General features: G+C 42.2%; 2 protein-coding genes across 4 annotated transcripts; both read left to right on the top strand.

Annotated features, from left to right (window-relative positions):
• The first annotated feature begins 13,145 nt into the window (after positions 1-13,145).
• On the top strand, positions 13,146-55,677 carry mapk11 (mitogen-activated protein kinase 11). Of its 2 annotated transcripts, XM_079654780.1 has the most exons (12): positions 13,150-13,476; positions 41,763-41,892; positions 41,988-42,046; positions 42,236-42,347; positions 43,167-43,196; positions 43,479-43,526; positions 43,604-43,718; positions 43,817-43,888; positions 46,145-46,224; positions 46,439-46,517; positions 46,693-46,866; positions 53,275-55,677. In XM_079654780.1, the coding sequence occupies exons 1-12, from the start codon at positions 13,364-13,366 to the stop codon at positions 53,346-53,348; spliced, it is 1,086 nt and encodes a 361-aa protein (XP_079510906.1). In that variant the 5' UTR covers positions 13,150-13,363; the 3' UTR covers positions 53,349-55,677. The 2 variants fall into 2 exon arrangements, with proteins under 2 accessions (XP_079510907.1, XP_079510906.1); XM_079654781.1 differs by lacking the exon at positions 43,817-43,888 and having other exon boundaries at positions 13,146-13,476.
• A 2,909-nt stretch (positions 55,678-58,586) lies between these two features.
• Positions 58,587-64,940, top strand: LOC307022983 (mitogen-activated protein kinase 12-like). 2 transcript variants are annotated; one of them, XM_079655934.1, is made up of 12 exons: positions 58,587-59,676; positions 60,494-60,623; positions 60,841-60,899; positions 60,980-61,091; positions 61,842-61,871; positions 62,318-62,365; positions 62,449-62,563; positions 62,669-62,740; positions 63,426-63,505; positions 63,755-63,833; positions 63,920-64,093; positions 64,689-64,940. In XM_079655934.1, the coding sequence occupies exons 1-12, from the start codon at positions 59,441-59,443 to the stop codon at positions 64,751-64,753; spliced, it is 1,200 nt and encodes a 399-aa protein (XP_079512060.1). In that variant the 5' UTR covers positions 58,587-59,440; the 3' UTR covers positions 64,754-64,940. The 2 variants fall into 2 exon arrangements, with proteins under 2 accessions (XP_079512060.1, XP_079512061.1); XM_079655935.1 differs by having other exon boundaries at positions 59,493-59,756.
• Positions 64,941-72,089: the final 7,149 nt, after the last annotated feature.

The raw sequence follows: 72,089 nt of genomic DNA, 5'->3' as shown, positions 1-72,089 counted from the left end.
TGCATATTATCAGCTCATCACAGGCGTTCTCTTTAACCTATTACATTTCACCTCATTCTCCAGCAGCCAATCAACGTGCTGCAGCCAAACTATAAAATGGTTCTCCTCTCTCCTGCAGTCAGCAGTGATTTCAGGTGTTCATGCACCTTATCATATGGCATGTGTCAATACATGTTCAAACTAAATGAATTATGTCCTGATTGAAACACCATGTGTTGAAATAAACAACAGCAGTTCAAAATAAAAAGTGAATTGCCTAATATTTTTATTGTGGAATCAATTTATTTATTTCTTTAAAGGCAAAAACATGAAAAGGCTAAGAAAAAAAACTATTAAATACAATATATTTGGAGCAACTTAATTTATAAATGGTTGTCAACTTAAAAACGTGTGTTCACAATGATGGTAATTAAGTACATACAACTTAAAATTCCTTTTAAATCATGTGGTAAAACTAGTCGGAAGAACTTAATCTTTTGAGTAATCAACTTCAAAACTTGTGTTTATAATACCAATTATTAAGTAAGTGGTAATTAAAAACACCTCTGATTGTAGAAGAAAAGACTTCTCCCCTAACTCAAATAACTGTGTTGCTTTAAGACAATCTCATTAGAAGTTGTCTTAACTCAATAAACATCGATGCAAACTGTTGTGTTGATTTTCTTTTTTGAGCCAAAGCATTTGTTTTTAGAGTGTAGTCCAAGCAGCCAAAACGGAGCACATTTCTCTGTTAATCTCCAAAAACAGCCATAAACCTCAGGTTCTTTTTAATGTCCTCAACTCGATCATTAATCCCTGTGATGTTTCTCCAATTGTGCCATCGACTACTCTCTGTGATAAGTTTCTTACATTTTTTATTGAAAAAGTATCTGCTCTTAGGCTAGCCCACACTAGTGCTACCCCAGATCCTGCTCCTTTTCTGTGCCCTGCTGTCCTCGACCACTTTGAGCCTGGATCCCTCTCTTCTCTCTCGGATGTAGCCATGCACCTGCGGCCGACAAACTGCACCTCAGACAGCATTCCCTCTCGCCTTCTCAGAGATGTTTTCTAATCAGTTGGAGCAAGTATTTTATTACTTATAAATACCTCTCTTAGCTCAGAATGTGTCCCAGCTGCCTTCAAACATGCCATGGTCAAGCCACTACTTAAAACGAAAAATCTCGACCCTTCCATTTTCGCAAATTTTAGGCCCATGTCCCAGCTACCTTTTTTATCTAAAGCCCTGGAGCGAGTAATCTACGCCCAGCTGCAGTCTTTTTTAACCATGCATGGCATCCATGAAAAGTTTCAGTCTGGCTTCAAACCCATGCACAGCACTGAAACAGCCCTTTTAAGAGTTTTTAATGATCTGCTCCTAGCCACCGACTCAGGTAGCCCAGCTGTCCTGGTGCTGTTAGACCTGACAGCTGCCTTCGACACTGTGGACCATAGCATCCTGTTGTCACGGCTTGAACAGTCCGCTGGCATCACAGGCTCTGCCCTTGCATGGTTCAGGTCCTACCTGCACAGAGAAACTGTAGTTTCTCTGTGCAGCTAGGTGCCTTCTCCTCTGCCAAAGCCCCTCTTACCTGTGGGGTTCCCCAAGGCTCGATTCTGGGCCCCATCCTTTTTCTACTGTACATACTGCCCCTAGGTTCAATTCTCACAAAACACAACATCCCCTTCCACTGCTACGCCGACTATGTACAGATCTATCTGCCACTCAATTCAAATAACAACTCATTACAGCTATTGATGAACTGCTTAGCAGAGATCAAATCCTGGCTGAGCCAAAATGTCCTCAACCTCAATGAGAGCAAGACTGAGGTTATCTTTTTTGGACTCCAACCTCCAGCCTCCCAGGTTGATATTCTGGGCTCCCTCAAAAATAATATCCTCCCCTCTGTCACGAACCTTGGAGTGACCTTCAATAGCGCTTTTAAATTCGATAAGCAGGTCAGCGGCGTAGTCAAAACCTGCTTTTTTTAAAACGACTATTGGCCAAGACCAAGTCGTTTTTATCTTTTAAAGACCTGGAAAGGGTTATTAACGCCTTTGTTACCTCGAGGTTGGACTACTGCAACACCCTGTACGTGGGTATGGACCAGGCGTCAATTAAACGCCTGCAGCTAGTGCAGAACGCAGCTGCACGTCTACTCACTGGCCACACAAAGCGTGACCACATCACCCCAATTCTGGCACTGGCTTCCAATTTGGTTCAGAATTGATTTTAAACTCCTTTTATTAGTTTTTAAAGCACTAAATGGGCTGGCTCCGGCCTATATTGCTGAACTCCTCCAGCGCTACACCCCAGCCAGAGCTTTAAGATCTGCTGACCAGCTGCTGCTGATAGTGCCCAAGACCAGGCTCAAATCCCGAGGGTACCGAGCCTTCACAGCAGCTGGCCCTAGGCTCTAGAACACTCTTCCCCTCCATGTGAGGTCGGCCCAGACCCTAGGTTTTTTTAAATCTACGCTAAAACACACTTCTTCTCCCTGGCCTTTTAGTCAGAGCGGAGCACGACTCCTGATTTTTCCCTGTGTTTTCTATATATCTGTTGTAATTGAATGGAGTAATGTGTTTTTAAGTGATTGTAGTATTTATTACATGTACAGCACTTTGGCCCGACCAAAAATCGCTTTTAAATATGCTTTATAAATAAACTTTGATTTGATTTGATTTGGGCATCAGATACATCTTTCAACAGTCGTTCGGTCCAGGCGACAATGGATGCACAAGCCGAGGCCGGGATAGAACCTGAAGCAGCAGGTCCCTCCGCTGCCCCAGCTCCAGAGCCAGAGCCAAAGGCAAAGCGAAAGACATCCTCTGCTCCAGCACAGCCTAAGGCAGGGCGAGTTCCAGCCCATTGTCCCGAGTTCAGCAGCAGCGATGATGAATTAATTCTGGTTTACCATGATACCACCAGTGATCCCGCGGAGGATGAAGCCGATGCAGAGTTCCAGGCTGGGTTGCTGGAGCGGGCGAATAAACGGGAGAAAGAACCGAATGAGACTCTCCTCGATTCTGCTGACGATGACAGTGACAGTTCCTTAGAGTCTAAGGCCAGGATTGAGCCTGCTCCCCTTGCACGGTGTGGCAACCATGTATTTGACGAAATGTGCCAGATTCTTAATGTAAAAGTCAGGGTCAACTTTATTAGGCTCCGGGACCAGCTGTTGGCAAAAGAAAATGCATCAGTACATCGAGCGTCAATGTGGAGAACACACACAATGATGCTGACATTGTGGACAGTAATTGATTTTACTCACCCACATATCCTCTTCAAATCCCGGAGAAACAGCCAGTCAGACAGATAGTTGACACCGTGTCCCATGAAACAGAGGAAGGATTTCACTCTGCTGACCTTGGACAGTACGTTTTCTCATTGCCTCACTGTAGGGTCGATGCCCTAATGATGCTCCCTGTAGCTTTGCAGGTACTCCTCTGTGAAACCTAATACAGTACTTTAATGGCAACACATTGTGTGTTACATAAACTGCATTTGTGACATATTCAACACCCTTACCCATGACGCGTGGGAGCGTTATGTCCCGCATTATATTCCCCCGTCCCCTGCCGCTGAACCAGGGGGAATATTTGGGAGGGGAAGTTGTCAAGGCCTTGTTACCTCTGGATGCAGGTATTTTGCCGCTGGATACAGGGGTCCTGATAGCAACAGGTGTCGGTGTCTGTCCGTGAGACTGAGAGGTATTGCTGCAGGAGGGAATGGGGGACTTGCTGCAGGAGGGACTTTGGGTTGCCTGTTTCTTTGACCGTCTCTTTTTGGTTGGCTCTGTTCGGGGTCGTTTCTTGATAAACACCCATTCTTGTTCCTCCCCCTCCTCCACCTCGGACCCATATATTTCCTCGGCCCTCTGCTGCCTCCTCTGTAACTTCCTCTGTCGCTTCCTCTTAACACTAGAACCACCAACGGGTACATTTTACCCGCAGCTGTTTTTTGATTGTATGTAACTTTTGTTCAATAACATATTAAAGTCTCCCAGTCCGTGACTTTTCCTGAAAGTGTGTTATGTAGCACCCTCTGTTGTTAACAATTGTCAATATGAAGTCAGATTGAAAAAATGCCATTTATACCTATATCCGCCAGCGGGTAATATTTACCTCATAGAAAATGTAGCGTAAACCTGACGTGTTGCTATAGCAACGGCTTTTGTCTACTGCGGTTCCTTATAGATAGAGAGATAGATTGAGAGAGAGAAATAGATAAATAGATAGATATATTGATAGATGGATAGAGAGAGAGATAGACAGATAGATAGTTGTGGATAGTGTAACATCTTGGAGAATACAAGATCTTGGATGACTGAGCTCACGTTGAGGACGTAATGCATGTGTGCAGGTTACGTGCCAGTTGAATAAAGATGGACACTCGGAATGAGAGAAGTAGTCCGCGTCGTCTATTTATGTAGACAATTATATGTTCATAGAACAGAACATTACAGATATATCGATAGAGAGAGATAGAGAGATTTGTACCTAAACAAAACACAAGTCTAACACCAAGCGTTTAAATCAGCACTCTTAGCGATATTTTAAACTTCATGCTATCTGCACAACCTATATCATATAAAAAGCTGAGAGTCCACAGATTCTATTGGTATAAGTTTCATCCCTGTGCGATCAAAACTCACTGTTCTGTATGATAAATAAAAGAACATTGTACCTTGAGAATCTATAGCGTTTACATTTTACCCGTTGGCGGTTTTAGGTATACAAGGACCTCTGGCGGTCCTAGTGTTAATCATCGTCTGCAGCTTGCAGCGCAGGGACTTCACCTCACTTGCATTACTGTCCCTCTGAGCCCTCATTTTGTTGGCCTCCTTCCTCCACCCCTTACAGTCCGGGTTGTCACATTCTTTAGATAGATAAACAGATGCCAGTTAGAAAGTCTTAAAGCAGCTGGTGTCAAGAAGTAAAGCTGCAGGGACTCAAATCCTGCAGTGCCAGACGTGTCCCCCTGCTTAAGCTAGTACATGTCCAGGCCCGTCTGAAGTTTGCTAGAGAGCATTTAGATGATCCAGAAGAGGATTGGGAGAATGTCATATGGTCAGATGAAACCAAAATAGAACTTTTTGGTAAAAACTCAACTAGACGTGTTTGGAGGAAAAAGAATGCTGAGTTGCATCCAAAGAACACCATACCTACTGTGAAACATGGGGGTGGAAACATCATGCTTTGGGGCTGTTTTTCTGCAAAGGGACCAGGACGACTGATGTGAATGGGGCCATGTATCGTGAGATTTTGAGTGACAACCTCCTTCCATTAGCAAGGGCATTGAAGATGAAACGTGGCTGGGTCTTTCAGCATGAAAATGATCGCAAACACACCGCCCGGGCAATGAAGGAGTGGCTTCGTAAGAAGCATTTCAAGGTCCTGGAGTGGACTAGCCAGTCTCCAGATCTCAACCCCATAGAAAATCTTTGGAGGGAGTTGAAAGTCCGTAGTTGCTCAGCGACAGCCCCAAAACATCACTGTCTGCATGGAGGAATGGGCCAAAATACCAGCAACAGTGTGTGAAAACCTTGTGAAGACTTACAGAAAACGTTTGACCTCTGTCATTGCCAACAAAGGGTATATAACAAAGTATTGAGATTAACTTTTGTTATTGCCCAAATACTTATTTTCCACCATAATTTGCAAATAAATTCTTTAAAAATCAGACAATGTGATTTTCTGGATTCTTTTTTCTTATTTTGTCTCTCATAGTTGAGGTATACCTAGGATGAAAATTACAGGCCTCTCATCTTTTTAAGTGGGAGAACTTGCACAATTGGTGGCTGACTAAATACTTTTTTGCCCCACTGTATATAAATAAATATTTCTCTGATTTTATTGAGTGGTTACTAAAATTCTCCCTTTAAACTGTAGATGAATACTGTAACAACTTAAAACACTACCCAATTCACACATGAATAAAAACTCGAAAAGAATAATTTGTAAAGATGATGAAAAGATTGAAGAATCTGTTCTACTATATACTCCTAATTCCAAAACACCCACTGCTGAAAGTGCAGTGAATATTTCCATCATCTCTCCCCCTTTATCCCACAGTACCTTCAGTGTGTGTTAGGATTATTTTCTCCTTTTACTTTAATAGTTTCTTCTTTACTGCTATTTTTTTTAATTTACCAATTGATTGATTAATCGGTAATACAACTTTTTATCTTTACTTATTTATCAAGTCAATTCAATTTCTTTAAATTTGGTTCCTTAAAATACATTAGTAAATACCTTGTGAAGTATTCACAATATAACTAATCCTCTCTAGGATATGAAATCCGTTCATCTTCAAGCAGATACTATTTCCCTATTTATTTTTTGTTCATGATAACAATGGTATAACGACCACACGTTTTACCCATAGCTAGTTTCTATGTCAAGATTATTATGTGTGACATAATAATCAGATGTCTTGTTTGCTAAACAAGGATATTAAACTTTAATCTTTTCAGCATTCCAAACCATCGTTTAAACAATCAGCCTCTCTTCTTAAACACTAACGGCCCGTCCACACACAGGCATGAAAAAAATCTTTCAAAGCTTCGCCCATTCACTTGAATGGGGTGACGTAGAAGATTTTTAATCTTCGCCGAACTGCATTGTGGGTAGCGGAGCATGGCTTTGCAAGCACCGTGAGCATCAAAAGTTGAGCAATGTTCAAGTTTGATCACTCATTGATCCTCTACTCCTTCTTTCAGGCATGAGAGAAAAGAGCAAGCAGACACACTGCTGCTCTCGTGGCTGATCAAACAAAGGATCTCCTCTTCTACAGAATCAGAAAGAGGAGGAGATACTTTCACAGACAAATACTGACACCCCCCGGCTGGAGCTCTCAGCCTTTTCAAGAGAAGGGGGGCTTCTTTCAACATTTAACAACAGACTATGGTATTACCAAAACATTTATCAACATAAAACAAGACCTTTATTAATCAACAATGACAACCAACAGACATAACAATCAACAAACAGATTTCCGAATGTCTCGTCGGCTCCTACTCTGTCTTCTGCTATCATTTTATTGCGTAGGAAACGGAGATCTGTGGAGGACTTTTTACGATCCGCCATTTTAATCCCACTGCTAATCAATTTTTCTGCTCACGCTCACGCTCTTCTCATTCAAATTCTCCTTCCATTATGACTTCGTATTTTTTATCTGACTAGGTTGATATGTGTTTACCTTTTATACTATTTATTAATATACTGGACAATTCTTGTCGTTACTCTTAATGTTCTTATTCAATTTATTTGAATGCCCTGTCCTTAATTCAGACGTGCACACAGTCTGAATCCAAAATTCAAAGTTTCCAGCATGAAACAATACAGAATATTGTTATACACCCTGTTCGCCACCAGAGGGCAGCAGCTGACCACGAATGAGCTTCCTCTGTCTGATGAAGCTCTCAGCTCTGCAAACTTTGTCTCCTGACAACTGTCTGACTGTCTTCCCTGACACTAAACTATACTTCTGCTCTTTCCTCTCAATTATTACACAGATTCGACGTAAAAAATCCCACAGAGTTTATTCCCTTATACATTCGTGCAGGACTAGACTACCTCACGGGGACCTCGCTGGTTCACTTTACTTTCTTTAGTGAGTTAAGGTACGGGAATGCACTACCCGACTCTTACAAACACTTATAACTTAAAACTCTCTTGGTGCCTTAGGTACAGGAATGCTCTACCTGACTCTAAGCACTTTCTTTAGTGAGTTAAGGTACGGGAATGCACTACCCGACTCTTACAAACACTTATAACTTAGAACTCTCTTGGTGCCTTAGGTACAGGAATGCTCTACCTGACTCTAAGCACTTTCTTTAGTGAGTTAAGGTACGGGAATGCACTACCCGACTCTTACAAACACTTATAACTTAAAACTCTCTTGGTGCCTTAGGTACAGGAATGCTCTACCGGACTCTAAGCACTTTCTTTAGTGAGTTAAGGTACGGGAATGCACTACCCGACTCTTACAAACACTTATAACTTAACTAAAATATGTATTGTATTTTTTACCGTGACTAACAACACTGAGAACGCCGCTGACAACTCTAAAATGTTGTAGTATAGCCAAATCACAGATTTTGGTAATCAACAGGTATCTGCTTACTTTTGTATTTATGTAAGGCGCCCTGGTTTAGTTGTCAGTGGTGGCGAGGTGTCCTCCCCTGGACTGAATTCCGTCCGCTGGCTGTCGGTGGTCCTTATAGAGACCAGCACTCATCACGTCCGGGTTCACCAGAATTGTAGGAGCAAACACAGTGGTGGTGGCTTAAAGCCCAGCTCCGCTCTGCACCGTCCGTTAGATGAGCCTGGTCAGATTAATAAAAGAAGGAGTTCAAAACACCGGAATAAAAGATATAACAATAATCTGATTTTAATGGTAAAAAACACCAATACAAGTTACAGAGTACCCCCTAACAGAGCACTCCGGGCTCCCCGCTCTACTGCCGTGCGATACAGATATCGGGACCAGCCAGTCAGAAAGAGGGGCATCGTGCATGAATAAACATCAGTATACATAGACAGATTTGGGGGCAGAGTTGTGTCGGCTGCTCCGCCCCCCCCCCCCCCCCCCCCCCCAAATCTCTTATTGGTCGATTTCACTCCTAAGCGAATCAGAGAGTCCATGGGGAGGAATTGTGTCGGCTGCTCACTCCCCTAGGTGTTCTTACTGGTTGGATTCACTTCCGGCCGGGCCCAATACAGCGAATCAGAGTTCTGGGAAAAAGTATTTTACTTCTGAACAGAGCGTGGGAGCTTCGGAAGTAAACAAGGGCAGAGTCAATCTTTATCTTGCACCTGAATTCACTCGTTTACTTTCCCAAGGAATATTTCACACAACTATTCTTTCCCAGACAATCAAACATTGTACACAGCCTTTCATATTACCCGCCATTAGTTTGTGAAGCTGTGTTAAAGTAACATGTCAACTTCAAATACATTGAGGTCCATGGGGTGGACAAACCATACCCCCAAAATGAAGATAATTCCAGGGTACAACTTGTCATATTACCCACCATCAGTTTGTGAAGTTCTGTATTAAAGTAACATCTCAACTTCAAATGCATTGAGGTCCATGGGGTGGACAAACCATACCCCCAAAATGAAGACGATGCTGGGGTGGGTATGACTTATATGGACACTTGAGCACCAGCATGACCCCCACCTCCATAACTTTGTGCACCAGGCGAACCTGTGTACCCACACTTAAGCACTCCCCCACGGACTAAACCTGTTGTGACTCGACAGATATGTTAGGTTTAGTTATGTTTTTTACTCTAGTTTTGTGTTGTTTTTTTTTAGATCCCACATTTCCTGCCTTTGTGTGTTTCCCGCCTGTGAGATTGCTTGGCCCCTGCCTGATTGTTTTCACCTGTGCCCATCCCCCTCACATATATATAGCCCTGGTGTTTCTTTGTTTCTTTGTCAGTTTGTTATGTTAAGCACTGAACCTGGGCCTTTTTGACTGCTGATACCTACCTTGAGATTTAGACCTTTTGCCAAGTGAGTTTTTGTGTTGCTGTACAACTTAGTTTTGGCTATTTAACTACTTTCTATTTTTTGAAAGTACGATTTAGTTTTTGTTATTAAAGAACATTCTATTTTTGGACAACTGTCTTCGAGTCCTGCTTTTGGGTCCTGCGTCCTGTGTCTTGGTCCATAACAAAACCAAGAGGACACCCCGTTCAGAGGTTCGTGCCCCTGGTAACAGATGCACACATGTATCTGATGTTGACAAACATATTTATCAACAGAATCATGGAGGAGTTTAGCCCCTGAGGCCTGTACTACGAAGCTGGTTCAACCCAACCTGGATATGTTTGAGTTAGCCGGTTGGCCTAATCCAAAACATACGCGCTCTCGCTAAACTGTACTACGACGTGGTTTATCAAGTGGATCGCTCAAGCCAGCCGTGTCCTATCTAGTTAGGTGCACGTTCACATGAAAGGGGTGGTATTTGGAGCATTCGACAAATCACAAACATGGAGAAGCATACTGACAGCGCAGCGTCATACTTCCTGAATGAAAAGTCAACTATGATATTAGTCAAATATGAAGAACTTAAACTTTAAACATCCATGACTTAAACACTTTATCCAGGATAAAAGCCACATAGTTGCACCTGCAAGGTGAATACAGCTGGTAAAAGAAAAAGTGTTTGAATGCGTACATTAACAGGTTTATGATATCACTGCCCCGTCTAAGACACGATCTGACTTTAATTACATTTGTCTTGAGTGTTTCGTCAACTTAATGTGTTGCTTAAAATAATACTTCTGCATACAGTATGTGACACTGTGAGTGTTGCACGGCCAGATACGGCTCAGCTGACTCAGATAAGGAAATATATGATACATTATGATGTGATATGCCGCGGACTGTACTTTATGTTACTCTGATCCGGTTACTTATGTTGTAGCAGATATTTAAGTAAGCTTTCTTAACGCTAATGTTATAATAGTCAGATTGCTCTGAAGATGGGAGGTGATAAACTATTAATGTTCACGTTCACACAGTCTGTGATTTTTACCGGCCGTCTTTCCTGCAACGGCAGCTTTTCTGTATTTCCTTTCTCCTGTAATATGACTTGATCGCTTTAAACTCCGCACAATGAGCTCTGATTGGTCAGCAGGCAGTGCTTTCACTGAGTTGAGCTCTTAGCCTGCAACCTAACCTGATCCCGACCAGGGGGGTATACTACGAATCTAGTTCAACCTACCCTGGATATGTTTTGAGTTATCCGGTTGACTTAATCCAAAACAAAACCGCTCTCGCTAAACTGTCCTACAACGCTGGCTATCAACTCATTCGCTCGAGCCAGCCGTGTACTATCTAGTTAGGTGCACGTTCACATAAAAGGGGTGGTATCTGGAACATTCGACCAATCACAAACATGGAGAAGCGAACTGACAGCGCAGCGTCGTACTTCCTGAATGAGAAGTCAACTATAATATTAGTCAAATATGAAGACGTTGAACTTTAAACATCAATGACTTAAACACTTTATCCAGGATAAAAGCCACATAGCTGCACCTGCAAGGTGAATACAGCTGGTGCAGTGTTTGAAGTGTTTGAATGCGTACATTAACAGGTTTATGATATCACTGCCCCGTCCAAGACACGAGTGGATCTGACTTTAATTACATTTGACTCGAGTGTTTCGTCAACTTAATGTGTTGCTTAAAAAAATACTTAAGCATACAGTATGTGACACTGTGAGTGTTGCACAGCCAGATACGGCTCAGCTGACTCAGATAAGGAAATATATGATACATTATGATGTGATATGATGTGATATTAATGATAATGGGACACATCGACGTCTGCACTCACAGTGCCGCGGACTGTAGGCAACGTAATGTTACTTTGATCCGGTCGTAAAGTCAGCGGAAATAAAGCCCACACATTTAGAGGGAAGATATGATTGGTCAATTGTACTGTCATTTGACATTAGTCTATCATTGAGTTACTATAGCGGGCCCTCTGTGAATGTACAGAGGGAATAACAAACTCTCCCGTCTTCACAGTAACTCGCAGAGACAGCATTTAACCGTTCACATTTCAACAGAAACTGAACAGGCAGATTCGAATTTATTTCTTTGGAAATGTTATTTTAAATACAATTAAATCAAGTTATTTTTGTAAAACTAATGAAAATATAACTAAAAAAAGATTTTTAAAAAAGATTTTTTTTTTTTTTAATGTTTTCAAATATGATTCTTTAGAATATCTTAGGCCCTCAGAGCGGCTCGCCACTGCTCTAAGGTGTATGTTTCCAATGCAATCAACTTTAAAAGGAAATGCATAACAGTAATTTACCATTCATCACACAGCCAGTATCAGTATGGGTTGTTCTAAGATCAAGGAATATCATTGTAAGTCCAAAGCAAGAAAAGGCATTATCTATCACATTCAAACACTCAAGATTCAAAGGCACATTATAGTCCAGCATTAAGTCCTCAAAAAAGGCTTTAGTTTTCGAGATACCCCTACCCGAGGTAGAACAAATGACAACAATGATTTTTCTTATCTTTAGGGTCTCCCATTAATGAAATTGATTGTTGTCAAATTTTATTTTGGGGGAAAAAATGTTTTTTTGGTTGTTCTTTAGAACTACCCCAATCCCTGAAAAAGAGCCAAATTAGACCAGGCCGAATATGGGAAAGGTGACAAAAAAGCCCATAACTTGAGAATGACCACTCTTTTCCTCTTCAGATATGCTGAGGTATGAACCAGGTGGCTGTCCTTCATCACTAAATAGTCAGACAATTACTTAACTAGAAAAATACTGAATTATAGTCCTGTAAACTGTAAACTTTTGGCAGTGACCATCTGAAGTCCCAGGCTGCTCCGACAGTACAACATACAATATCCTTAAGACATCAAAAACAAGTAAAGATAGAGCAAAGGGAAAGAGAATAGTGACAGAAACATGGACCTACATGTCTTTCTTAATAAAAAGCCAGGAAACATACTTTAAGAGAAGCTTAGCCAAAATATCATCATTCTTTGTGATGAGTATGTTGCTTTGGTGCTGCTTTTGTCCCCTCTCGCACAAGCTGATGTTAACCACTAGATGGCAGTAATGTATTTTCATTATTATCATAGTTTACATTTAAAAAATCATTGTTATGAAGATTATATACAAGGTATTAATCTTACATATTGAGCCTGTAACATAAATATGTAATGCTTAATATGTTTTGTGGTAAAAACCCATTGTGTACATGTGGGATTCATTTAATAAATATAGACCTATAGAAGAGATGGAATATAATATTGTCTGATAGATAAATACTTTATTGATCCCAAATTGGAAAATTATTGTGTTATACATGTAGCAGCAGTGTGTCCAGGCATTACAACATGTTAAAGGAGGAATACATTATAGACATAATACAATTAAAATAATAAATAATAATAAACAACACATACGCATATCTACAGTAGAAAAGATCACAAATAATTCTCAATATACAATATTCCGGATAATTAAACATGTTCTATAAAATACCAAACAACTGCAGCAACATAGATTAAACTGCAGGAGCAGAGACATACGATAGTATGTTAAAACAATAACAGATGTGGCAAATTGTTCATGGCAATGGAGAGGATAGTCTCTGTTAATCTACTTTCTGACAGTGAAGCCAAAGGGAGGGGGAGAGGGGTGGGGAGTGTGTGTGAGAGAGGGAGGGAAGGAGGGAGATAGAGAGGGAGGGAGGGAGACAGACACTGTGCAGCGGCAGCTCGGCAGCAGCAAACGGCGGCCTTGCCTCCGGTCCCTCAGCACCGTGCTCCTCTGATCCTCTCCTCTCTGCTCCTGCTCCGCTCCCCGCTCTCTGCTGCGCACTGGCCTACAGAAATGTCCGCCAGACCAGGATTCTACCGGCAGGAGCTGAACAAGACTGTGTGGGAGGTTCCGGAGAGGTACCAGAACCTGACGCCGGTGGGCTCCGGAGCGTACGGCTCGGTGTGGTGAGTGTGTGTGTGTGTGTGTGTGTGTGTGTGTGTGTGTGTGTGTGTGTGTGTGTGTGTGTGTGTGTGTGTGTGTGTGTGTGTGTGTGTGTGTGTGTGTGTGTGTGTGTGTGTGTGTGTGTGTGTGTGTGTGTGTGTGTGTGTGAGAGCGCGGACGCGCGGAGGGGCGAGGCTGCAGCCACAACATTTATTGTATCGGTGATGATGTCGGGATGTATCCGCTTATGCAAACGGATGTTTGGGTTTCATCCTTGTCATTGTTGTTTATATCATTCCATTGGCTTGGCCGCTTCTACATCAATATAACCAGAAAAAAAAAAGTAAAATACATAAATATAGCCTATTCGCCTAACCCTAACCCTTTTATGTTTTAATATGGAAATTATTATGCTTTTCTAGCCTTTGTGTACCGCTGTCAATACAAAATGACTACCCAGCCTCAGTACAGGAATTTCCCAAATAAAGCCCCCCCAACACACACACACACACACACACACACACACACACACACACACACACACACACACACACACACTTAGTTTGTAGATGTGCTCTGCAGAGGATGTATTGGGGCCCTGAAGATGCATGCCACATTATTTACGACATCACACACCTGCACACACTCATCCCTCTCTATGACATTAAGACATTTCCCGTCTTTCAACCTACGATTGCTTTTAATTTTTAAACAATGTTGTATTAGCTGGTGGACCACGTTGCCATGGCGATGTGTCAAGGTGATAACCATCTCCAGCAGTCCCTATACATTTGGCTGGTATAGCAAGCTGATGCTTACCTCGGGAAATGTGGGACTAATGTCTGGCAGTATCACATGATGAGGACACTAATCAGATGTTTTAGCGTTTTATTGAGAAGTGAGAAGTATCGTGGTATATATAGTGGTCCGAAGATCTTCCAGATAATAGATTTATCCTGGCAGCGGGGCCGGATACAACCTAACAATTTATAAAAACCTTTGTGGAATTTAGGTCTTTGTGCTGTGGGCCCTTTGTGAAAACTGGTTATAGACTAATCCTACCTGCACAGTCATAAAATAAGTCATAAATAAGAAAAATAGAAATCATCGGCACCTCACTGTATCTTCCCAAATCTCAAAATAATTTGATGCTTTTTAACTAAAGGGTGAGAGCGACAGAAGACATATGTGAGCACTCACTCACGCTGTTTTGAGATTGGCTGTTAAGTTTGGAGATATTGTTTTTTGTTTGGGCCCCCTCTGCCTAGGTGTACAAAGCCTCTGCGCTGAATACTGTCTCTTATGTTTCAGACAAGTAGGAGATTGGCTTCTGTTGTTTTAGGGTATCATCACTCTACCACCATCATCTTTACTTCGGATGTGTGCACTGTATTGTGTTGGATCACAAACACTCTCAATAGCTTGCCTGTTAAGCTGCATCTCTCATTGTCATTGCCAACATTCTTAAATAGAAGGTTTTACGCTTTCGGACTGTCCAGTCAGGTGTTAATATCGTGCTGTTCTGTTGTGGCTCATCTTTACAGTAGTGTTTTGTGCATAAACATCTTGCCAATACTGCAGTTTAAAGCTCAGATTTTCACAATAGTAAAATGTAGAGAGCTGGATGATGTCGTCCAGCTGTTTCATATACACCCTCAGGAAGACAATATGCCCACAGAGAAGGGAACTGGTCAGCTTTGATTCCCATGCTATACCTGTCTTTGTAAGCATGGGGAAAAAACATTGTCTTAAGCATGTAGAATTGGCATTGACATATGAACATCCAGCAGAATGAGTGATCAGAGCACATGTCTAACCCCAGCAGTGTAGAACCTGTTTGGCAACACAACTACTTAGTTATCTTTAGGAATACGGTAGACAGTGGTTGGGTTAGAATAAGTGGCATTACAAAAGTATGGGTGTTACGTATAGAAAATTGTTTCACATGGGAAACAAACAGGTGTCCTGGGTGATGGCTTGTGTTTTCAAAGGTTGTCACCAATTAAATACTTGGGTTTTATGCAAATGACATTGTATAAGTCCAGCATGACTGAAGGATGCCACAATAACAGAGACATATGTTGAATCTTGATATTAATTCTATACCACTATAAGAAAAAAACAATTAATATATCCCATATAGTTCTTAAACACATGTTCCATTGTCACCTGGGCTAGAGGACAACCTACGGTAGTGTTTTTTTGTTTTATGCATTACCCTTTGCCATCTTATTTGTATGTTTTAACTTTTTTAACCAATATCTTATACATGTTTTATTTATTCATACTTATCTAAATGTAACTAGTTTGCTGCCATGGTAACTAGAGCTTTCACACACTCTTGATTTCACCAAATGCTGCTCTGATGTATTGTATATTACTGTTAGTGTTTTTAAAATCAAACAATTTTTTTTTTTTTTTTGAGCTAATCGTCAATCTTTTAAAAAGACCCCTCAATATAGAACAGGGCTCGACATTAAGGACTGCCCGATGGCCCGGGGCCATCTAGTATTTAGCTCGGGCAATGAAGCCTCACCTGCTGGTGGCCCGATCGGGCAATCTTATTATGCCAGTATCGTGCAGCTCGCGGATCCAGTAATAGTGACCCGACAGTAAAACTAAACATATCTATAACTAGTTACGGTAGTTTGAGAGGTAATTAAAATAGCTACGTGTGATATTCTAACCTGAAGTGTGTGTTTTGTCCGCTCACCGCTGCATGTGATCATGCAGCGCTGCGTGTCGACTCGTCAGCAGCAGCTGATCTCTCTCTCCCGTCAGATTAGACTTCACTTGCGTTTATGTCCATATCGATCAGATCCAGCTAGTTCTAGCTAATGATATGACTACCTGCTTATTAAAAGACACCTAAGCAATAAGTGTCGCTATGCAACTGGGTGAACACAAAGTATAGCGCAGCATTATGCATTTGTTTACATGCCCACCGGAACCCCGAGGCATTACCAACAGATCAACGCACAATCAACCCATACAGGACATCTCTTTCTCCACATTAAGTGTTAGACATTAGAATTGACTATTCTTGTCTGTCACATAAGTGGCGCAACTGAAGCGGTATTGCGCTAAATGGAAATTATTTTGACCAAAGATATTTAGATTTGCCGGCTAACGGGAACTCTGACGTCGCCTTTTTGTGTGCTTCGCGGATGCGCTCGGCTCCTCTCGACTGCTGCTCGGGTCCGCTCGGTCAGCTTCCGGATGAGGAAGCATTCATTCGACCAACTTACAGTAGATAACATTACAAACATTTTTAACAGGGGCCATAATAGTGTAAATAATGTTTGTTTTGGCAGTTACAACTGAATGTAATGTGTTCTACTTTTTTACTTCTGGGAAGGCATTTGCCTTCATCAGATGGAAAGTGTCTTGACCAACAACTCAAGTATTTCTTATAGCTATGCAGGGCATGCAAGAGAGCAAACACAAACAAGAACAAACAAACAAGTGAAATGAAGAATACAATTGAAATTGTACAATATAATATTGTGGTGGTTCATCTTATAATTCAGTCTAGAGAATGTACCAGACAGCATCTATAGTAAGACCTTCAAAAATCTTTTCTTTTCTAGGGGGAGGCCCCCCCAGACCCTTCGTGCCATTTCGTCCGCGCGAATTTTTCAGGGCAATCTCTATTGGGCTCAGGGCCATCTGTAAATTAGCTTAGATGGCCCACAGGGCCATCTCCCAAAATCCTTAATGTAATGCACTGTAGAAGTAACCCTTGTTAGGAATCATTGCTCTGAATCCTTTGAGCCAGGTTTCCTGCCACCCAAGAAGTGAAGAGATGTATATGTGCGCTTCGTTAAAATGATCAGAGGTGTAAGTGGCAGACACATATTGGGGGATCAGAAAGCAATTTTCCTGTTTTCTACTGCCATTCTGAACTGTTATATTTCACATGCAATATATGGATGGAACATAAGTGGGTAGGATGACACTGGTAAATCTCAAACTCTTTCTTAGATCATGCGCCGTCCGTCCCACAGAGCGCACACACACACACACACACACACACACACACACACACACACACACACACACACACACACACACACACACACACACACACACACACACACACACACACACACACACACACAAAGGACATTCCTGCACCACCCAACATGAGCCTGCATTGTTGATGTTCAGCCATTGTCAGGGACTTTCTCCTGGCAGGATTTGGGAGGGAGCCGGCTGGGGGATGGGGGTTTAGAACAAGACATGTATTGGTGTGCGTGTCGGGATAGTCCCACAGCCTACACCTTGAGATACACAGTAAAAAAGCTCTCATCAATTATCTCTTGGCGAACCCTCTTGAGATTGCAGGACTGAGGTCAAGGATCCGACAAGCTCTTATAATCCTTTATAGCTAGAGATGTTATACATCATATGGGGACAAAAAGACATGTTCCAAAAGAGAACACTATTGTACAGAACACATTTTATAATATAACATGCATTACCTCTGAATAAAAAATAGATACAAATTCCCCACTTGGGATGATAAAGTATATTGATCAAATCAAATCAAATCTAATAATAATGAGACAAAATGATTGGAGGACTGTTATATCCCTATTCTATTCCACACTCATTGTCTTTCAGTTTCCTGCCTAATCCCATTAAACATCCCTTTTTCTGCCTCTGCTTCTTGGGACAAAAAATTGACACATTTTGGACCAAGACTGGGAGAATTATGCAAAAAGCTAATCAAGGCTGCATTCATTTCATGTCATCATATGCAACATCTGTTCTTTAAAACAGAGCTCTGGCATGAAGCCTCCCATTTCAATGACTATGAATAAAACAAAACATGTCTGCTTCATTTTCTCCTGTCAAAAGCTTTTGTCAGTGCAGTGTTTGTCGATTGGAAATATGATAAGCAGAAAACGAGATGGTGTTAAACGAGATATTGATCAACCAATCAACTACAGTAGCAGAAGGTGTCAGCCCTATTTGCTTCTTTGCTAAGGGTTGTATGAGGACATCACTGTCATGTCAGTTCAGCATGAAATATCTGCAGCCATCCGGTTAGCAATGATTGGACACATAATAAAACTACACAGTGTCCTTTTTAAACATAATTGTTGGATGAATTAAAAAACAAGATATAGTTGATTTTGGACAGCGCAATGCTACCTGTTCTCCTGTGTTTGGCATTCATGCTAAGCTAAGCTAAAGTTATGCTAGCTTTATATTTAGCATGTTCTCATCTTACTCTTGACTCTTATACGGCTGCGATGATGAGCATTAGACAGGATTGGTGTGTTGGATGCAAGAAACAAACCCCATGGAAGCTAATATGTTGAACATGATCTATTTTCAAGAATCAATACCCTCCCCCCTTTAAATACGTGCAAAACATAAATGTACTCCTAACGGATTTCAACCGATAAAATCAGGAGATTAACATGAAACAGTTTGTGTGTGTGTGTGTGTGTGTGTGTGTGTGTGTGTGTGTGTGTGTGTGTGTGTGTGTGTGTGTGTGTGTATATGTGTTTAAACAATGGACTTCTAACATTGGATATTAGCTGCTCCTTCCCCCTCTGCCTTCAGGAGAGTGGCGGTGCATTAACGCCCCGGCCCCACGAGGACGCATACGGCAGAACGCATAGGATTAACGCAATCGCAAAAAATCTTCCATCCACACAATAGACTGTATATATAAATGGACGTAGGGTCCGTGAGGTCACCCATAGGATTCTGCAGAGTTGCCGAGAAGCCCTTAGTAGGCGGAGTCGGCCACTAACGGCTCGACACTGAAGTCAGAGTTCAACTCCCGCCTACTCCAGCCTGCTCCAAATAAGGGCAAAGAGGCGGAGCCAAGGCGGGACCTCCTGCCACCGAGCTGAAAGTTCCAGAGCTAGCTGAAGCTATCAAGCTAAGCTAACATGCTCCCCATCTGCACACTTCCGTGGCATTTTACGTTTCTAAGGTAAGCGGACATGAAACTTTTCAGCAAAACTATAAATAATAATCTAAGTTATTTAGTTTCTAGCATAATACTTCAGAATCTTAAAATCCCTTAATGTTTGTATGCAATTGTGCTAAATTCAACACTGGAATCAAGCAAATATTAATAAGTTTGCATGACATTAGTTATTTATATTTTGATATCACTAAATTATACGTTTAATACATGTAAGTCAAGCTAAGGTACATGTGATGGTAGCTAGTTAGTGCTCTTACCTGTGAGGCCTCCTCCAAACAGCATAATAACCAGACTGTATCATTAAAACTAAGTACCAGTTCTAGATCCTTGACTTTAGACAAACAATTCAAAAGACAACATGTATTTAAAGACCAATCATTATTTGAATGTGCCTGTTAACATGAGATATTAGTTATACAGTAATAGTATTGACAATCTAAAAAAATTGAGCAACTCAACAGTCAACTTTATGTTTCTTATTGTCTAAAGCATTTGTTATTTTCATTTTCCCCCTCTCATATTCAGTGTGGACAGATTGAGACAGCGTGGTGTCCAGAAAACTGCAGAGACTTCAGGGAGAAACCTCCGTGTGATGGACGTCCTGTCTGTTGCTTTGGAGAGGACTGAGGGTCTTTCATCAGCGAGGAGGACCATGCCTGATGGAGGAGCCCAATGATGGGCAAAGCTGATACCAACTGCACAGGCCTAGTCTGTCACTTTATTTGACTAAATGTGTTTACTTATAGATTTAATAGTTTTACACCTTCTGTCCATATGTGCTTTTTATTTAAAACATGTTTGATTAAGTTTTGGTTCACATTTCAATAAGTTGTATTTGTATTTGCACTCCTTTCGTCCATTATTCTTACTGAAAATGTTAGATTACACATTCACATCTGACTGAAGATTGGCCCCATTTATTTGTGACGTTGCAAACTCTGCGGTGCAAGGCTCAAGTGTTGTGAAGCTCATAAAGTGAGGCAAATAGAAATAATTAGCTGATGGAGTGTAGATGTGGAAATAGGTGCATTCGATCAGCTGACGGTTTTTACAATAAAAGTAGTTTCTTAGTGTACTGGTCTTAAAATCTCGTAGCATCAGCTTTACATTTTCCTCTTGGATGTTCTTCTTGACCCTCAGAGAACGAGAAAATGTTGTGTCTTTCAGGCATGTCCTTTCCTAACAAAAATTACAGGAAACATAAAACATATTATTGCAGAACAAGTGTGTTATTTATGAAAGCGGTGTGTTTGTGTGTTCAGGGGCTGTAGATATAATTATTTTGTAATTGTAATGTTTTTTTTTTATTTCAACAGTGAGCTACAAAGACAATCAGATTATGAATGAAAAGTATGAAGTTCATCAACATTGAAATATGTGTTATTATCCAAATAATATTTAACTGTTATCAAACGTAGTGCAACTGTAGAAGCTTGCTCTGTTGTCTCACTGAAAGAATAACTTTTACCACTTTTTTAGAACAATATTCAGAGATAAATAGTAGCAGTTCTCACTATGTGTTAAATATCTTTGCCTTTAATACATTAAATTAGAAAGCTGACAAAATCATATTGCTTGTTAACATCTAAATGTAACTTTTTGCACAGAAAAAACCCTCAACTTCACTGATGTGTAGGTGATCTAGTATTGTTTAATGGAATGTATATCAGTGTATTAAAGTCAATACTTCATTCATTTAAACCAATATCTTTCTTGATTCTTTGTACAGTATGAAAAAAAGAGTCTTTGTACCTGAGCTGAAGTTCACTGCTGTGAGGAGTCCAGTTCTGTCTCTCACTCTCTGGTCCAGCCTGTCTGCATCACCTGGACACCTTAAACAAACAGATATATATGTAAAGTACCATGTGTACAAACAATATAACTGATTCTCTTCTGTTGAACATGTTGGATTGTGTATTGTCCGAGTCAGGGTCCTTTTTATTTTACTGTAACTTTGGAAGTTGTGTTACCAATGCTTACTGTTTATTTGATACCCATTTGAAAATGAAATTAATAAAAACAACAAGGTTTGGGTTCGTTCTTCAGATCAAATCAAATTAGGTTTTATTTATAAAGCACATTTTAAAACGATTTTTGGTCGAGACCAAAGTGCTGTACATGCAAATAATAAATAACACATTACTACATTCGCAAAGAACAGAAGACAATAAATTACCACAACAAATACAAAAATCCAACACAGGGAATTGTCCGTAGTCATACTCTGCTCAGACTAGAATGCCAGGGAGAAGAAGTGAGTCTTTAGTTTTGTTTTAAAAACCCCTAGAGTCTGGGCCGACCTCATATGGAGGGGCAGAGTGTTCCAGAGCCTGGGACCAGCTGCTGCGAAGGTTCGGTACCCTCGGGTTTTGAGCCTGGTCTTTGTTTGCCGCTTGGTCCACACACATTATTCACCGGATAACAGGCTTGTTTGAGACGAGCTGCGGCTCGCCTCGAGAGTAGACGAGAATAGCCAATCGCAGTCGGGGGAGGTCCCACAAAGCTCGCCTGAAGTCGGACAGCTAGGAGTCGGCTTCTTCTTCTTCTTCTTCTTCTTCTTCTTCTTCTTCTTCTTCTTCTTCTTCTTCTTCTTCTTCTCTCGGTTTTTTGGCGGATTGCAAACAACTTTAAGGTGCATACCGCCACCTCCAGAGTCAGCTTGACTCGGTTTGCATTTATAAAGAATGCACAAATGTGTTAATGTCAGATATGTACTTAGTAAATACATTTGTTCCTGCTCAAGATTAGATTCAACTTTATTGATATTGCACAGATTACAGGTACTGAGACAACGAAATGCAGTTTAGCTTCTAACCAGGAGTGCAACAAGCAGTCAAGTGAAAAGTAATGTACACAATCTATAGAATAAAAGATAGAATGAAGTGAATGATGAATAAACAGTGAGGAGGGGTATGAATACAGATATACACAGCAGCCTGTGAGCAGTATGAACAGTGTGTATGAATATGCTAAGATATATAAAGTGTGAAAACGGCAAACAGTGCAAGTCTAGTATAAAATATATAGATATTAATTTCATGATGATAAACATTGTGGAACAATGATGAAAAATGTGAATGGAAGTGGCGAGGTAAAACTGACACAAAACAACAACAAACTTTTGCCGAGCCAATTGGAGAGTTTCAGACCCGTGGCACGTGGTAAAAACCACCAATGAACGCTCAGCTCGAGATACCAGCGAGTCGTTTCCCATCAAGCATTTCGCTTCCGCAGCCCGTGGAGAGGAACTGCGCCGCCTCGCCGCGCCTCGCTCTCAAGTCTGCGGGCGTCTTTGTCCCGCGAGATTTCAACATCTCATGTAAGCGAGCCTCCAGAGCAAGTCGGACAAAATGACTAACCATCACGCAACGCACTAGCAAGACGTTGATCAAAATTGCGCAGGTCTCGCTTGTCTCAAACAAGCCTATTGTCTGTCCACACGAGACAGCTCCGTTTAGCTCCAACCGCTGGAGAAGCTGCAGTACATATGCAGGAGCCTGTACGTGGCGCTGTAACTTCCTCCACAAAAGCAGCGAAGAAGCATGGTTGTCATGGTTGCCCCGCTGGGTTGCCCTACTGTTTATTCTCCGCGGTGGGGGTGTCGGTACCATATGTGTTCGGGGTACCATATCTGCTCGGGTGTATTTCCGTCGCATCCGTCATCCCTCATATCCGTCATATTGTACGGCAACTCACGCCGGCCGTGGTTGTTTGTTCTTCATGCTTATATATCGGACTATTGTGACTCGCTCTGCGGTTAAAACAGACGGTGCATTAATGCGGTTTTGCAGTAAGTGACATTTGAGTACTTTATTTATGTGTTAATGATTTTAATCAGCTACGTAATTAATGTTAAGGCTTGGGTTAGCGTGTAAGCGAGTGGTAGCTACATCGGTACTAACGATGCTAATAGTAGCCTCCAGGTTAAAATCATAGACTATATATAAAGGTTCAAACGAAATAGACAAGTGTTAAGCGTTAAGTGGGATAATACTGTACAACAAACGGCTTCTGTTTGAGGTTGATAAAATAAGGTCATCCTTGTAACTTAGAGAGATATTTTATTATGTAGGTAGGAACTGTATGCATCGCTAAGGTTAATTTAAATTGGCTATGCTCAAGTATGTAGACAAGCTAATGTCGAAGTAGTAGTGTATGTGAAATCAACCTCACAATAAGATGTGTGTATATTACAATTATTAATGTCATATTTCAAGATGATTACTTAGATATTACAATAAGGTTGGTTGATCTGGAGTTCCTTATTGAGCTTACACGTTAACGTCACAGTCATATCTGAAGAACGAACCCAAACCTTGTTGTTTTTATTAATTGCATTACCAAATGGGTATCAAATAAACAGTAAGCATTGGTAACACAACTTCCAAAGTTACAGTAAAATAAAAAGGACCCTGACTCGGACAATACACAATCCAACATGTTCAACAGAAGAGAATCAGTTATATTGTTTGTACACAGGGTACTTTACATATATCTGTTTGTTTAAGGTGTCCAGGTGATGCAGACAGGCTGGACCAGAGAGTGAGAGACAGAACTGGACTCCTCACAGCAGTGAACTTCAGCACAGGTATAAAGACTCTATTTTTCATACTGTACAAAGAATCAAGAAATATATTGGTTTAAATGAATTAAGTATTGACTTTAATACACTAATATACATTCCATTAAACAATACTAGATCACCTACACATCAGTTAAGTTGAGGGTTTTTTTCATGCAAAAAGTTACATTTAGATGTTAACAAGCAATATGATTTTGTCAGCTTTCTAATTTAATGTATTGAAGGCAAAGATATTTAACACAGTGAGAACTGCTACTATTTATCTCTCAATATTGTCTGTAAAAAACGTGGTAAAAGTTATTCTTTCAGTGAGACAACAGAGCAAGCTTCTACAGTTGCACTACATTTTGATAACAGTTAAATATTATTTTGATAATAACGTACATTTCAATGTTGATGAACTTCATACTGTTCATTCATAATCTGATTGTCTTTGTAGCTTGCTATTGAAATAAAAAAAAATATTACAATTACAAAATAATTATATCTACAGCCCCTAAACACACCGCTTACATAAATAACACACTTGTTCTGCAATAATGTTTTATGTTTCCTGTAATTTTTGTTAGGAAAGGACATGCCTGAAAGACACTACATGTTCTCCTTCTCTGAGGGTCAAGAAGAACATCCAAGAAGAAAATTAAAAGCTGATGCTATGAGATTTTAAGACCAGTACACTAAGAAACTACTTTTATTGTAAAAACAGTCAGCTGATCGAATGCACCTATTTCCAAATCTACACTCCATCAGCTGATTATTTCTATTTGCCTCGCTTTATGAGCTTCACATCACTTGAGCCTTGCACCGCAGAGTTTGCAATGTCACAAATAAATGGGGCCAATCTTCAGTCCGATGTGAACGTGTAATCTAACATTTTCAGTAAGAATAATGGACAAAAAGAGTGCAAATACAAATACAATTTATTGAAATGTGAACCAAAAGTTAACATGTTTTAAATAAAAAGCACATATGGACAGAAGGTGTAAACCTATTAAATGTATAACTAAACACATTTAGTCAAATAAAGTGACAGACTAGGCCTGTGCAGTTGGTATCAGCTTTGCCCAGCTTGGGCTCCTCCATCAGGCCTGGTCCTCCTGGCAGAGGAAAGACCCTCAGTCCTCTCCGGGCCAAACAAACAGACAGGATGTCCATCACACGGAGGTTTTTCCCTGAAGTCTCAGCAGCTCTCTGGACACCACGCTGTCTCAATCCGTCCACACTGAATATGAGAGGGGAAAAATGAAAATAATAAATGCTTAGACAATAAGAAACATAAAGTTGACTGTTGAGTTGCTCAGTTTTTTTAGATTGCCAATACTATTACTGTATAACTAATATATCAGGTTAAGAGGCACATTCAAATAAAGATTGGTCTTTAAATACATGTTGTCTTTTGAATTGTTTGTATAAAGTCAAGGATCTAGAACTGGTACTTAGTTTTAATGATACAGTCTGGTTATTATGCTGTTTGGAGGAGGCCTCACAGGTAACAGCACTAACTAGCTACCATCACATGTAGCTTAGGTTGACTTAAATGTATTAAACGTATAATTAAGTGATATCAAAATATAAATAACTAATGTCATGCAAACATATTAATATTTGCTTGATTCCAGTGTTGAATTTAGCACAATTGCATACAAATGTTAAGGGATTTTAAGATTCTGAAGTATTATGCTAAAAACTCAATAACTTAAATTATTATTTATAGTTTTGCTGAATAGTTTCATGTCCGCTTACCTTAGAAACATAAAATACCACGGCAGTGTGCAGATGGGGAGCATGTTAGCTTAGCTTGGTAGCTTCAGCTAGCTCTGGAACTTTCAGCTCGGTGGCAGAAGGTCCTGCCTCGGCTCCGCCTCTTTGCCCTTATTTGGAGCAGGCTGGAGTAGGCGGTGTCATGGGTAAATTATCGTACAGCCAATCACAACGCGTGACGTCATTGGGCAGAACGGATAGGACGGATGACGGATGCGACGGAAATACACCCGAGCAGATATGGTACTGACACCGGAGCCTGTACGTGGCGCTGTAACTTCCTCCGCAAAAGCAGCGAAGAAGCATGGTTGTCATGGTTGCCCCGCTGGGTTGCCCTACTGTTTATTCTCCACGGTGGGGGTGTCGGTACCATATGTGTTCGGGGTACCATATGTGTTCGGGGTCCGTCTCTTACCAATAACGTCACGTATAGAGAACCGCAGTGACGCGTCGTAAAACCCGGAAGTAAACTTCTTCCGGTTCCTTCTTGAAAAACCAATGCAAATTCTCCATAGGATTTTGGAAAATAGCTCGAAATAAGGTCTGTGGTTGACACACATTTAAGAGAGGGATCACGTTTTGTTCAGCCGGATAATCTCCACATGTCAACCCTACTTTTATAATTTCTGAATCATAAATCTAGTCGCCAAAAGCGAAATGCTAACGTTATGCTATAAACTAACTACAAGCCAGTACAGCAGCAGGGTCGCACGACTTCAACGTCACGCCAACTTAAGATCGTTTCAACTGACTTGCACTGAAACTGCACTTTGAACACTTTAAATTAAATATATTAACATTTTAAACTGTATACCCCGGTTATCTAGGCCCTTTTGGTTTTGTTTAATGTATACCACGTTTATCTAGGCCCTTTTTGTTTTGTTTTATGTATACATGTCACACTGTGGGAAACGATATTTCGATATTTCTGGATGTATAACACATGTAGAATTTTTGACAATAAAGCTGAATTTGACTTTCGCATGCTTGCATATTTTAATAAAGCTTTTCATTTTAGCCACACTGAATTTAACTAGAAGTCATGGCTGTGTCAATTACCAGTCTGATATCGTTTTACAAAGATGACAAGAAGAATGTAGACAGAGGAGAGAACCACTACAAGTCAGGACACGTAACAGTGCAGCCTAGATGAAGGTGTGCTTACCGGTGTTGTCAGGGGTAGCATGAGGGACAAGGTTTATAGTGTCGGTGAGTAGTGATAGCAAGAGTACCGTTAACCTAGAGTTAATTTATTCACATTAATTCCCATCAACAAATCAATTGTATGTGTCACATGAAATCTTTATTAGACAAGGCAAGGCAAGTTTATTTATATAGCACTTTTCAACACAAAGCAATTCAAAGTGCTTTCCAAAAATGAAAGACATTAAGAAAATGGCATTTAAAATAAATCAGTCATTAAAAAGAAAAGCTAATAAAATAAACATTAAAAGAAAAAATACATGGATAAAAGTTACAGTGCAGTCTAAGATATGAATAGTTCAATTAAAAGCAGCGACAAAAAGAAAAGTCTTCAGCCTGGATTTAAAAGTAGTAAGAGTTGCAGCGGACCTGCAGGTTTCTGGGAGTTTGTTCCAGATATTTGGAGCATAATAACTGAATGCTGCTTCTCCATGTTTAGTTCTGACTCTGGGGACAGAAAGCTGACCAGTCCCTGAAGACCTGAGAGATCTGGATGGTTCATCATTTAGCAGGAGGTCAGAAATGTATTTTGGGCCTAAACCATTCAGTGCTTTATAAACCAGCAGCAGTATTTTGAAATATATTCTTTGACACACAGGAAGCCAGTGTAAAGACTTCAGAACAGGAGTGATGTGATCCACTTTCTTAGTGTTAGTGAAGAACAAGAGTAAAGACTTCAGAACAGGAGTGATGTGATCCTCTTTCTTAGTGTTAGTGAGGACTCGAGCAGCGGTGTTCTGAATCAGCTGCAGCTTTCTAATAGATTTTTTATTGAGACCTGTGAAGACACCATTGCAGTCGTCCAGTCTACTGAAGATAAAAGCATGGACACGTTTTTCCAAATCCTGCTGTGACATTATTCTTTTAATCCTAGATATGGTGTTTAGGTGATAATAGGCTGATTTAGTAACTGTTTTAATGTGACTGTTGAAACTAGGGGTGCACCGAATGGGTAATTCTTGGCCGAAACCGATACCGAAAATAGGAAACAGTTGGCCGAAAACCGAATGCCGAAAATGATTAATAGAAATATATATATATATATTTTTTTTTTTTACCAATGTTGTTCAGCTACCTGATTATGGAAAAAGACATGATTATGGCTAAACTTAACTTAAATAATAATCACTATTATGGGTCCATAAAACATTTATTCAGCACTTTTGAATGCACACAGTACATTAATTCCAAGTCAAGTGCATTTTCTTTTCTCTGTAGGATAACTACAACAAAGTGCATTCAGAACAAAGCCAAGGTGCTTTAAAACTGCATAAACATCTAGACCAGTAGGCCTACAACAAAATAGTGTAAATAAAGACTGCCAGGCCTTCAACAACAACAAATGCACCTATAAGTTTGGTAACCTAACGTGTTGTTGTGATGACGTAATCAAAACGCGGCGACAAGCACGGCGCGCGACCATGCTCGCGGCTGGCTCACAGCCAACATGTCTGCCGCTTGGAGATATTTCAAAAATATCAGAGTGAGAGGCGCGGATTGCGATTTGTAAAACGTGTTCAGCTGACATTTCTCGAGGGGGTGTAACTGCAAAGACTTTCACCACTTCGGCATTACTCCACCACTTGAAATCAAAACACCCGGACAAATATGCAGAGTATGATCAACGTAACCCTGTTCTCGGACATTCGGTGATATTTTTTCGGTGCTAAAACCCTTTCGGCCAAAAGCCGAAAGGGCCTTTTTAACAATTTTCGGCCGATAATTTTTGGTGGCCGAATATTCGGTGCATCCCTAGTTGAAACCAATAACTAATTTAACCCGCTCACAAGAGAGCCCACCTCCGAAGATCGTGACTGGCTGAGGGACAGACTCGGGGGCAGGTTTTCAGGAATTTCTTGGCTTCTCTCCCCCGAGCCAGAAGAGGAACACTGCAGCTTGGAAAAACTTACTGTTCCTGAAATTATCAAATCTGTTGGGCATCAGGGACCTGAGGCAATTGTGGCAAGCATGGCATTGTCTGAGGAGCAACAGAGGGCAATTCAGGTTGCTACCACTGGTCAGCGAACCAACCCAAACTGGCATTTGTTCAGGAAAGGAAGGTTGACTGCCAGCAACTTTGGAGCTGTCCAGAGGTCAAAGCGTGTGACTGCTTCCTTTATCGCCAGGGTGCGAGGGCAACAACAGGCCCTTGATGGTGTTTTGTCTGTACAGTGGGGGACTATGAATGAATGTGAGGGCGTCAGGGCATTCACCACTGCAAACCAGATGCAGGTCCATGAGTCAGATTTGTGGCTCTCCCTATCAGGATTGTTGGGGGCATCTCCAGATGGTCTGGTAGGGTCTTCCGCTGTGCTGGAGGTAAAGTGTCCCAACGGAGCCAGGGAAATGACAATTAGTGAAGCATTGCAAATCAAAGGCTTCTGTGTCAGTAAGGAAGGAGAAACATTCAGCCTGCGTGAGGAACATCCTTACTGGCACCAAGTGCAAGGTCAGCTTCACCTCACTGCAAGAAAGAAGAAGAAATAAAAAAATTGTGAATTTTTTTTAATTTACATTTACCGGTACTCGCCTTTGCAATGTTGTGGTTTTTAGAGTGTTAGGTATCCTGTCAGCTCGTCTGTTGGGAAGATATAAAATATTAGTTTCATGGAAGTCACACCGTCACATATAAGAGCATTAAGACATACAGTACATAGATACAATACATAAAACAAAACATCTAAAGATATAACCTTGCACTTCGATAAGTCTCGGGAACATTTTCACTATTTTGACATTTTTATAGATGAAAATTGAACTAAAGAAATAAATGGTAGATTAATCCATATTGAAAATAGGTGTCAGCTGCTACACTAATTATAATAGTTATATTTCTTAATTAATTAAGATAAGATATTACTGTATTGATCCCAATTTGGGAAATGTTTGTGTTGCAGCAGCATAACAAGAAAAACAAAATATAAGTTATTATATATACAAAAGTATGTGAGGGATGGAATATTAAATTGAATATAAATGTAAATGTACATGTGATTTTACATCCAAGAGAAGCTATGGAGCAGAGAGTTCTCTGCCAGCCAGAGGTGATTTGTTATTAGTTCAATATGTCAAACTGATTTCCCTGACTACAATCTTTAGTTACATGGTGAAACGTTATGCTGCTTGTACTAATTAGACTTATCATATAAGCCACGCAGGTTTTAATAGGATGTATTCATTATCTTTACTTATGTTGCGGTCTTTTCAGCAGAGCCATCTCTAAAACGGCGATACAGTCACTACCCATCATTTACATTTCACCGTGACATGGACAAAAATGTAACGTCAGCTTACCTCATGACACGAATCCAGACTCCCCTTTGGAAAACATTGGCCGGGAAACGATAGAACAAGCACGTTTCATGCGAAGACCTGTGGCTGCAACCCGGAGCAAAGCAACAAACCATTGCGTAGCTAACTAGTAGCGCTAGCTTTAGCTAACGTTAGCTAACGAAACGAACTGCAGAGTAAAATTGGAAAACACTGGTAATTAATTATTCTATAATTTGTAAAACTACGGTGTTAAAAACGACAATTTCAAAAATGCAGATTCTAATGGTCAGATATAGATATACAGATACTAAAGATATGCAGGTACTTGCTTTCAAGAAGAACACAGGGGAAAACAAACTTAGCGGGAGTGTTTACGTGTTCGGCGTAATGACGTAAAACGGCCTCGACAATTTCTGTAGTCCTATTCAGCCACTCGGTAACAACCATCGTTTTTCAGACACGTAAACTCTTCAAAAATCCCCAGTGGGGTCACTGCTGATGTATTTAATGTCGTAGAACAAAACGTGATTTATCTCTTAAATTTGTGTCAACCACAGACCTTATTTCGAGCTATTTTCCAAAACCCTATGGAAAAAATGCATTGCTTTTTGAGGAAGGAACCGGAAGTGCTAAAAATGCTAACTTACTTCCGGGTTTTACGACGCGTCACTGCGGTTCTCTATTGTGATTGGCATTGGAACCGCTGCTACTCATAATGTGTACGGCTTTAAACGGAACAAAGCCTTCCGTTAAGCTGTTTTCACTCTCACTCTTATGGTGATAGGGCACACCAATTTCCCCGCAGGCTAGGCAGTCAAGAATATTATAATTAGCTTCGGCTTGATGTGGAGATGTGATTTGATGTGTCGTTTGTCCCCCAACTCCTCTCCAAAGTTGAGATATGTAATAAAATACTCAGGGGAGTTTCCTGAATTTTCATGCCCAAAGCCAAGCACTAGGCCCTGGGTACATTAAGAGGCTGATCTGGGGCACTTTTGTCCACTTTCCCTGGTGCTAGAAACTCAAGTCAGGCATCCCTGGAATCGTCTCAGAGAGTAGATGATCAGTGGGGCCTTGTTTTTACTGAAACATGATGTTTCTATGTATATTTCCATTGAAAATGCTAACCGCTAGCCGCAAAGCTTCATGTTTTTCACAAACATTTTCACACGCTAGGAGTATAGGAATACTTCAACTCGGTTCGTCATGATCTGTAGATGTGATTTGCCCCCGAGCACCCCTGGGTAAATTACCGTACAGCCAATCACAATGCGTGACGTCATTGGTAAGAGACGGCCCCCGAACACATATGGTACCCCGAACACATATGGTACTCACAGGGGCCGAGGGAACCGGGCAGAGTTTTTCGCCAGTCAACGTGTATTAAAGTTTAAATCTTCTGGACAAAATTATAAAAGTGCCGGTCAAAGGTCTTCTTTGTTATTTATTGAGCTTTAAAACAAATGAATAACGAATCTATATAATATAATGTAGCGATCTGGGGGTTGGGGAGCAGAGCGTTTGGTGTGTGTGTGTCTGTGTGGGCGCGTGGAGGTGAGAGAGAGGTTGGCGCGAGAGGAGAGAGAGTGAGAAAGGACGGATGAGAGCCGTTGGTTGTTAATAAACCTGTTTAACTTGAGAACGCTTCACTCGTCATTCCGACACGTCCGGGTGGACGTTACAATAATAATAAAATACATGGAGCCTCTCTTTTTCCTCCCTCTCTTCGGACAGCGTCAGTGTCTGTCTCATGCACCAGCTGATCCAGTAATGAGTGACCCGGCCGACAGTAAAAATAAACATATTTATAACTAGTTTAGGTAGTTTGAAAGGTAATTAAAATAGCTAAGGGTGATGATCTGACTTGAAGTGTGTGTTTTGCTCCGTTCACCGCTGCATCACAGCGGGAGGAGCTGCAGGTGAGCAGAGCTGCGTGTCTCCGTCCTGTCAGATTAGACTTCACTGGCGTTTATGTCCATATCGAGAGAAAGATAAATAATCTGAATTCAGTGTGCAGTTTACTTTGACGCGGGGATGCAGAGAGGCGGGGCTATTGCCTCATCATTATCAAGTTAAAACACCGAAATACAACGGTAAATCCGACTGGGAAGCCTTCCATGCCCAATTTGAACTGTTATCACGGGCTGTGGGCTGGTCTGAGGACAATAAGGCGCTCCAGCTGGCCCTGTGTATTACAGATGAAGCTTTATCCTGTTTGCTACTACTCAGCCCGGCTGAAAGAACTGACTATGGGGCCTTGGTTGGGGCTCTGAAGCGGCGGTTTGGACAATGCAGCCAGCCTGGGGTGCTGCGTTCGGAGCTGTCAAGCAGACAGAGACAGCCGGGTGAGCCGCTCCGCATATTGGCTAATGACATTGAAACCCTGGCGAGAAGGGCATACAGCCACATGTCCCCTGAGGTGCAGAGCGAGCTGGCTAGGGACCAGTTTATCCGGGCCATAACCCCCAGGGAGCTGCGCGTCCAGACACAACTGGCACATCCCCGCTCTCTGCAGGAAGCACTGGAGCTGGCGTTGGAGAGAGAGGTTGTAGGAGGGGCGGCAGAGAGCACGCACACGGGAGGCGGCCCGGTTGTGAGAACGGTGAGACAGGAGGAGCCAGGACAAGAGAAACCAGCATGGGCGGCTGAGTTGACTGAGCTAATCCATGCTATGGCACTGCAATCGCCGCAGGGCAGCAACCGTCCTCGTCGGGGTCCTCTGGTGTGTTGGGGGTGCGGCCAGGTCGGCCATATTAGCACAAGGTGCCCCATGAATGCTGATATTCAGGGAAACGCCCCCGGGTCTGTGTAAATGGGACGTCACAGACCCCCGCCGTTGGGTCCCATCCTGCCTGGTCTCCAGTGGACAGAGCCCAGCTGCACGGAGGGGGGAGCGGGGCTCCGCTTCCCCCAGAAGCAAACGACATCGCAGAGTCTGTGAGGGTGGTGGGCTGGACTCACGCGGGGGATTTCTGCCATGTCCCCGTCACCCTGGCAGGGGCCCCATGGACGGCCCTTGTTGACACCGGCTCCACAGCGACACTGATGAGACCGGACGTGGTCCCAGCGGGGACACGGTTGACACCCACTCTGGTGAAACTGCGAACAGTAACCGGTGAGCTAGCCCCTATGCTTGGGAGAGGGGTGGTGGTTATACAGGTGGGGGGGCTGTCAGTGTCTGTTAAGGTGTGGGTTGCGGCAGTACAGGACTCCTGCATATTAGGACTTGACTTTCTGCGGGTTGCACGCTGTGTGCTAGACCTGGGGAGGAACACGCTGGCCTTTCCAGGGGGTCCCACAGTTGAAATGGTGCACCCCACACTTGCCACGACACCACACCCACCTACATCAAGAGTGACTGAAACACTTCCCCCACCCCAAACCCCCCCCCCCTGCAGCCATGCCCCCTGTCATCAATGCTAACCCCAGCCCCAACCCCACACCCCGTACTCCAGTTGATGTACGGCCCCCGGCCCCGGAACAACAACCTGCAGCTCTAAAGGGGGACAGACTGGCGGCAGTGAAGGAGGTGTGGAAACGCAGCTGTGATGACTTAAAACCCGAGCAGCGGGAGGAACTGTGGCAAGTGCTGTGGGAGTTTAAGGACATTTTTGCTCTGACAGAAGAGGAAGTGGGCCTGACACACCTGGTGCAGCACGATATCGACACGGGCGACGCACGGCCCGTCAAGACACGCCCCCGCCGCCTTCCCCTGGCCCATCAGACAGCAGCAGACAGCGCTATTGATGAGATGCTGTCAGCTGGCATTATTGAGCCCTCTGACAGCCCCTGGGCCTCGGGGGTTGTGATGGTCAATAAGAAGAAGAGTTCAAAGATGAGGTTTTGTGTGGACTACAGACCGCTGAACAGTGTGACCAAGAAAGACTCATACCCGCTGCCCCGCATAGATGAGTGTTTGGACTCATCCTGGTTCTCCTCTTTAGACCTGCGCAGCGGGTATTGGCAAGTTCCCCTCAGCCCAGAAGCCAGACCAAAGACAGCTTTTTGCACTGGGAGGGGGCTGTGGCAGTTTCGAGTCCTCTCCTTCGGCCTGTGCAACGCTCCGGCCACGTTTGAGCGGCTGATGGAAAGGGTGCTCGCTGACGTTCCCCGACAGGAGTGCCTGGTCTACCTGGACGATATCCTGGTCCATGGTAGCTCCTTCCAGGCGGCTTTAGGAGCCCTGCGGCGGGTTCTACAGAGGATAGCAGCAGCGGGGTTGAAGCTCCACCCCGACAAGTGCTGTTTCTTGAGGAGAGAGTTGGAGTTCCTGGGGCACCGAGTCGGAGGAGAGGGCATCAGCACGCTGGAGGAGAAGGTGCGGGCAGTAAAGGACTGGCCAGCCCCCATCAATCTGCGGGAGCTGAAGAGCTTCATTGGGTTAGCGTCGTACTACAGGCGGTTCGTGCGTGGCTTCTCTTGCATAGCTGCACCCCTGTTCCGCCTGCAACAGAAAGACTGTGATTTTGCTTGGACTCCAGAGTGTGAGCTGGCCTTCAGCTCTTTAAAGAAGGCCTTGACGGAGTCTCCCATCCTCACTCCCCCAGACCTCAGCCTACCGTTCGTCCTGGATACGGACGCCAGTGACGTCGGGATGGGGGCGGTGTTGAGCCAGGTGGGGCCTGGGGGGGAAAAAGTGGTGGCGTATTTCAGCAAAACCTTCAACAAAGCTGAACGGCGCTATTGTGTGACACGCAGAGAGTTGCTGGCAATTGTGAGAGCAATCAGCCATTTCAGGTACTACCTGTGTGGCCTGTCCTTCACAGTGAGGACTGACCACGCAGCCCTCCAGTGGCTGATGTCCTTCAAGGAGCCCGAGGGACAGATTGCACGCTGGCTAGAAGGACTGGCGCCGTACGTCTTCACAGTGGAGCACAGGGCGGGGGTTCGCCATACCAACGCTGACGCGCTGTCCCGGCGCCCCTGTGCTCCCAGCGGCTGTCGGTACTGTGAAAAGAGAGAGGACCAAGAAAAGGAGCTCTGTGCAGAGGAGGAGCGAGACCACAGGCATAAACCAGCCGAGCCGGTCTGCAGAGGTGCACGGATCATCGACTCACCCGAATGGAGAGCGCGGCAGGAAGAGGATGCTGACCTACAGCCAGTGCTGAGGTGGGTGGAGTCAGGACAAAAGCCACTGTGGAATGAAGTTGCTGGGTGCTCGCTTGCCACCAAAGGACTGGTTGCAAAGTTTGAGGCTCTCCGGACGAAGGATTGAGTGCTGCAGAGAGCCTGGAAAGAGCCTGCAACGGGGGAGGAGAGGTGGCAGGTGGTGGTCCCCAGGGCGCTGAGGGAAGAAGTGCTTAAGGCCTCCCATGGAACTACTGGGGCAGGACACTTTGGGGTCTCCAAAACCTTGCGTCGACTCCGCCAAAGCTGTTACTGGGGCCAGCTCAGGAGAGATGTTGAGGACTTCTGCCGCCGCTGCGACCTTTGTACGGCGTACAAAGGTCCCACTGATCAGTCACGTGCCCAGCTTCAGCAGCTAGCGGTGGGGGCCCCGATGGAGAGGGTGGCGGTGGACATAATGGGCCCATTCCCGTGCACAGAGAAGGGGAACCGTTACGTCCTGGCCGCCATGGACTATTTTACAAAATGGCCAGAGGCGTATGCTATACCAGACCAGGAGGCGGTGACCGTTGCAGGTGCCCTGGTGGAGGGCATGTTTGCCAGATTTGGAGCGGCCGAGGTCATTCACAGCGACCAAGGAAGAAACTTTGAGTCGAGGGTGTTCGCCGCTATGTGTGACCGGCTGGGCATGCAAAAGACGCGGACTACTCCTCTGCACCCGCAGAGTGACGGACTGGTCGAACGGTTCAATAGGACTCTGGGAAAACAACTCGCTATCCTCACCGCGGAGCATCAGCGTGATTGGGACATGCACCTCCCTCTTGTTCTTTGGGCCTACAGATCGGCTGTGCAGGAGTCCACCTCATGCACACCGGCCCTGCTCATGCTGGGGCGAGAGCTGCGGACACCAGCAGAAATGGCTTTTGGCCGACCCCCCGACACACCAGCGGTTCCTCCGGGACCGGAATATGCCAGGAGGCTCCAGGATAGAATGGAGTCAGCACATGCCTTTGCCCGCGATCAGCTGCAGAAGGCGGGCATGAGACAGAAAAGAAACTATGACACGAGGGCTAGAGGGGGGGACTTCAAGGCCGGGGACCTGGTGTGGGTGTATAGTCCAAGAAGAAAGAAGGGCCGGTGCCCTAAGTTGGACTGTCACTGGGTGGGCCCTTGTGAGGTGCTGGAAAAGCTGGGAGAGGTGGTCTATAGGGTCCAGCTGCCGCCTAGAGGGAGACGGGTGGCCCTCTACAGGGACCGGCTGGCCCCATACAGAGGCGATGCACATCCGCGGCCTAGACCCCCAGCATCGTCTAGGAGAAACCAGACAGTCACTTCCCCCGATTCACTGACTGTGTCCCCTGCTGACCCCCCACATTCACCCCCACCCCCAAACTCACCCCCTGTTCCGGGACAGGATGTTCCAAGCCGGCAAGCGCAGCCGCCTGTGTTCACTCCAAGGCGGCCTCAGAGACCAAGAAGAGCCCCGGGCCACCTCAGAGACTTTTTATGCATTCCCTCGGGGCGAGGGACTTAGTAAGGGGGGGGCAATGTAGCGATCTGCATTTATTGTTCAAGTGTTCTGTTAACTGTTTGTGTCAGGCTTCTGTGAGGAGAGCAGGTAGGGGCGGGGTTGGGGAGCAGAGCGTTTGGTGTGTGTGTGTCTGTGTGGGCGCGTGGAGGTGAGAGAGAGGTTGGCGCGAGAGGAGAGAGAGTGAGAAAGGACGGATGAGAGCCGTTGGTTGTTAATAAACCTGTTTAACTTGAGAACGCTTCACTCGTCATTCCGACACGTCCGGGTGGACGTTACAATAATAATAAAATACATGGAGCCTCTCTTTTTCCTCCCTCTCTTCGGACAGCGTCAGTGTCTGTCTCATGCACCAGCTGATCCAGTAATGAGTGACCCGGCCGACAGTAAAAATAAACATATTTATAACTAGTTTAGGTAGTTTGAAAGGTAATTAAAATAGCTAAGGGTGATGATCTGACTTGAAGTGTGTGTTTTGCTCCGTTCACCGCTGCATCACAGCGGGAGGAGCTGCAGGTGAGCAGAGCTGCGTGTCTCCGTCCTGTCAGATTAGACTTCACTGGCGTTTATGTCCATATCGAGAGAAAGATAAATAATCTGAATTCAGTGTGCAGTTTACTTTGACGCGGGGATGCAGAGAGGCGGGGCTATTGCCTCATCATTATCAGAAAATGATCGTATAGGGTTTACACACGGAGCCGTTGGACTTCCCAGACAGTGGCGGAGCCATGACATTTTCAGTGGGGTGGCCAGGATGGAACCAGTGATCATTTTGGGGTGGCATTGAAATCACTATTATATGAACATAAAAATACATCTCACTAGAACACAAGGGGTAAAGCCCCCGGTTGTAATTTTACAACATTACTTGAAGCTATCCTAAAAAAGTCAGTAAATGTTTTGTTTTTTTAACAGACTACATTTACATGGTCAAAAGGTCCTTTTGTTCAGCCTCACAATGCTATTGGGTAGTAAATGTGTTATAGGTCCTGCCCTCTGGCCAAACACGCCAGGGATTTTGGGCCCCATGGAAATATATCACATACCACCAGGCCCAGGCCACGCCAACCAAGCACAATTGCTGTATCCACACCTCCAGAACCTAACCCACTCATTTATGCTTTAAATAACTCTACGTACAGGCTTGCATCTATCTTGTAGTCCAATACTAACTGCACAATATTTACTGACACTGAGCTGTGAAAATATAACACTTATGGGGGGACAGGGCTGCTGAGTCTAGAGATGGATCTGTTGGTCCTGGCACCAGGGGGAGGGACAACTGATTTAGTATGAATAGCTGCTAAAAAATCTACCTGCATTTATTAAATGTCAGCTAAAAGAGGAGTGAAATTAAAAACCTGTATAAATATTAACAGTACTTAATGTCAGCTTACTAAAAAAAAAACATACAAATTATTATTTACAATGGACTACGCGTATAGCTAGCAGACACATTTCCACCACTCATAGACCACACCCACCTTTTCTTTGAAAAACTGGGTGACATACTGTCGCCCATTAGTCCCTCTCTCTTGTCTTTCACTCCTGTCTTTTCTTTTTGAAAGCCTGACTTTGTTTGTCGTTGGGACATGGTACACACGTAAGTACTAGCATCCCTGCTCCTAACATGCTCTCACTCACTGCTAGAAAGTGCCTGCGGTGCAGCACCGCGTTTGGAGGCAGGACTAAACCATTACATGTAAATAGAAGGGGGTGTACAGAGGCTTTGCATAATTTACTTTTGGAAGAAAATAAGTTAAATGAATTGTAAGTTTAGTGAGTACATTATCAACATAAAGTCCTATTGATGTTAATTATTGACACATTATTGAATGATGAAAGGTTACTTAAACATTTTTTTTCTTAATGTTCTAAAATAGTTTGGGCCCCCGTGGTGAGGGTGTTTGGGGTGGCCAATAGGATTCAGCTGGGGGTGGCCGTGGCCACTCCCAGCCTCCCCCCAGCTCCGCCACTGCCCCCAGAGCGTTGCGTATGCCGTTCTATCCACCTTGGGACCCGTTATCGTTTCCGCAGTTGTTTACTGTCATATTCGGTCATCCTAGTGTGGCCGAATGGTCTATATGACACTAAACAGTAACGCAAACGACCGTTTTCCTCCTCGTGGGGCCGGAGCCTAAGAGCTCGGATATGACAAATATATTCTGAGACAATAGAAGGGGAAGGAAATCAATGCATTGGCTGGAATCTGTGTGCTGACAGAGTGCAGGCAGACCCATTCATGGAACTGAGGAGTGAGGTGTGAAGCAGTGTGTGAGGCAGTGCAGTGTGAGGCAGTATGTGAGGCAGTGCAGTGTGGGAGGTGTGTGAGGCAGTGCAGTGTGTGAGGTGTGTGGGGCAGTGAAGTGTGTGAGGTGTGTGGGGCAGTGAAGTGTGTGAGGCAGGTCAGTGTGGGAGGTGTGTGAGGCAGTGCAGTGTGTGAGGTGTGTGAGGCAGTGCAGTGTGTGAGGCAGTGCAGTGTGTGAGGCAGTGCAGTGTGTGAGGCAGGTCAGTGTGTGAGGTGTGTGGGGCAGTGAAGTGTGTTAGGCAGGTCAGTGTGAGGCAGTGCAGTGTGTGAGGCGGTGTGTGAGGCAGTGCAGTGTTTGAGGCAGTTTGTGAGGCAGTGTGTGAGGCAGTGCAGTGTGTGAGGCAGGTCAGTGTGGGAGGTGTGTGAGGCAGTGCAGTGTGTGAGGTGTGTGGGGCAGTGAAGTGTGTTAGGCAGGTCAGTGTGAGGCAGTGCAGTGTGTGAGGCAGTGTATGTGGTGTGTGAGGCAGTGCAGTGTTTGAGGCAGTGTGTGAGGCAGTGCAGTGTGTGAGGCAGTGCAGTGTGTGAGGCAGGTCAGTGTGTGAGGTGTGTGAGGCAGTGCAGTGTGTGAGGTGTGTGAGGCAGTGCAGTGTGTGAGGCAGGTCAGTGTGTGAGGCAGTGCAGTGTGTGAGGCAGGTCAATGTGTGAGGCAGCGTGTGAGGCAGTGCAGTGTTTGAGGCAGTGTGTGCTGCAGTGTGTGAGGCAGTGTGTGAGGCAGTGCAGTGTGTGAGGTGTGTGAGGCAGTGCAGTGTGTGAAGTTTGTGAGGCAGTGCAGTGTGTGAGGTGTGTGAGGCAGGTCAGTGTGTGAGGTGTGTGAGGCAGTGCAGTGTGTGAGGCAGGTCAGTGTGTGAGGCAGTGTGTGAGGTGTGTGAGGCAGTGCAGTGTTTGAGGTGTGTGAGGCAGGTCAGTGTGTGAGGTGTGTGAGGCAGTGCAGTGTGTGAGGCAGGTCAGTGTGTGAGGCAGTGTGTGAGGTGTGTGAGGCAGTGCAGTGTGAGGCAGTGTGGGAGGTGTGTGAGGCAGTGCAGTGTGAGGCAGTGTGGGAGGTGTGTGAGGCAGTGTGTGAGGCAGTGCAGTGTGTGAGGTGTGTGTCACAGATTGAGGAGGTATTCGCTGCTGTCCGGGCTCACGCCTGGCAGAGACTTCCGGACTGGCAGCAGGTGATCACACTACACATGGATGCACATAGGGTGTAGTTTACCCATGCATGTAAGCAATATTGATCAACATGAGATGATACATTAATATTTACTGTGAGTTTCATACGGTTGAAGAAACAGGAGGCACGCACCATTCAGTGGGCTCTTCCACTCTTCTAACTGGGAAGTGAATATTGCAGGTTTTTTGGTGAAAAATAAATTGAAATGTAGCACTGCCACAACCATGGATAAATTAAATAAAAAGAGCCTCACCTATTACAAATTAAATATATCTGATTGCTGTGCAGCAAGGCAGGATGGATATGAGAAAGCGTGTGGCGAACAGTTTTTTTCACAGTTAAAATAAACACAGTATTGTTGAAATATGGAAAATACCAGATTTATTTCAAACATAATAATGTGGGTGTGGTTTCTCGACTCGTACAACCTCAAGGAGTTCCTGAAATGAACCACTGCGCCACACGCCACAGACAATGTTAAATATTTACAATTGAAATATGCTATAGAACAGGCTGGTCATGCAGATTAAAAAGTAAACTAGTGCAGTACGAATCAAGTATGCATCCTCTTTTTTATGTCACCTCTTACTCCACTTGGAATGTCCACTTTGTTCCTTTCTGTGTTCCACTTCTTTCTTCTTGCTCCATTTCTGCAGTGCTGCACATTATTTCACACGTCTCACCCATGTTTCCTTCCTGTTTCTGTGCTCTGCTCATGTTGGCTGTATTATAACTGCTGTGAGTGTTGAGGAGCTGCCAGGACTGAAGAGATATTGGAGGCACAAAGGCAGCGGCATCAGAGGCAGCAGGGCTCAGCGTGCGATATGTGGAATTGCATTAATATTTCAAAAGAAGAACATGAAATAATACTCCACACTTTTACAATATCTGACATCTGCGCCTCTCTTGTTCAACCACATCCTCTTTCACCATCTCGTTCTCTATCAGTCTTGCTCTTTCCCCCAGTCATATACAGACATCATCATCAGCTGGTATCAGGTTTGATGCATTCTGGAAATGTTAAAACAGTTTGGCCTTATCCAAAATAAAAAAATGCATCTACCCACACAGCCAAAGCTCACAATAACACTGTATTTCTATTTTTTTGCATTTAAAAGAAAAAGTGTGAAACATAAATGATGTTCCTTGCTGGGACTTAGATTAGCTTGGATAATTAGAGGAAACATGTAAAAACAGCTAGCCTATAGCGTAACGAAATCAGAGGAAGTAAACACCAAGAACATGTCCAGCATATTACCCGCCATAAAACCACAAAGATAATGTTTTACACAGACAAACAAGATAGTAAGTAAGCTAAACTTGGTGGTGGGTGTATTTGCTTACCTTTGCTCAGCTAGGGTAGCTGTTTACAGTCTTCATGTCTTTTGGTTGTAGCATCATGTTTACTGTACATGAGAGTATCTTCTTAATTATAATGGTACTTTTTTCTAAATGTATTTCTCTCTGTTTACTCTCTCCAGTTCGGCGTATGACGTGGTCCTGCGGCAGAAGGTTGCAGTGAAGAAACTATCAAGGCCTTTCCAGTCTCTGATCCACAGCCGCCGCTCGTACCGGGAACTCAGGCTGCTTAAGCACATGAAACACGAGAATGTTAGTGCCGCGCATAAAAATTCCCGGAGGCAGATAGACGGCTCTCTGCATGTCTGTCTGATATCGATCTGCTCTGTTTGTCTCTGTCTCTGCAGGTAATCGGGCTGCTGGACGTCTTCACACCTGCTGCAACGTTAGAGGACTTCAATGAACTGTAAATCTCTCAGCCATTCATGTTTACTACATGCAATACAGCTGTTCCACAAACACAATGATTCTGCTGGTAAAAGGGGGAGGAGATGTTGGAGGAGTCCATCCTTGGGGATTATAGGCTTGAGGTGTTTTACGGTTGCCATGGCAGCAGCACTGCTCCCTCTCACTCATACACTCTCCCCTTTTCCAGCTACCTGGTGACTAACCTGATGGGTGCAGACCTCAACAACATCGTGAAATTTCAGAGGCTGTCAGACGAACACGTGCAGTTCTTGATTTACCAGCTTCTGCGCGGCCTCAAGGTAATTTACAGCTCACAGACCATACACCTGCTATATGCCATACACATATACATAATATAAGAAGTTAGTATTCAGATGGTACACCAGAGATTCCCAACCATTTCAGTCTGATGGACCCCCACAGCCCCCTCATTGACTCCACCCGTCACGTCCCAAATGTGTTCATTTGAATTGATTTTAAAGAACATTTTAATTCCTCTATTAATTATATAAAAGAGTATCATGGTTACAATATATGTTCATAAAGTTGAACTGTCACTCTTTAGGATGCTATCGTAATTTTTCTTTCATACTTTCAATTAGCATAGACAGATTTTTGTCATTTAAACCAGTAACCTTTAGCTAACTATTTTTGAATAGTTTATTTATTACTTCTGGCTGTCGAAGTCAAGCATATATCGTTACTTTTAGCTAAATATTTTAGCCCATTATCCGACATATTTGAACTATTTATTCATTTATTTCTGCTAACTGTAGAACTCTGTACTCTTGTTTAGGTTTTTTTTCAATTATAATTCAAAGTGGTATAAGATGCTTAAAGTGAATTAAAGTAGTATTTGGAAACAACAGTCTACGTTGCTAAGTCCTCTCTATGTTTATATTGAGTTCGTCCTTCTGTTATTCTTTGTTGATTTCATCCAAAGCTCGCATTCTCACAATGAATGGGCTGTTCGGCCTTCACGGTTTCCATGGAACAGACAAAAGCAGTTTCCCTTTGGACAGGGGCTAATATGGTGACCCTCCCTGCTGACCGCTTTCTCCCTTTATGTCTTCTCTCTCCTCCCCCATCCTCCTGCCCACCCCCCGCCTCTCCAACAGTACATCCATTCAGCGGGGTTGATCCACAGAGTAAGTCCCTTCTCTTTGCTTCTCATTTTTTACTTTAAGTTTGATAGACCACACCCACATTATTATATGACATTTGCTTGGTTTCAAATTATAGTTAACCCCCTTAAAAAAAAATTCTTTTCCACTGTAATAGCCCTCAACAAACTTCATAGACGATGTGTTATGTTTAACCAATGCTGTTTTTTAAAACACTGCTATAATGTTGTTTATTGTTCTCCAAGTCTATTATATGGCTAGGAATCAAGGTCCTCTTATATCTTCTCTGCTTTACTATCTCTACAGGACTTAAAGCCGAGTAATGTGGCAGTCAATGAGGACTGTGAGCTGAGGGTAAGACTGAGAGTTAACCTACTGATCCTTCACTGCAACATTCTGACTCTATTAAAGACTGTCTTCCTGTCCTACAGATCCTGGACTTTGGATTGGCCAGACAGACAGACGATGAGATGACAGGGTATGTGGCGACTCGCTGGTATCGAGCGCCGGAGATCATGCTCAACTGGATGCACTACAATCAGAATGGTATGAAAAATAAACATTTAAGACTCTTTTTAAATACTTAAATTCAGAACTGATTGAATATATGCTTAATTATTAAGCCTCTGGTGTTTCTGTTACAGTTGATATTTGGTCAGTGGGATGCATAATGGGTGAGCTACTGAAGGGAAAAGTCCTATTTCCTGGGACTGACTGTATCCTTATCAGCGTGGCAAGAGTCTTCTGCAATATGCAGGTTCCCCCCCTCTTAGGCCCCGTCCACACGGAGACGACACGGGTTGTATCTGCTACAGTTCTCTATCGCATAGACCAGTGATTCTCAAATGGGGGTACGCAGACCCCTAGGGGTACGTTGGGGTACTGCAGGGGGTACGTGAGATGAAAAAAAAACTAAATAAAAAAAATACCATGCATGATTACAAAAATAATCTTAGTACAATAAGTTAAATAGAAAACACCATTTTATATAAAATATTCCTACAACAACTTCATATAAACATGTCAAATGTGTGTATTGTATAGTTTTGCATAATATATAATTTTGTTCATTGGTTTGTTAAACTTCAATTGAAAAACTCCTTGGAAAAATCTTTTTCTTTTCGTTATGTTATTATTTTTCATGCATAAAATGAAAATATCCTTAGTTTGTTGTAATGCATGCATGAAGGAGTAAATAAATCACACACTGAGGGAACATCACTACATTGGAATTATTTGTATTGGGTTTTTTGATAAAAAATGTTCGGGGTCGTTCAGGGGGTACTTGGCTGAGAAAATGTTTCAAAGGGGGTACATTACTGAAAAAAGTTTGAGAAGCACTGGTATAGACCAGGGGTTTCCAACACCTCGGCAGCTTTTCAGTAGCTCGCCGCGGACTGTGTAGAAAAATCCGACGACAATAAATGCACCTGAATCAGTGTTGCTGCGGCTCAGACACACATGGATTTATGCTTTAAAAAATACTCGCGTTAGCACCATGTCAGGTTTTTTGTGGATTTAATCAAGTCTTGGATTGCAGAGTACAATTGTCCTCTTGCTATTTTCAGAGGATAAATACGTGTGTCAAGTTTGTGAAAGCAGGAGGAAAACTTCTGCGATCACTGTTTCCTCTCTGTTCCTCCAAACCCTGCCCCCTCCCTGAAAATAATGAGTGACAGGCTGATAGTAACCTCATAGAAACTTTATTATTCACTTAAACATATGTTGATCTCTGACTGAAATATGATGAAGCTAACTCAATCTCATACATTCATGGGATTTATGTAACAGTAACACAGAGAATGTAAGTGTGCACCCACATGCAGTATTTTTATTTGTATATGCTGTTATAAATCGATAGTTACGTATGTGAAGTTAAGATTTTTGATAAGCTTTGGGTATTGCAATTTCACACGTGTACAAAAGTAGCTTAATTCAACTGATGAGTGCTATGTGAATAAATGTAAGCGCTGTGATGCAAGTAGCTCTTGGCCACTTCTCAGATGAAGAAAACTTGGAGACCCCTGCTATAGACGGTTCGTCCACACGAGGCCGACACGGAAACGCGGATAACGATAGCGATAATGGCTCCCAAGGTGGGTAGATCTGCGGACGAAACGCTCTGGGGGGCCCAACGGCTCCGTGTGTACGCCCTATACGATAATTTCCTGATAACGATGACGCCATAGCCCCGCCTCTCCCCACCTCTGCTGCTCACCCTCGCGTCACCCGCGTCATTGCTGATGTGTTTCGCCAACAACAATGGCGGATCACAGTGTTGCTTTCGTGCTCCAGACACTACTGACCATGCTACAAATGTTAGTGCAACATCTGCAGCTCCTCTACCACAACCATCAGCAACAAGTGGACATGGAGAACTACATGAACTACATGTTGCTAAATCCACCGCGGATAATAAACAGAAGGGCAACCAGGCAACCATGGCAACCATGCTCGGGGGGTCTTCTTCGCTGCTTTTGGTGTATTTTGTGGCGTAAGTACAGCGCCACTAACAGGCCCGGCATATGTACTACAGCGGGTCGAGCGGTCTCGTGTGGACGGACATGTTTCTGGTGCCGATTCCGTGTGGACGGAAGACCTTTTTGATATCAACTAAGGTTTGTTTTTGTTTTCGTCTCCGTGTGGAATGGGCCTTAGTATCTGCCTTCCATACATCTTTAATACACCCTGTGGATGCAGACCTCCATTTTCATGACAATCCCAGACCTTTGTGAGGGTGAGGTGTAGCACGAATAGGAGTGAAGACTGAATTATCTAAGTTCTTGTATTCTGTGTCTACGAAAAGCTAAAGCTCATTTGATTTACTGATCTTTGTGTTGTGGGACGATGAATAGAAAATAACTTTCAGTGGTGCTGAGCAAGTAGAATATGTCTTAGTTTGTCTGTATCCAATGTGACAAGATAATATGCTGAGTCAAGTCCTAACAGTCCTTAACTCCTCCTGCACTAAGATATCGACCAGCTGAAGAGAATCATGGAGGTGGTGGGGACCCCGACCCCCGACCTGTTAAAAAAGATCTGCTCTGAACATGTGAGAGAGAGAACAAGAATGGAGTGATTGTTTCCACACACACTGTAATGTTGCTTCAATTGACACAGTCAACTGTTATTATTGATATCCAGTCATTCCAGAGACAGGGCTGTTGAGTGAGTGGTCAATACGTGTGAGTGTTGGAATGATTGATCACTACCAAATCCTCTACATTGTCACATGACATGAGTTGAATGCTGATTTCCATTTGCAGGCACAGAAGTACATCCAGTCTCTGCCCTTCATGCCCCAGCAGGACCTGGAAAAGATATTTAGAGGGGCCAATCCATTAGGTGGGTGATGCACAGCAGATTGGATTACCAATTTAAATTTGATTGAATGGCTTCCAGAGGATGCAGAAGATCAAGTTTCTCTCCCAAAGTGCCATTGAGTAATTCAGTTTCAACTTGTTTTCAACCTCCTACCACATCCCCCCCCCCCCCCCCCTCCCCCTCCCCTCTCTGTTAGCTGTGGATCTCCTGAAGCGTATGCTGGTTCTTGACTGTGATGGGAGGATCTCGGCCAGTGAGGCTCTGTCCCACCCTTACTTCTCACAGTACCACGATCCCGACGACGAGCCAGATGCCCCCCCGTACGACCAAACGCTGGAGAGTAAAGACCGAACTCTGGAAGAATGGAAAGGTAAAGCTTTCACATGAAAAACAAAGATTTAAACAGTGGATAGCACAATAACACACTTATATCCCCTTTCCCCCTTTGAGACAAAAACAGAAGATCTTTAAAAATTGGGGAACACCGACGAAACCACCAAAGATATGAAGAGATTTCAGTGATGACATTAAGAATGTGATTATTTTTCAGTCTGGGTTATATGCGTTGTGGAATGACCCAGAGCAGATGTGATGTTTATTTGATAGATGTTACACTAAGCTAATCAAGCACAATTATAATAGCACCAACTAGAAGGTTCCACCATAGAACTCTTGGAAATAACCTTGCGTTGTGAAAATGTAACTTTTATTCAAGTGAATTGGTTATTAATGAGCCTCAACCACATTTGAATCCAACCCACGGCAAGACGTGAAAATGTCACGTTGGTCCACAGGGAGACGTAAGGATGACACGATTTTACCCCCTCAAAACATCACAGTTACACGGGATTGTTAACATGGCCAACCAGTGGAGAAATACCCAGATGTTGACAAGTAAGCCTCTATCACAACCTTTGGTTCACTATAACACAACATTTTGTGGAGAATACGAAGATCTGTTATGGTCTCGCCAGGGAAATGTTTATATACTACGAATGTTACTAAAGAGGTTTTAGATTGTCCATGTAAAGTTATCGCCATCTCTCGGAGTGAAAACAGTATTTCCGGTGTCTGCGTTTCCATAGTAACGTGGTTGCTAGGGAAGCAGCTTTCGCTTCATACACCATGAAATGAGTATTCTCTGTCGATTGATTTTACAATTAAAACACACGGTGTCCTTGTTAATTACAAAACATTCATTGGTTTGAATTTTGTACAATGCTTTTGTGTTTTTCCCTTTCGACGAGAGACAAATAGTTTTGGATAGAGCGAAGACATTACACTACCCATGATCCTCAGGAATCTTTGAAGCTTGGTGATTGGATGTGTTACCCGCAATGCATTTTGGGAGACGTAGTTGAAACGATAAGTAGAACAAAAAATGTGTTAAATTGAAAATAATACTTTATTCGCAATTTGGGGTGAAGTGTCTTGCCCAGGGACACAACGACATGCTGACTGCAGTGGGGTTTGAACCTGTGCTCCCCTGATCCAAACACCAATGCACTTTTTAAAAAATCTTTTATTATCAAAAAATAGACATTTAACAACTCATCACAACTCATTTAAATCATAATAGTTTCATAATTTGTATGAAATAAAATAAATTAATAAATAAACCAAATAACCAAACCAAACTCAAACAAATGAACAAAACAAATTAAACCAATCAATACAAAACATAACCTGCTTCTTTTTCTTTTTTTTCCCCTTTTTCCTTTCCACTTAAAAATAAATAGATATCGTCCCTTGCTTTATTTTTCAAAATTGAAGCACAGAGCTCCCTCCTCATCCATCTCAACTAATGAGCTGCCATTTATAAAGTCCTCACAAAATATGTCCTTTTTTATGTGTATGAAAACAAGGTTTACATCCCTTTTTGTTGTCCTTTTCATTATATGCCACACGTCAGCCTTTTTACCCTCAAAATGGGCAATGTTCCTCCTTATCTTTACCGTGCGCCTGGCATGGCTCAGAACATAGTTTAATAGATTCACATTGCATTCATCCTTCTTCTCAGTCACACCAAACAGCCACAGTTCCTTCCATTCCATTTCTCTCACATACCATTCACTCCAACATCTACTAACTAACTCTTTCACCCTTCCAAAAAAAATAACAAGCTCTCTACATTCAACAAACTCATGCAAACATGTTTCAACCAGGTCTTTACAAACATCACATTCTCTCTCAACAGTTGCATCAAATTGACTAATGATCAGGTTGTTAAACACCTTATTATGCCACAACAAAAAATATAAGTGCTCACATTCAATACTGTTCCATCTAATTTTCACATTCTCCCACATTCTTCTACCAGTAAGACCGTTCACAACACTCGTCATTAACCATTTGTATATATTTTTAGTTTTAACATTTTCCATTTGAACATTGACATCCTCTTTCCCCACATAAAAATCAACCACATTCTCCTTTCCTATAACAATCTCACTTTCAATCATTGTTAACCATTCACTCGGCATTCCATCTTTAATTTCCTTCATCGTACGTTCAGCTGTCCCTAAATATATTACTTCATATATTTCCCTAACCTCATCCACTATCACCTGTGCCCTCATAAAGCCCGGTACATACTCTAAAACTAAGTCCTTAACCCTTCTCATCCCCGCTCTCCACATTGGCAGATTGAATATGGAACACCCCTCATGAGTGATCCTGGGGTTAAGGAAGATCGGCTGCTCCCACACCTGCTGCACATTCACACACTCATACCTGACATACTTCAAAAACTCGCCCCATGCACTCATTACTTGCCTTTGATAAGCACTCAAACCTTTCAACATTCCCTTTCTTAGCACCATAACAACAGAACTATCACCACATCCTCCACATTTGTTTATTTTTTCTTTTAAGAATATTTTCCATAACTGATCTTCCTTATTTCCCAAATAGCGAAACATCATTTTAATCCTAATTGCTTTAATTTTCCTTCTTAAGTTTATCAGCTGTAAACCTCCATCCCTACACTCATTTTCTAACACTTCCCTAGCTATCCTTACCCCCCTCCCATCCCATATAAACTCACTAACTATCTTATCTATTTCATTCACTACACTATCCGGCACATCTAAAACCGTCATTATATAAAGTGCCCTACTCGTGATCAACCCATTCACTACAACTATCTTCCCCCTCAACTTAAGCCCCCTCATCTTCCAAAATCTGAAAGTCTTCACTATTCCATTAATTGACATACTGTCTGTCTCTACCCTCCACTTATTTTATCCCCAAATTGATCCCCAACACCCTAAAGTAATCCTTATTTTCCTTCAACCCTATATCACAACTCCTATCCCTCACCTGTCCTATATACTGTACATAATCTCTGATTTATCTAAATTCACCGTAGCTCCTGATGCCCTACCATACAAAAAAATGTCTTCAAAACCTCCCTAACACTTTCCCTATCTTTAACGGTAATGGTGGTGTCGTCTGCATACTGATAAACTAAACTAACCCTCCCTCCTGGCACCTCCACTCCTTTGATAAACCTGTTTTGCCGCAGCAGAGCCGCGAGGGGCTCAGTTGATGCATCCTTGCTGGACCGACCTCCCTAACTTAAACACATTGGTTACCACCCCATTAATTTGTACACAACTGACTGCACTACTATAAATCCTCCTTACCCACCCTATTAATCTTTTCCCAAATCCTGCCTTCTCTAAAACTCTACTGTATACAAATATCCATGACTAACCCGATCAAAAGCTTTATTTAAATCTAAACTAACTACTATCCCACCTATACCCTCCCCTCATGTGACTAAATGTAACTCTTCCCTAACCATTTTCTCTTTCTCTCTTTCTATTTTATTCCTACTTTTACAAAATCCTATACTTATCCCTTTTATTTCATTTTTAAATCCCTCCCAGCACACCCCCACATCCTCACCATTCAGACCTCCCCTTTTTTCCATACATTCTCTCACTTTAACCTTATATCCATCATCATTCAGCAGACAGGCATTAAGGCACCACACTCCTCCTCCTCTTCCTTTTATCACTGCTCCAATGCAGAAACTTAAGATATTATGATCACTCATGGCATTATTCCTATACTCAATTCTGCCAATTTGTCCCCCCACATTACTCCACACTAAATCTATTCTACTCTGTTTTAATATCCCTCCCACCACTTGATTCCTAGAAAAAACCCGCTCCCTACTATTCCTTTCCCTCCACACATCCAACATCCCATTTTTCCCCATTATTGTTTTGAGAGCACCACGTGATGAATCACTATTAAAACCCATATTAACAGACACATCCAGTTTCGAAAACCATACATTAAAATCATCTATAATCATACAGTTTCCCCCACATTTACCCTCCAACCCTTCAAAAAATTCCCTCCTCCCCTTTTTCTTATTCGGTGCATATACATTTACTAAACTAAAAGTTTCCCCCATACACTCGAACAGTATCCCAATCATTCCCCCAACACCATCATCTTCAACTTTCCTTACATTCGTTACCACCCCTGCTTTAATTAATATTGCCACCCCTCAAGCACCCACACTCCCATTATTTACATAAACTTCTCCCATCCATTCTTTCCTTGCATCCTCCTCACACCTTTCATCCCAAAGTGTCTCCTGCAAGCAAACAATGTCTGAGCCACATAGCATTAAGGCCTGTTCTCTCCGGTCTTTGGACCTCAGCCCATTACCATTGAAGGAGGAAATTGTCACCATTAAGAGTGTTATGATATTTGTGATTGCATTCATTCCACATTTATTTTTGCAGGACCCTTTGCAGCACCTCCTGAAGTTATCACCCGTCTTTTCTCCACCTCTTTATCCTTCACTGCTTTCCTCTTTGCAGTGAGCCTGCTAGATTCCCTCCTCGCTCCTTTGCTCTTTACCATAGCCTTTGTCTCTCCAACGCTCCTCCCCTCCAGAGGTCCCGTCATCTCCACCTCCTCTCCATCAGATTCGTCGTCCCCATTATCTCCTCCCTCCTCCATCTCCGACCCGACCGAACAGACCTCCATTTCCTCAGCTGTCTGTCCCCCGCCTCCATCATCACCTTCTCCGTCTCTTGCTTCCACTCTTCCTCTCCTCCCACCGACAGCTCCTCCGCATCAGTATCATCCAAACCTTCGCCACTTCTCACAGTCTTTCCAGCAGCCGCAGCATCTTGAACACTATCAACAGCTGGAACAGCAGTCGCAGCTGGAACATCCTCAGTAATCAGAACAGCAACAGCATTGGCTCCGCTGCTACACGCACCTCCAACGTCTGCTTTCCCCTTCTTCCTCCCTACCTCTCCTCCACCACCATCATCAGCAGTCGTACCAGCAGCTCTCTTCGCAGCAGCAGCAATAAAAACAGCCGCAACAGCATCCATAGTAGCTTGGTTCATACTGCTATCAGCTTCACCGCTTCTACCTTCATCTTCATTCTCTTCATTACTTTTACCCCCTCCTTCCTCCATGTCACTGGAACTAAAAGAAAGCGTATCCCCTTGCCCTTCTTCATCTCTTCTATTCTCAACTGATTTTTCGGCCTGGGCACTTTCTCTCCCCCTGGCTCCGCTCGCCCCCTCCTCCCGAGCCCAACAGTCCTTGTGTCCTTGCACGCCACATTTAAAGCATTTGAATCCTGGGCATTCTTTATATAAATGTCCCGGCCTTATGCACAACCTACAGACAGGTACTTGCTTGTCGTGGATTACCCTAAAATACTCTGGACCCTCGAGAGTATCAAACTTCGTTGAGTACGGAAGTGACCGTACTTCCTTATTAAATTCCACCCTTAGGAATCTCGTCTCATCTGCAACCTCTTTGCCGGGCCACACTCTTCTTTTAATTCCAGAGACCGGCAGAACCCCCCCACATTGCCAACCTGCCCTAAATAGTCGTATCCAGTACATGCACCGGTATATTTAGAAAGGACACTGTGAGCTCTTTGACCATACAGTCTCTTCCCCGCACCAAGGCCCCGTTTATTCGTATCCCTTCCAATATTTTATTTTTTCCTTTTCATCAGCCATTGTCACTTCATATTCATTGTCACCGTCTCCTTTCACACTGCACCCCATCACCACTCCACATTCATTTTTAAGTCATTTAAGTAAATCCATGACAGATACAGCTGCTTTTCCAAATACCACCACCTCCACCGTCAGCTCTTTTTTATATTTCCTCCACCCTCTTCGCCTCCTCTCTCACCTCTTTTTGTTCTTCTACTCCTGTTTTTCCATTTTGTCCATTTGCATTTTCGTTTTCATTGACCCTTCCTTGTTCATTCACAACTTCCCCGTCCCTTTCCACACTCCGCTGCAATTTATCAAAGTCTGTGATCTGTGACGCATTCCGTAAATCCATTCCAGCTTTCGTTGCCATTAAATCCATCACAAACAAAAAACACACGGGTCGGGGGAAACCCCCAGACAGCAAAGCTGTTTGGGGGGGGGGGGGACTATGGACAAAAAACTATAAGTTTGGACAAAGCAAAGAAGATTCACTTTAAAAACAAACAAACAATTCACCTCTCTGCACTGCTGCTGCCTTTCACTCAAGACAACACCAACGCACTAATCCACTGCGCCACACGCAACTGAATACATGACGCGGATCATAAATATATCTTCAGTAAACGCCATCTTTAATTTCTCTTCACACAATACTTCTCCTTGCAATATCAATACTAATTCAGCTGACTTTCATATTTGATCCAATCGGTAGTAATGCTGGGTTGTTTGAATCAGCATTACTAACATATTTTCTTTCCCCCCTGTTTATCTCATGTTCACAGAGTTAGTGTTTGAAGAAGTGAACAGCATCAGTGCATCCGGCACCAAGACTGATAGCCTTCAGGTGGAGCAGTAAGTGTTTGTGTGCCCTGCCTCAACCTTTTCATGAAGACGGACCATATACTACATGACTGGGGGAAGAACTGTGGCAAGCCAACCGAAGAAAAGTCTACATTCCCTCTGCTCAGCGTGACTCTGTTCGATTGCTTTTCATGAGTTTATTTGAGCAGCAGGGCAGGACGGTGTCCACAGGAACAGATGCACACATTGCAATTACAGGGAGCATTTTAGAATCCAATAGAAGGAGCTTCCTCTTATTTTTTTGCTCATTGAATGTAAAATGAGGAACCATTCAACATGGCTGTCAGGGATCGCAAAGGGTATGAGGATTCATACAAGGGAGCAACTTTAGGAACTGAACTGGGTTTACAGGCTAATAGAAAGGTATTGAAGGAAGGAAAACACGCACACTAGGATTTCCAAAGCAACTACATAGTGCCGTCTGGTCCCTCCTCATGACAAATGCCATAAGCAGTCAGTTCTCCCATATATGGAATTCATGTTTAAAGGCTTGCAGCACTGCCACGTCATGTCACAGAGCAACTTCACATTTAACCTTCATACTACTGCATGATTTCTGTGCATTTTGATTATTACAGAATATTACTGCTATTGTATTGTATATACATTAAAAATGCTTATTGCATCTGCCACACTGCTATAGAAGCAGCATGAGGGCCGGAGAGAGGCATTATCAAAACATGTGACCAACTTATTACAATAACACAAAAGCAGACAAAAAATACTGTACTTCCTCAGAGTCATCCTCTCCTGCTTACAAAGTAGTAAACACCAACTGTGCTACTAATTAGCAAGGGAATAAATATATGCCAAAACTGGAGCAGAATGACTGTGTTACAGGTCTGTGTTTACTTTGCTGTCGCTTCACATGTACACTTTTCCCTGATGTCTGGCTTCTGATCACCTGTTGGCTGTGGCAGCGCTCCGTCAGGTTTCCATGGTTCTCTGCAGTGAGTTTTACAGCCCGGTTATTGTTTACAATTGTTTAGATTATGGGCCTTTGGTGCTGGATAATAATTACCCAGCTTCATCAAAATAATTGCTCGTGGCAACCATGGAGCTCATTAGTGATCTTTCATATTTTCTCATGTTCTTCTTCATGTCATTGGGGGCTATGATGAAACTAATACAGTGTGTACACATTCATAAGCGTTCAAAGTATTAAAGCACTGGAAATGTTATTCACTTTGATTTGGGATATTTGAGTAGCAGTTCAAGAAAGTTACAGGGAACATATATAAGCATCATAAACTCAATACACACAGATTATTACAAAAAAAAACTTCCTCACTGACAGTGGGTCAGCCATCTTGCATCAGACTGGAGTTTCAGGTCTACAAACTTTTTGCTGAGGTCGTAATAATGTGCTTGTATTAAACCACAGTGTGCAGAGGCAGCAAACAACAGGTTGTCTAGCCGAATTGAATGCAACTGGGGTTCATCTGACAAATATCTGATCATTTTAATGGCATAACCCTCAACCTTAATAGATGTAGCATCGCATATAAGATGCATTTGAAATAAACAAGAAATCCATGTGGTGGTTTGTCCCCATTTTAGTAAATTGGAGGGTTTATCGGCAGATGACCCATCTGGAGATAAAAGGCTAATAAATGAGCATACACATACATCCAGTATATATCTGACTGCTGCAGATGTGTTTTTATAAGTAAGATAAGCTTGTCATACTATCATACCTAAAGTATGTAGTATACACATGGTTGGCACCTATACTCATTGGCTACTGATATAAAATGAACAATAGAAGGAGATCAATCTTAGCTAGCTAGGCTAGGTTAAATTCAATTAAATTCTTGTACTGTGGCTTTTCCCACTCAAGTCTAACCAAACCAATGAGATAATTTCTGCCTCCAAAAACATTATTAGAGCTAAACCATACATTTATCAAAAATGATTAAAGAACACAGTACAGGAAACCTCCTCCTCCCAATGTAGCCTTTTCTGCAGGTCTTCCATTAACAGCAGAGGCGAAATGTTGAATTTACAGTCCAAATGAATCTAAACTGTCTGTGTCAGTCGAAGTGTGTCAGAGCTCTGAATGTTTAAATGTGCTTTATGTGGATGTTGTATAAGTGGTGGAACTGAAAAGCAAACTGCAAATCGAATGTATACGTATACTGTATGTATGTTACAAGTGTTTTGTAAAACATGGTGGAATGTGATTTAACATTAGCCATGACTTTCAAATCACTGAACTGAATGTCAAAAATCAGTTTCAAATGATTCAGATGATTTTCTTATTCATCATCTACGGGTTATGCTCGGCAAGTGTTAGCATCAATCAAATAAACACATCAGCTCTGTTATGTTTCTTGTCTTATTTAGTGAAACATTCAGTCTTTTTGTGTGAATATAAAGTGTCCACCTGTTTGGCAACAGTTTGGATTAGGCCCTTTCCTGTGTCTCAATCAAGTTTAGTAAAGAGACAGTTATTCCAGTCTGGGTCAGAGGAACATGACTGCCCTTCACAGAGCCTTGACCTAAATCCCATCAGCACCTATATGGGATGAAAACATTGTAATAGGCCTTAGGGGTCAGTCAGGTAAAGAAAACCTGTATAAGACGTCCTTGAAAAGTGAAGGCTGTGTAGCAGCACGTTGCTTCACATGGTCTCCGGGTGAGATGTACATCTACTGTACATGATACACTGAAGCGGAGTTGACAACACACAAGCCTTCCCTCTCTACTAAATAGCCTCATCCTGCATTAGAAAAGCAACCAAAAAGCTAAAAACAAACAAAGACTGAATCCATTGAAAGGGAAGCCTATTAATTACGTATTAGAAAATAAATAATACAAAATATATTCAGAAAATTGTATTAAAAGTTCTTAAAAATGACAATAAAATGTGTAGACTAGTCACAGGAAATTCGTTCAAATTCACTAGTTATACACACACTTCCTGAAGTCATTGTGTTCACTGTTTGGATTAACTGTATCCTTAAATCATCCATAATTAAATGTTAAAGAATTACTAACATATTTTACTTGAATACAAGTAGTTACATGGTGTAGTAATACTCAATTTATACACATATAAAATGTTCTGCATTTGAACATTTAACTGAGTAAACACAAAATAATTAGTATCGCCATATTGTTGAAGTACATAACATTACATTACATGTCACTTGTTAGACGCTTTTATCCAAAGCGACTGACTGGGGATTGCCCACAGTATTGAGTGTGTAAGTCGCTTTGGATAAAAGCGTCTAACAACTGACATGTAATGTAATGTAATCTACTAGAGTATAATTCTTCCTCATATGCAGAATGGTCTATTTTAGAATTACATATTGGATTATTAATGCATTAATAAGTATGCATTACTCATTTTGCAGCTGTTAGAGGTGGGGCTAAAGGACTACTGCCAGGTAGCTTAATCCATATTCAACTCATAAGACTTTATTCGTTGACTGAAATGTTGCATTAATACTCTCAACCTTAAAAACTATAAGAGCCACAAGTAACTGAAGGTGGGAAATAAATAATGGATAAAAAATATATAAAGTGTCCAGGTGTATTCCTACAGGGCTACAGGAGCCCCTGGTGGAATGTAAGTACATTTGAGTACATGTACTGAGGTGGTAGTTGTTCTTTACTGAGTATTTTTATTTGATAATACTTTATTCTTCTACTCCACTACATTTTGGAAGCCAATATGGTACTTTTCCTCCACTACCTTTATCTGACAGCTGCCTACACTGTAAAAATGTTTGGCTGTAAAATTACAGTAAATTACTGGCTACTAGTTGCATGGATTTCACAGTCATTTACTGTAAATATTTCACAGTAATTTACTGTAAATATTTCAAAGTAATTTACTGTAGATATACAGTAAATTAGAATAAAAGTACAACTAAATACTGTGACTTTACAGTTGCCATGCCCATGGAATTACTGTGATATAGCAGTACAGAGCTGTGGTATTATGGTGCCTTGCTGTACATAAATTACAGTAATTACCTGTATGTTCACACTATTACTGTAGAAGTAATGAAACACATTAGCCAGTAATTTACTGTAAATATACAAATGTAAATAATACGATAATATATTGTACATTTGACTAGTTAACTGTGATTTTACCATAACTAAACAATTCAATCAGCTCAATCAACAAAGAAAAAAGCCAATTTTAAGTTTGTATTACTCCATTGAAGTGCAAAGTACATTTCACAGTGTCTTGGACATGTTGTTACGGCCCCAACCTCTACTCCGCGGTAGTGGCTTGTGCTGAGACCCGCAACATGAAAGAATACACGCAATAACCGCTACTTGGTAACGAGCATTTATTGATAATCAGCCGTTTGCTCTCACAAGCGAAACGGGAAACAAAAAGAGGTCTGGAGGACTGGCCAAAAGGAAAAAACAGGAGGGAACCCGAGCCAGCCACACCACGGACTGTAGGACCCAGAGCTCCCCCCCAACCAGAAGTCAAATATAAACCCATATGGGAAACAAAATAAAGCCGCAAAAACTGGAGTACCAGGCTAAACAAAAAACACATCTGCAAAAATATGGCCTACAGCTCAAAATGGCAAAGAGGTATTCTAAGGAGAGTGTCTCCCGGCATTAGGATAGGCGAGACATCCTTCTCCTCCAGCTTCTCAGTCTTTATATATACACGGCTGAGTGGAATTTGGAACACCTGGGCAGAGGCAGAGCCAGGGGTAGACCAGGTGCACCTGGGCAGAGGCGGAGCCAGGGGCAGACCAGGTGCACCTGGGCAGCAGGGAGACAGAAAAGAAAACAAGGAGGGGAGCACTTAACACATGTCTACACAGATATCCACTCGAAGTCAACACTTTTTCTGAAGAATGTGCTGACATGGGGGTTTAAATTGCCTTTCGTGCCCGTCTCAGGATTAATGGAAGCAGCTGAAAACAATAACCCAAGACAACAATTTACATTTTACATAGATTTATATGCTGCATCGTTTATTTGAAGGCAGATGCAGCGCTCCCCTTTTCAATTTAAGTAAAACCTGCACCAAAGAAAGAAATTAGTATTTAAAGCAAGCAAAAGCGATAAAAGCAAGAAAATCACGTAATTTGTTGTGTTATCACAGAGGATGGTCTGAATACAGTATTTTACTGTGAAATAATACAGTAACATGTTGTGAAATCCTGGTAATCATTTATCCTGTACATTCACAGTAATTAACTCTGGCTGTATTGATTTCACTGTGAAATTAAAAATGCCAGTATTTAATTGTGAACATTACAGGCAAAGACTGTAAAGTGGTAAAGCAGTAATTTATTGTAAAATATTACAACTAAATATTGTGAAATCATGGTAATATTTTACAGTGTATAGTTGATTTACAACTTCAAATTATTATAGTCAATACAAAATATACATATCAACTACTAAATAAATATTGACCAGTAATTAGCGGATAATATATCCAGCAGCAGTAAATTATGTCATTAACATTAGCTCCAACTTTACCATCTGTGATGAACACATTATTGCATCAATAATCAGAATACAGTCATTTATTATATGATTCTGAAATAAGCCATTATGCATAACAGCAGTTTCACTTTTGGTTGTTTAAGTACATTGATGCCGATACTTTTATACTTTTAATTAGACATCTATTGCACGTCTGTCCGTCCTGGGAGAGGGATCCTCCTCTGTTGCACCCCCCAAGGTTTCTCCATTTCCCCATTAACTTCGGGGTTTCTTTGGGAGGGGTTTCCTTGTCCGATGTGAGGGTCCAAGGAGAGAGGATGTGTCGTGTATTCATATTCTGTACAAGCAGTAAAGTCCACTGAGATAAAGGATAGAATGTGTGATACTGGGCTATATGAATTAACTTTGATTGATTGACTTAGGTACGATTTTGAATGCAGGTAATTTACTTGTAACAGAGTATTTTTTACAATGTGTTACTTTTACTTGAGTAAAGGATCAAAGTACAGGTAGTGTGTGTACTATGCAGACATATTACAGAAACATGCATGCCAGAGTATTAGGGGGTGTGACCTTATAGGTTGGGCAGATGTGTTCTGGCTTATTCCCCACATTGTAGACACACCCATATATCGCCCAGGAGCCATGACAATGTGTGTGTGTGTGTGTGTGTGTGTGTGTGTGTGTGTGTGTGTGTGTGTGTGTGTGTGTGTGTGCGCGCGCGTGTGTGCGCGTGTGTGCTCTGCGGGACGGACTGCGCATCTCTCCGTGTTGAAGTTAAACCTGTTTCTCTCTCGCCCCGGAGCAGTGCTCTCTCTCCTGTCCTCAGCTCTCCAATCGGTATGGCTATGCGGGCCAGGACGGGATTCTACCGGCAGGAGGTAAACAGAACCGTGTGGGAGGCTCCGGAGAGGTACCGGGACCTGAAGCAGGTCGGAACAGGCGCGTATGGAACCGTGTGGTCAGTTCAACTTTGCGCCTCAGAGAAATACTGACGGAATGCTGCTCTCAGCTGATTTGTAGCCACTATTTATGCCATGTTGGACTTAAGGCAATTATTTTCTATAAACATGTATAATTTGTATTTTTTTATTTTGCAATTGGTAAGAGGCAAGAGCTACTTTATGTGTATTAGTAGGCTATTTTAAGTATTTTCCAGTTGTATACATAAATCACAAGAAACGTTGAACCTATTCCGAATGCATGAGAAACAAACAATTGACCCAAAGTAAATAACCATAGATCACGTAATGACCTTTAATACCTTATTATCCTCAGATAATAACTTAAATACTTTAAATTCTATTCATTCTATAATATTCCTGCAGCAGCAGTGTGTGATATTTTGGTCAGCAGTCTCTCCACAGCTGGCTCTGCAGGGCCTCTCTGCATTGTGTTGTATGTATGAGGGTCAACAAAGAACTCCCCCAGTCTCATTGTTGGAAGTCGAAGACCCCGACTGAAGTGTTTAGAATGCACCACCACATTGTCTTCATCAAAAACAGAGCTTTTCCACGGCAGACCTTGTGACTTAGCCCAGCAAGAAAGGAACAAGTGTAAATTATGTCATCAACGAAGCACTGCTTCATTTAGATCCAGTTACACTTGTGGACTTCTGTATGGACATGTTTAAATGCCTGCAAATGTAACCTGTTCAGAAGCGGTCTTTGATAATAAACCTGTGTCTGTTCATTTCAGTTCAGCATGGGACCGCCGGATGGGGGCACAGGTGGCCATCAAGAAACTTCACCGGCCCTTCCAGTCCAAACTGTTTGCAAAAAGAGCGTTCAGAGAGCTGCGACTCCTCAAACACATGAAGCACGAAAATGTAAGAATGTGCCTCACACTGACAGACAAAGAGGGACCTGTAATCTGAAGCTATACAAAACATCTTCAGTGTGGGGGTGAAGGGACTCCAGCGTGATGTAAAGGCATATTAGACAGGTTGAAGGGGAAAACTGTTTATTTGTTTCATTACAACCAAACAGTCATGAATACATTATATTTCAATCAGATTTGATGTTGACCTCATTCCTCCTGATCAGGTTATTGGGCTGCTGGATGTCTTCACTGCTGAGATCGCATTGGACCGCTTGCGTGATTTGTAAGTTCCTGTGAGCCCCTGAACATTGATTATGAAACAGGACGAGTGGAGTGATACAAGTCCTCTTCCCTTGTCCACAGTTACCTGGTGATGCCGTTCATGGGAACCGACCTCGGAAAGTTGATGAAGATGGAGAAACTATCCGAGGACAGAGTGCAGTTCCTGGTCTATCAGATGCTGAGAGGACTCAAGGTGAACCAACGCTGAATGCATGTCCCTCATTACTTCTACAATCAATGTGCGTGCGTGCGTGCGTGCGTGCGTGCGTGCGTGCGTGCGTGTATGTATGCATGTCAGTTAGGGCTTTGTTTTTCTTAAAAAGCTGTTGATCTGATCTACTTCAATTGCTGGGTGTATAACGACTGAAGTGTGGAGCTGTCTCTGAGATCTACAGACAGATGTTATGTGGTGTGATATGTTGACCCTGTGTAACGTATAGACAGGGGTACAGCTTGCTGTGTGTTACTCAATACAATATTAACTGTCACAGTGTGCAGAGGATGTCATGCACTGTTCAAAATAATGTTTGGGTTTAGGTCGAGTTCGGCCTACTTGCCATGGTGGTTCTTTTTAGTGAAAATATAATGTACCCTAAAAACCTGTGAACTAAGGTCTGTGGTTGGCTGCTTATTGTTCAGTTGGGTCTGGTGTAAGCTTTTGCATTAAAATGACTCTGGCGTGTCATGATTGATGTTGACATGATTATGTCAGCCATATCATGACAGCTACATTGCTCAGCAGCCAGGGGAGTGCTGTTACAAGAGTGAAGTTGTATGTATAAGCCGTTTAATACAAAAAGTACATGCGGCCACGTAATCGGCCATCTTGAACAGGCACTGCACTATTTATGAAGAATTACAAACAAGTGAGGGTCATTTACTTTTTTTGGTCAGTAACTCACTGAGAAGTTGCTTATGTGGCCTTTGTATCCTCTCTCCGCAGTATATCCACTCTGCAGGGATCATTCACAGGGTGAGTGAACTTTGACCTTTCAGACTCTGAAATGTGGGGGTGGGGCTGTTGCTCTTTTTCATGCTTAGTCCCATTCATTCTGATTCCCACACAGGGAGCTCCTATTTTCAAGACAGAATGGTACGCTGAATTTGATCATTGAAAAGTCATTTACATCTCTTTATAACCCTACCCACCCAGGTAACTGCTTACTGCATGGAGAGATTGGAGTACCAGTCAAATTAGGATGGATACATCTTGAGAAATCGGAATATTCCTATATATCTTTAATTGATGGTGGATATTTAATGAAAAAGCTTGAATAATATCATTACAATTAAAGGATTTCATTATAAAATTATATTAATTCTTCCTTCAAAACATGGTAAAAAAATGCAGATCATTGTCTTCCAGTGACTTCAACAATTCCCCTGATCTCCTCTGTCTCACATTTGTGTTTCCCACAGGACCTGAAACCTGGAAACTTAGCCATTAACCCAGACTGTGAGCTGAAGGTAAGTTCACATAAAGCAGTTTGTATGTGAGCATCCCAAACACCTTCACGTTTTCATGGATGGCTCTGATTCTCCGGCTTCAGATTCTTGATTTTGGCCTGGCGAGGCAGGCCGACGCTGAGATGACCGGCTACGTGGTGACGCGCTGGTACAGAGCGCCCGAGGTCATCCTCAACTGGATGCACTACACACAAACTGGTAAACTCTCCTGACAGGTTGTGTCAACAGGAGTGCATTGAAAGACAAAGACATGTTTTATAAAGCAGATTGAAAGAGAAGGCTGACGTTTGCTCTCTGTTGCAGTGGACATCTGGTCGGCAGGTTGTATCATGGCAGAGATGCTGCTGGGAAAGCCGCTGTTCAAAGGAAGTGATCGTATCCTTAAATGTGTCAAACTTAATCAATACATTATTTAGAGTAACTTTGGTATTTTTTTACCTTGACCCCATTTTCCCATGCATTTGTGTCCAAGACAATAATGATGAATTGTTGAAATTGCAATGTATTCATATCTGAAATATCACAAGAGGATTGGGCCTAATCCACATGGTGAAATCAGCAAAATATTTATCTGTGGCATTTATCATCTTTACACATTCAAACAACAACACCAACACTCCTATTTTCAGTCAGCTCTCACTAGATTTGAGAATGAGACTCCTCCTTGAGCAACACTTGATCACACACATTAACAAACAGACCGTACCAAGCTAAAGGTAAAGAAACTGATCATTATTCTGTAGGGTAGGTCTCTTAATGTTGTTGTTGTTGTTGTTGTTGACAGCTAAAACAAGAGTCTGAGACGGTCTGGGTCACTTTTAGGGGACGTACATTGACAGTGCACATCCAATACTGTGCCAATTATTTAATTAATTGTTTATCGTCCCCATTTGGTCTCCTAACAAGAAAACATGGGGAAATAGGGTCCAAGTTAATGACCTTTTTAGATATTATCACTGTTCGTACATGTTGATCGTATTCTATAACTAGCATTATAAACTGAATATGTGAAAGGTAAAGATCCATGCAAAAGATTACACTTGACCATAGCTACTGCCAGATCTGGACCAGCTCAGAGAAATCATGAAGATCACAGGAACCCCAGCTACTGACTTTGTGGTGAAGCTACAGAGCCAAGATGTGAGTCGTACCCTGAGTTTACCCTGATGAATTCCAAAACTCCCAATACAAACACACTCACTGACTCTTCATTTTAAATGTTGGTGCAATAAGTTTGAGGAAGTAACCCTTTATGAACTTCATCATAGTGTCCGTGAAGAGTGTCTGTGTGTCATCACATCAGAACCCTGTCCACATCTAACTTCTCTGTTACACATTTATTGGCACACCAACATTGGTCATCCTCCTCTCTACTTCCTCTCTCCACAGGCCAAAAACTACATCAGAAGTCTACCCAAAGTGCCAAAGAAAGACTTGCACTCTATTTTCTCCAAAGCCAGCTCCAATGGTAGGTAAAGGTCTTTGTCCCACAGTAAACCCTGGTGTGTGTGCACTGAACTCATGCTGACCTCGACATGTATCTCTGGACCACAGCAGTGTGTGTGTTGGAAAAGATGCTGCTCCTGGACCCCGAGCAGAGGGTGAGCGCCTCACAGGCTCTGGATCTGCCTTTCTTCAGCGAGTTCAGAGACACTGAGGAGGAGACGGAGGCGCAGCCCTACGATCAGACCATGGACAACACAGACCTGCCGTTGGACCAGTGGAAACGTAAGAGAGTGGGAGAAGCTAGTTAAGATAGCATAGTGTACATATATTAGATATGTCAGGGGTCTCCACACTTTATTCACTGAGGGCCACATACAGAAGAACATACAAAGGCCCTTCACTAGAGGTATATTGTGACCATAAGGTAAGTTATAAGTTAGCAATATCAATCAAAAGTAGGTAAATTATACTTGATACTTGAATATGCTTTACGAAAAGAAAAATAAACAGCCTACAACACAGCTCTCCATAGGGTTTGATTGATTGTGTTGCATCCCTTAATCAGAAGCCTCAGATTGCTAGGGGAAATATGAAGGTTCATTTATTATTTATATATGGCCCTCGGAGGATATTGTAAAAATTGAAATGGCCCTTGAGAGGAAACAGGTTCCCCACCCTTGTTTATACGCAGCTGGAGGGCCAGACGTTTCCTCAGACAAACAGCGTCCTTTTACAGTACCTGCTGTTGGCCAGAAGAGGTCACTAAAGATCTCAGAACGTACTTGATGATTTATCACGTATTATTATACACAGAAGGTGGAACAAGAGAAAAAGCATTTGTAAGAGAAAATGTTTAATACTCTGCTCTGTGCTGCAGGTCACACCTTCACAGAGATACTGACCTTCAGACTGCCCAGGGACTCCAGAGAGACGGCACTTTAAGAGCACACACAACACACACACAAACACACACACACACACACACTTGCACGTGCACACAACATGACACACACTCACACATACACGCCTGCACCATTATTTTCTTGTTGATCTTGGTACATTTTGTAGCACTAATTGATAGTTTGTTTGAATTGTTTTCCTCAATAAATGAGATTTGCTTAATTGTTAACTGGCTCAGTTGAATTGCTTTTATGTGATACTACTTTTAGTCATATTTTATTTTTCATTTATTCTCATTCTATGTATTTCTATTTTATTATTTGTTCTGTTTTTGACTATGTATTCTCATGTTTAGTTGAATTTTTGAATTCACTTGTTGTCCGTGTGTTTGTATGTTAAAGCATAAAATAAAGTATATTATTATTATTATTATTATTATTATTATTATTATTGGCCGTCCCACATATACTCAAACGCTGAAATGGACTCAAGGCCAGAAGCCAAAGCACTGCTGCTCTGTAATCCTCCACTCACCCTTTCAATGGATGTAAAAATCTACAAAAACTTGGGGTGAAACTGTGAGTCACATTCTAAGGAACTGATCAGCCATTCTTTAACATCAATGGAGTTTCATAAGAGTGATTAATATGTTTCTGCTCTCTCTGATAAGAGCTGTTTGTCCGCCGACTTTGACTGACTTTAACTTTAGAGCGGACTGTTTCCTGGGAGCAAAACACTTCAGATTGTTATGGGACAATGGATCATACCTACACATCTAAAGAAATGGGAGGAAACTGGAATAACTGCAGACTGCTGATGCTGCTGTTTCTGACAGGTAGTACAGGGATCTTCATTCTGAAAGAAATCTATTGTTGTTTATGAAAAATATAGTCCTTTGGTACAGTGTCAGAGTGCTGCATTCAGGTTTAATTTGCAGTTGGGAAAACGTTTTTTTTTAGTGGGGAGACTCTTCAGTTAGTTCCACCTTCATCAGCTACAACAGTAAATGCTTCTTACAATTAAAAAATAGTAAACATACTACATCATCTTTTTACTCATACTATTTCGGTTTTGCTCTTCACGCTGTTTGTATATCTAATAATGTAGTTTGCCAAACAGTGGCAATTGTAGCCTGGAGAAAAAGAGACAATTATGGAATAATGTAAAAGTACATTGAAAGTCAAAAAGTTAGCAAACCGACTGAATACTGTCAGTAACACAGCCTGTAAGATGTGCTAACATTAGCCACAGTAAGCTTGTGTTCATGTCAGACCATGTGAGGCAGCAGCAGAGGGTAAACTGAGCCTGGTGTGTTTTTATCACTTATGGATTTACCATATTTAATTGCAAATGATCCTCTTTAAATAGTTATTCAGCCAATAGTTGAGAGATTTCTGAGCGTTTCAACAACTAACCATATGACATCCTTTTCTGCTGATGTGTAATACTGGCTCAACCCAGATTAATCTGTTGACTTGCAAGGTAGCTGATTTGATCCGCAGCACTTTTATGTATTGTGTCCGCATTTGCTTAAAATCAATTATCAAACATTCCTCTTGACCTCAAAAATTATAACAGTCCAACTCACACACTGCTTTAAACAATGAAGAATAAAGTGATACAATGGAGCTCCAACTTCTACTCTTAAGTTGGGATGGATGTTAAAATAGTATTTTCAAGGCCAAGAATAAACTTTGGTTCATAAAACTAATGTTTAGCTGACAATGGAATATGTTGTATTGACCGTAGTTCTTCAGCCGGGACTGTCCGCAGACGGGGAGGACCCTGAACTAGGTGATGACGATAATAGTAAGTGATTTTTACATTCAAATAAACAATACGACTTATATTAATCTTATCTGTTAACATTTTTATGTCCAGATACTTAACATTTAATTTCCTCTTCATTTTAGTAAGATATCTGTAAAAAAAAAAGTGAAACACCGTCCCTTCACACTTCAAGGCCTTTACACTTAAGTCGGACAACAACCATCATGACAGAAACTTGCACTCTGATTCTGACCTCTTTTATCATTTCATTAGGGAGCAAAACTTTGCAGTTCTAGACATCAAGTGTCAGCCAGGAATAATGTTGTTTTTGGCCTTCTAATTTTGTTAAAGTGGATAAATAAATAAGATATTGTTCATTCGATCCTGAGAAGGTTTAAAGAGAACAGATTGTGTCCTGATAAAGAGGTGCGGAATCATCCCGAAGAATTCCACGTCCACTTTATAATGTTGGAGGTCAATTTAAATATACAGCAAGCAATACAACCACATTTGGAAAAAGGGCATAATTTATTGATTTCAAAGACCAATTTTTCCTTAACAGACACACACACACACACACACACACACACACACACACACACACACACACACACACACACACACACACACACACACACACACACACACACACACACACACACACTGATAACTGAGTGTTAACATTTTCAGGAGTGGAAATCAGCTGTGCGATCGTGGGTCCGGACTACGTGACAGTGGGAGTGCCAAGCAGCGTTCAGTGTCTTTCCAACTGCAAGGCATGCACCTTCTCCATGTCTGTGGACAATCAGAGGGCCCAGGGCCAGGGCAGCGTGCTGGCCTTCACTGTGAGCAGTTGGGTGGGGGTCCTAACGGTCACATGCACCGCAGCAGAAGACGGGAGAGGGGGGTCTGCCAATGCAACCAAGAAACTGCAAGTGTTAGGTAAGAGATAGTTGATTTTTTTTTCAACCCTGAAGGTTTGACTTATATCTACCACTTCTGTTCTGTTCTTTATTTTTGTCCTGGTTTATTCCACTCATGGCAATTATCATAAAACAAAACATGTACATTTAAGCAGAGAAGAAAGTCTTATTGTACCCCTTACTCAGAAATAGATGGTCTTTCAATCACAGTTGCTATCTAATACGTATAGTAACATGAAACCAAAAGCACGATGAAAAGTCAACACAACAATCTACCATCAGAGAAACTTAATTATTCTGTCTTTATACATTCATCCTAAAGATGTCCATGAAGCCCTTTAAATCATTAGGTACTTTAAAGTGCAAACTGAGGCAAATTGAGGCTTAAAGTTACACATCCTTGACCTTTGGAGTTTAAACACATTTGTTTTGTATATTTTCTGGCAGTTTTCTGTTTCTTGCTTTATGCCCAACTAATGAAGTCTGTAATTCAATTCAATCATTCAAGTATTAACAGCCTTGACTCAATAAACAGTGTGTTCTCTGGGATGTGCATAATGCAAAATCTCACTGCTTTGTTCTGTATTGTTAATAAAGGTTTTAAGTTAACCATATATGTGTTGCCCCACACTTCAACACATGAATTTGAATATGTCAAAAATCAATGAACAATAGAACATTTTAAATACTCACATCTGTCTTTCTCCCCTCAGAAGGACCGGCCAATGTTTCCATCACAGGCCCCAGTTGGCTGCACCCATCGGTGAGCCACACCTACAGCTGCAATGCCCGGTGTCGGCCATCTTGTACGTATGCCTGGAAGACAGATGTAGGCCCGTGGATAGGTGGGCAAGGAAATGTACTTTCTATCACTCCTCAGGAGATGGACAAGTCCAAAACTCTTGTCTGCAAAGCCACCAACAGTGTGTCTGGGCTTTTCGTCGCTGCTACCCAAAACATAACGGTTACATGTAAGTCAAGGATACGGATTTGCTAGTTTAAGGTCCTTTACCTGGGTAAAACGCATTTCCACTAATATTAAATAATCAAAGATGAACAAGTCTAAATGTAAATCAAGCATTCTCTGATCTATCCCCGCTACATTTCCCTCAGATGGTCCCTCGGAGATTCAGATCATCGGTCCAGACGTGATATCTATTTCAGAGAAGCGGCAGTTTGTGTGCTCTGCTGAATGCCTGCCTTCCTGCCGCTACGTGTCGTCTGTCAACAGTCAGACTGTGAGGGGCAATGTGATGGAGGTGACCGTGGATCATCCCCTCAAATCTGTCACTCTCAAGTGTGAGGCGCAAAACACGGCTTCAATGAAGAAAGCTACAGTCACAAAAACTATACACATATCAGGTACTGTAGATTTAATCTGACCCAACTTTCTTCAATCAAACAAAGATAAAACTGAGGTAATTGTTTTTGGAGCCAAGGAGGAATGTATAAAAGTCAGAGCTTCAGTCGGCAATGTTCAAAACAACAGATAAAGCCAGAAATCTAGGTGAATTTCAACAGTCACATTAATACAATTACTCCATGCTTTTATCTTCAGTGGACTCGACTACTGTAATGGTGTCTTTACAGGTCTCAATAAAAAATCTATTAGAAAGCTGCAGCTGATTCAGAACGCTGCTGCTCGAGTCCTCACTAACACTAAGAAAGAGGATCACATCACTCCTGTTCTGAAGTCTTTACTCTGGTTCCTCACTAACGCTAAGAAAGTGGATCACATCGCTCCTGTTCTGAAGTCTTTACACTGGCTTCCTGTGTGTCAAAGAATAGATTTCAAAATACTGCTGCTGTTTATAAAACTTTGAATGGTTTAGGCCCAAAATACATTTCTGACCTCTTGCTAAATTATGAACCATCCAGATCTCTCAGGTCTTCAGGGACTGGTCAGCTCTCTGTCCCCAGAGTCAGAACTAAACATGGAGAAGCAGCGTTTAGTTATTATGCTCCAAATATCTGGAACAAACTCCCAGAAACATGCTGCTGATTTTTATTTAACTATTCATATCTTACTCTGCACTGTATTTTTTACATTAGCTTGTTTTATGTTTTTTTTTTATTCTCTTTGCTTTTTAAAGACTGTTAAATGCTATTTCATAACGTATTCCTTAATGCTCTTAATGTCTTTCATTTCTGTAAAGAAGTTTGAATTGCCTTGTGTTGAAAGGTGCTATATAAATAATCTTGCCTTGCCTTGCACACTGAACAAACTGAAACGTTGACTTTAATTAAATGTATTATCAACCGATTTCACCTAACTGTATTAGGTTAGTAGAAAGCAATAACTTTAAGTTGAACCTATTCTTTTTTATTAAACTTAATGTTATTGCTTTCAACTAACCTAATAACGTTATGTGAAATCTGTTGACATAATACATTTAATTGAAGTCAATGTTTCAGTTTCTTCAGTGCACCTCACATCAGACTAACCCTGTACTCCACCTGGTTCTTGTCCTTGTCTACAGGGTCGTTCCGCAGCCTGTCCTCTCGTCCTGAGGAGAGCTCTGTGCTGCTGGCCCTCATCCTCTCTGCTGTGCACACTGTGACCGCACTGCACTATGGGAGCTCACTGCTATAGCAATTGACAATTATCCAAGCAACCAAGGACGTTTTTGAATGTTTTACATTTTGAAATGCTTTTCATAACCCTTCTGTCGTGTTCTGGCCCAATTTGACCGATATTCTACTTTCATCAATCATAAATATTGTGTTTTACATTTGATCTCTTCAAGGTCTATTGATATCCTCCACAGTGGTATTTGAGGATATAAAGTTGCTGATCACCACTTCCATTGCATTTTGAGGTTTTACTCAACTTTATAACAAGTTGGCCGCCATAGGAAATAAATGGGTAACTCTACATTATATTCATCCATCAGGTAGTACACACACACACACACACACACACACACACACACACACACACACACACACACACACACACGCACCCGCACACACACACACACACACACACACACACACACACACACACACACACACACACACACACCAACAACCATGCTAATTTTAGAATACATTTTCAGTGTCTTCTCACTACAGTTATTAAAGTAAACCAGTCGTCTAAGATATTGTTTACAGCTTAAAAAGTTGTTCAATAAAATGTGGTGATGATTAATGTTTTTTGTGTTAATGTAAGAGCAGTTCAAACAGACGGGGAACACCAAAGTAAGGGGGGAGAAATGAACAGGATGGGACTTAGCAGTTGTATTCTATTTCCTATCATTTGGTAAAATTATTTTAGATATAATAGCATTTATAGACTTATTGCTCTCACATCATAAAGACTCATTGTGTTTCTGTGTCTCTGTCTGAGACGTCCTTCTCTCTGTGAATTCATTTGTCAGGTATACTGGAGATTGGTTGACTCACACTGCATACTGTTCTTTTTCATCTGTGTCGCATGTTGACTGTAGGTCCAACCCTGTTTGCACTTCCTGGTGAGAGGCTTGGAAAAGCACTTCAAAATCAAAGTGTGCATTGAACATGTGATGTCAGCGTGTTGACTTTAAACTGCTCCCCCCTATGCCTCTCTACGCTTGTATCACCACGCACACACTCAAAAATCCTACAAACCAGACTTCTCTCATGCACACAGCCCAGAGCCCATGATCAGACATGTTCTCTGTGTGGATGTTTCTCCCTTGATCATCCTGTCACGCCACCCCAACTTGTCTCTTTTCACCTGTGTTGGTTGACTGAATAAACAAAGAAAAAATGAATACATAAATGTGTTGACTTATAAATATATTTACCACTAGGTAAGGGGGTGAAAAGTTAGGACAGTTCTAAGGGCCCGTGACTGACAGGGGCCCAAACAATTTAAAAACATTAAGAAAAAAATGTTTAAGTAACCAATGTGATATCTTTTCATGTGGCCCAAAATCCCTGGCGGCGCCCCTAAATGCCAGTATGTGTAGTGGTGTACATTCTGGAAGTAGCAGACACAGTATCAGTATGGAGTGTCTCTACTTTAAAGTAGGGCTGCTCGATTATGGCAAAAATCATAATCTCGATTATTTGGGTCAATAATTGATATCACGATTATTAAAAAACGATTATCCATTTACTTTGAATACATCCATTTATTGAAAAAATAAATGTGAACAGTCTGTTTTTAACAGTTGATTACCCTGAACTTTAAAGGTGACCTATCAAGCAAAATGCACTTTTGTACGTCTTTTATACATGAATATGTGTCCCCGGTGTTCCAGGGAACTCACCAAGTGTCAGAAAACAGAACTTTTCCTCCATACCCAAATCTCTTAAAAAGGGGCTGCAACGGATCTGATCATAATAATAATAATACATTTTATTTGTATTGCACTTTACATTTGAAACAAACCTCAAAGTGCTACAGTACATAATACAAAAAGATAAAGAAAACCATTTGCAAGAGTCAAAATATATAAACAGGTTAAAAAACAAGTTTAAAAACACGTTTTAAAAAGGAGAGGCAGGGTTATTAAAACCGGCTTAAAAAGCTAACCAAATGCTTTGTTAAAATGGTAGGTTTTTAGTGCTCTCTTAAAAGTGTTCACAGGTTGAGGAGCTCTGAGATGGTCTGGGAGGGAGTTCCACAGCCGGGGGGCAGCTGCACAGAAAGCTCGATCTCCCATAATGCGGAGGTTGGTGTGCCGTTCCTTCAGCTT

The sequence above is a fragment of the Notothenia rossii genome (genome assembly GCF_949606895.1).
Source record: "Notothenia rossii genome assembly, chromosome: 10".
Classification (NCBI taxonomy): Eukaryota; Metazoa; Chordata; class Actinopteri; order Perciformes; family Nototheniidae; genus Notothenia; species Notothenia rossii.
Note: the sequence above shows the minus strand (reverse complement) of the source record. Positions and strands in the feature narration are given on the sequence as shown.

Bases quoted from the DNA above. Each gene is read 5' to 3' on its own strand.
- mapk11 (XM_079654780.1), top strand. From the start codon at position 13,364: ATGTCCGCCAGACCAGGATTCTACCGGCAGGAGCTGAACAAGACTGTG. The intron at 42,047-42,235 runs GTAAATCTCTCA...CCCCTTTTCCAG, and splicing joins TTAGAGGACTTCAATGAACT to CTACCTGGTGACTAACCTGA. The intron at 43,719-43,816 runs GTATGAAAAATA...TTTCTGTTACAG, and splicing joins GATGCACTACAATCAGAATG to TTGATATTTGGTCAGTGGGA.
- LOC307022983 (XM_079655934.1), top strand. From the start codon at position 59,441: ATGACAATGTGTGTGTGTGTGTGTGTGTGTGTGTGTGTGTGTGTGTGT. The intron at 61,092-61,841 runs GTGAACCAACGC...CTCTCTCCGCAG, and splicing joins AGATGCTGAGAGGACTCAAG to TATATCCACTCTGCAGGGAT. The intron at 62,564-62,668 runs GTAAACTCTCCT...TCTCTGTTGCAG, and splicing joins GATGCACTACACACAAACTG to TGGACATCTGGTCGGCAGGT.